The following is a 60948-nucleotide window of genomic DNA, read 5'->3' on the forward strand; positions in this document are numbered from 1 at the left end:
CAGATAGTAGATAACATGTTCTTTCTTTCCAGTCTCGTCTTGTTGACCGAGGACACAACCCACAGAATCATCTAACACTGACAGATACATAATCAAAGGCCTTCCATCCACTGGTGGGACAAGGATAGGTGGTTCCAACAGGTATTCTTTAATGCTATCAAAAGCTTCCTGGCATTCATCATTCCATACAACAGGCTGATTCTTTCTGAGTAATTTGAAAATTGGTCCACAGGTAGTAGTCATGTGAGATATAAATCTTGAAATATAATTCAGACGTCCGAGGAAACCTCTGACTTGCTTTTCAGTTTGAGGGGTCGGCATCTCTCTAATGGCTCGGACTTTGTCATGATCAACTTCAATGCCTCTTTGACTGACAATGAAGCCTAGCAACTTTCCAGATCTTACACCAAATGTGCATTTGTTAGGATTCAACCGCAACTTGTACTTTCTTAATCTTTCAAACATCTTTTTCAAATACACAACATGCTGCTCTTCATCACTTGATTTCACAATCATATCGTCAACATATACTTCAATCTCTTTGTGAATCATATCATGAAACAGAGTTGTCATACCCCTTTGATAGGCAGCACCGGCATTTATTAAGCCAAACGACATCACTTTATAACAGAACGTTCCCCATGGAGTGATGAAGGATGTCTTTTCTCTATCTTCAGGAGACATTCGTATCTGGTTATAGCCAGAGAAACCATCCATAAAAGAGAACACTTTAGACTGAGCAGTACTGTCAACAAGCACATCAATATGAGGCAATGGGAAATTATCTTTTGGACCTGGCTTTGTTCAGATCTCTGTAATCAACACACATTCGAACTTTCCCATCTTTCTTCGGTACTGGTACAATGTTGGCAATCCATTCAGGATATTCAGCTGTCATGAGGAAACCCGCATCGATTTGCTTTTGCACTTCAGCCTTGATCTTAAGAGCCATGTCTGGACGAGACCTTCTCAATTTCTGTTTGACAGGAGGACATTCAGGTCTTGTCGGTATCCGATGTTCCACAATCTTGGGATTTAGACCCGGCATATCTTCATAGGACCATGCAAAGACGTCTGGATAGTCACGGAGAAGCTGAGTAATCTTCTTTTTCACTTCTGGCTCAAGTGCAGCACCAATCTTGATCTCTCGCTTGTTCTCTTCAGTGCCCAGGTTGATAAGCTCAATCTCTTCCTGGTGAGGCTGAATGGCTCTTCTTTCTTGCTCAAGCAGTCGAGTAATCTCATATGGTATCTCTTCATCATCCTCCTCATCTTCAGCTTCATATACAGGGAATTCAAAATTTGGAGGAACCATAGGGTCACTGTGTTCAACGGGTTTATTGTGGTTCAATCGGCATAATATGATTGGGATGATTTTTAGAAAAAATGTTTTTCATGCAGATTTTTAAAATTAATAAGAAAATACAGATGTTTTGGTTTTTTCTGGCATTACTATTATTTCCAAGAAAAGGCACTAAAAAGTAAAAAAAACAAAGAGTCGCGGAAAAGACGACAACTTTTATTAATAACGGCAATGCCGAAACAAACATGCCCTTACAAGGATATCACTTTCGCCTTGGGCAGAGCGAAAGGATTGCTATTTTGAAAACAAAGAAAAACATGAGCAACAAGACACATTACATGGAAGCATGCATGACTAAAGGAACATCAATGGCCTCCCAATTTCTCACAGTGCCTCCTGGTACAACAAATGTAGGCACATAACTACTTTCAGTAGCATCTTCAGCAATAGCATTGATAAACCCAGCACTGTAGAAAGTTCCTGTTGAAACGCCTGAGGTCGGGGAGAATCCAAGGCCCTCTTTACGCTTGTTTTCCAAGATTTGTATCACTTTGCCCCAGCCGGCAGCTTGCCCTTCTTGAACAGCTTTCTGGGCGTCTTTCAACGAAGCCATACTAGCACTAGCTCTCCGGGGTTCTGCACCTTCAACAGTCAAGCCTTGAAATGACGTCCCTTCAGCGGACCCATTCCTCACAAACTTGAGTTTCTGATGTAGAGTAGAAGTTACTGCCCCAGCATCGTGAATCCACGGTCTTCCAAGGAGACTACTGTAAGAGGCATTGATGTCCATGACCTGGAAAGTGATCTGGAATGTCTCAGGACCAATGGTAATTGGTAGATCTACCTCCCCAAGAACATCCTTGCGAGATCCGTCGAAAGCCTTAACCAAATAGCTACTTCCCCTTAGAGAGAGTCCATGGTGACTCAACTGTCTCAGTGTAGATTCAGGCATTACGTTTAAGGATGATCCAGTGTCTACCAACACATTGGATATCATGTCAGACTTACAGTGTACTGAGATATGCAAAGCTAGGTTGTGGTGTTTCCCTGCTTCGGGGAGCTCATCGTCACCAAACCCCAAGTTATTGCAAGCAGTAATGTTACCCACTATTCCATCAAACTGATCCACGAAGACTTCATGATCAACATAAGCATGTTCCAGTACTTTCATCAACACTTTCCTGTGAGCTTCTGAGCTCAAGAGCAGAGACAAGATGGATATTTTTGACGAAGTTTGCAGTAGCTGGTCTACAATCTTATAATCGCTCTTTTTGATAAGCCTCAGAATTTCGTCCGGATTAGACTCTTCAATAGATTGGCCTGATGGGCCGGTGTTCTTGTCAACAGGAGAAGCAACTGGTGGAGTTATTGTAGCGACAGGTGTAACCACCTTCTTTTGAAACAAGGGTGGACGGACTTTTCCGCTTCTCAGAGCTGTAATTTCTCTCGCAACATTATCAACCGTAGCTGGGGATACCAGAGGCACTTCCACTCCATTCTCAATCATAATTGCATCATACTTGTAAGGGATTGCCTTAGTAGAGGCATAAGGTACCGGGCCAGGTAGCCTGATCACCAAGGGCTCGATTTTCTTTGTCTGGGAAACACTTTCAGCGGGAGAATCATGAAATACTGGCACAATCACACAAACATCATTAGCAATCAAGTGTTTATCATCCATTAGGCTCTGTATATCATCTTGCACCACACAACAGCCCATAGGATTCTGAAGACATTCTGAACAGGAAGCATGATCGTGACTAAACAAAGAAGCTTGGCAGAGTTTGACATGTAGCGGCACCAAAGGAGTAACAACATTGCGGACATCTAAAGTGGGAGCCTCTCGCGGAACACGAACTCCTTCGAAAGCCTCAATCATATTAACAGCAGCATGATTTGGAAGTGGATTGTCAAGAACATGAGGAACACTATTTTCAAAAGTCAATCGTCCTCTGTCCATCAGGTCCTTTACAATATACTTCAGAGCATAGCGACCCTCAACATCGTGGCCCTGAGCACCTTGGTGGAATTCACATGTAAGATCCTGTCGGAACCTGGGAGGCAACGGTGTAGGCGGAGGCTTGCCTGGTCTAGTGACGCAGTGGCCCTTAGCAAGTAGAGTTGGGAGTAGATCAGCATACCACATTGGTATTGGTGGAAAATAAGTCTTGGGTCGAGGACCCTGTTGTTGCTGCTGCTGTTGAGTGGGAGGCTGCTGTTGTACTTGTTGTGCAATGGCATTAACGGGCACTGGTGGTTGACCCGGTGGCAGAGGATATTGCTGGTGGAATGGCGGGAAGAAAGGATGTTGAGAGTATTGCATGTATTGGTAGGGTAGAGGTAAGTGAGTAGCAGTTGTAGACGGGTTACCGGATACCATCCCTACTTCGGAATCTTTCTTCTTATGGTGGCCATTACCATACTTCTTAGGTGCGCTAGCTGAAGACTCACCCTTTTCAAGAACAATGATACCCTCTCTGACAGCCTCCTCTAGACGAGTTCCCATAGTAACCATGTCGGAGAAATTGTTTGGAGCAGAGACTATCATTCTTTCCCTATATTCCTTCTTCAGAGTTTTCAAGAATGTCTGTGTTAATTCTTCCTCGTCAAGCCGAGGAGAAACACGGGCAGCTGCCCCTCTCCACCTCTGAGCATATTCACGGAAGGTTTCATCTGACTTCTGAGACAAGGACTTAAGAGAGTCCCTATTTGGCTTCAAGCGGGTATTGAACTCATAATGACTTTCAAAAGCAGCAGCGAGTTTCTTCAAAAGTATGGATATTATCCTTGCTTAAACCAGTGTACCAGTCTGCCGTATCTTCCATCAAGTTATCCTGGAAGCAGTGGATCATCAGCGCATCATTATCTGCGTAGTTGGCCATCTTTCGGACGTACCGAATGACATGGCTATGTGGACAAGAAGTTCCATTGTATTTGTCAAAATCTGGCACTTTGAACTTCTTAGGAACCTCAAATCGGGACACCAGGCATAGATCACGAGCCTTAGCAGAAACACCGTTCCCACGGCTAGCTTTGACCTCACGGAGTTCTCCAGCTAACTCTCTTAACTGTTGTCTCATAGCCTCCATTACAGGGTCTTGTCCACGCGGAATGTCGACATCAATCACCTGTTGCACAGTGTGGACAATAGGATCGGTGACAACAATAGTCACTTGAGGCATAGAGGTGGATACGGGAATCTGTCCTTGATTGCCAATACCAGAAATACCAGCCGCAGTATTAGGAGCATAGAAAGCTGAGAGTCCATAACGGCGTCCATTGGGCATAACAAACCGAGCATCAGACATCACTGTAGACAATGGGATAGATGGAATCACTTCAGTAGAAACCAGAACAGATGTGGCTGGTTGTTCTTGTGCAGCCATCATAGTGGACATAGCGTCATGAGCCTTAGCCAAGTCTTCTTTCATAGCAGCCAATTCGGCACGGAGCTGAGCATTTTCTTCTTCAAAGTTAGCCATGATTCTTCTCTTGTAAAATCTTGTTTGATGAACTCTATCTGGTTGGTAAACCTTACGAGCATGAGCCACTTTTCAAACTAGGGCAGAAGAACCAGGAGGCAATGAGCACGGGAGAAGTCTTTTGTGACCAATAAATGCATATGATGCATGACATGTGTTAATGCATATGCAAAAGGACTCTTTTTATGTCATCGAAGGGTTTTAGACAAATTAGAAATTTGTAAACATTACTAAACAGTTGAAACATTAAAACCAGACAAAACAATTAGGCATCACAGAGTCTCACAAGATGATTCCCTTTGAAATACTAAGCCAAGGGATAGACTTTGAAATGTAAAACAACATAAACAACTGGAAATAGGAAACAGAAATCCTCAAGCATAGGAAGTGGAAGCATCATCCTCAGACTCAGACTCATAGCTGCAGTATCGGGCATAGAAGTTACGGGCCCCCTAGCCCTCTTGGAGTCTCTTATAAGCAACCTATCCTTTTCTTCAATTTCCTTCCTAGCTTTAGCCAACTCTTTCTTCAGCGTCATCACCTCATGAGTCTTCTGTTCATCTTTTCCATCCAAAGTTATGATCAAGTTCTCAGCCTCATAGTATCTAGTCCTCCACTGACGCTTCTCCCGACTCTCCATAGCTAAATGCTCCTGATACATCTCCTGAGTAGGTGGGAGTAGAGGCAAAGGCATGGTTGGAATAGACGCAGACACATATCTCATGGAGGGGGTAAGGCATGCCAATCTCCTCAGCTCGGTTTATCACCCACTGTGTATAGGCCTCATGAGCAACACCGGACCTTACACCCATATGCTTCACCTCTTTCTTCCGAAGTTTGGACCAAGATTTCATGAAATCTTCTCTTATTCCTGTGGGTGCATTGGATTAGTGGAAGAAGTAAGGAGATGTAGCAAGATTGATGGGCTTCTTTTTCATCGGGAAACCAAATTGTCGCAAGGCGAGCTCCGGGTTATAGTTGATTCCACCCCGGGTACCAAGAAGAGGTACATTAAGAAACTTCCCACCACCGAAGATGATTTCCTTGACTCTAGAAGCTGGAGTGAGCCAAACCACTTCATTAGGAGTGAGAGCCATGATCCTCTGTGAAATAGACCAATTCTCTGGATTATCATGGAAGGACTTCGGAAGGTGCGAAATAAACCACCTATAGAGGAGAGGCACACAACAAAGAATGTACCCACGACCCTTGCCGGATCGATCGTGAATAGCATGGTATGTGTCCGCTAGCAAAGTAGGAACCGGATTCTTGGAGTGAAAGACCATAATAGCATTCACGTCCACGAAGTCATCAAGATTTGGAAAGAGAATAAGCCCATAGATGAGGAGTGCGAGAATAGCTTCAAGAGTGTCTTGACAAGTGGTTTTGAGGTTAGCTTTCTCAAGTAGATACTTCGAAGTGACCCCTCGGATGTGAGCCTTAGTGACAAGATTCTTGGAGACATCGGTGGTCTTGAGATGGAGGTCCTTAGCAATAGTCAATGGGGTAGGAGCATTCTCAAGTCCCGCAAAAGGTGTATCTTTGACTATGGGTAAGCCGGTCAAGGAAGAATAAGCCTCTAGGGTAGGTATCAACTGAAAGTCAGGAAAGGTGAAACACCGATACTCCCGATCATAGAATTGCACTAGAGTGTGCACAAGCTTCTCATCCACATTAGTCCGGAGAATGGTAAGTAAGTTCCCATAACGGTGTTGGAAACCAATCGGATCCTTGATCTTGAGTGCCAAATCTCTCAAACTAGCCAAATCCACTTCCTTGAACTTGTAGGACTTAGTCTTCCCCATTCCTACAATGTTTACAAATTCAATTTGTCTAAGCCCTTCGATAACAATGCATGGGAAAAAAGTTTATGCATGTATGCATGTATGCATGATTAGGTTCAAGTACGGAGAAAACATGGTGGGTTGAAATTCAAAGTCAAGGAGTCATGGGTGGACACGGTGTCCGGTGAAACTAAGGCTTTAGGAGATAGTAACCGGGTTCTAAAAAGGTTCCCAAGTTGCAACCTCTCCGACGTATATCATGGTGTCACGAGACGAACACTCGCTCCATGATTATCCGTAAGAAGGTCTAACTTGAGTGTAGTATCGCGTGACGACTAAAACTCGAGATAACACTCGGTTTAGCCTCCGCACTACATCCTAGAAAATGGCCATGGATGGGTTCGGTTATCTACGGTTCATAGCCTCATAGAACAATTAGAAGTAAAGTGCCTAAACGCGACAACACGCGCCGACAACATCACCCCCAAAATGCCTCAGCTATGTGGGATTGATCGCATAATCCAAAACACGAGGCAACCCCCGGAATGAATTGTCGATTATATCCCTCCTAAATCCTAAGTTCACTCAGCCCGGGTGTAGGACTTTTGATATTCTCACCCCACACGTTTGCAAGAATTTAAACATTTATTCACATAAGAAAACAAGTAAAAGAAGCAGGTAAAAACGAAAGCGCAAGTGTGGAAATAAAGACTAGGCGTAACTCTTGAATCTCCCCAGTGAAGTCGCCAGCTGTTTTATCTTGGTTTTCGGGTGTCAAACATTGATTACGTTTGAACCTTTTAACCGATGATATCTTATTTTTTCTTGGGAAGGGAAAAAGTAAGCAAAACCCTTGAGAATCGAGGTCCGGGAGTTGTTTTCGCTACGGGAAGGGGTTAGGCACCCATAACGACTATAGTATCCTATAGGAATCGTCTTTACTTTCTACGCGCGCGATTTATTTTTAAATGCTATTTGGAAAATGATATTTACACCTAAGAGTTTACTAAGTGAAGAATTGGAGGGAGAAGAATGTGTTTGAATTTTTATTTTATTTGAACTGAAGGAATTTTGATTCCTTGCCTACGTACCCGTTTAAGGGATCAAATCCACCGTAGTTCTCTTCTAAAAATGTTTTTGTTTTTGTTGGTTGATTTTAAGTTTGAAAATTGGAATTTGAAGAATGAGAGAGAGAGGCCTCAAGGGCATAAGATTGTGAAATTGTGAGGTTGAATTAGTTATTTTGCAAAAAAGTCTAAGTATGATTAAGAATTTGTTAAGATTTTTGTTTAAGAAAATAAAAGGAAAATCAATGGGATTTTGATCCCAAAGTTTATTTAGAAAATGGTTTGAGTGATATTATTCATGTTTGTTTGAAAAATGATTTTTTCTAAGTGTAAAGCCTAAGCATTCATCTAACATTCAATCCTAAACATACATCTAAACATGCATATCCTAGCCATACATCTAAAAATATCTACGTGATGTGTGTGCATGTGTCGGTGCTTGTGTCGGTGTACATCATTAGAGTCCATTGTCCTTATTACATCCTTCACTTACATACACACTACTTCCTTGTGGGGACTTAATTCCACATGAATGAATTAAAAGCAAAATAAGTGCAAGAGAAATGAGATGGGAAAGAGAGATGAAGATGATGGAGTATGCTCATGAAACAAGAAACAAAAATGATTAGTAGCATATGATAATATCAAGAAAAAGCAAGTAAAATGCTATAACGAAATGGTAAACTAACAACAAAAAGAAACAAAAATACACCTAACAGAATACCATAAGTCCAAGGCAAATAAAAGGCTTATAATCCTCACATCATGACAATTTTCAAAGAGTTTTAGGTTCAGCCCTAACATGAGAATCACAAGACAATCACAAACCAAAGATTTATGGTGTATTTATAGGCCTATTTAGCACTAATTCACATATTAAAATTCAAGTAAATTGCCATATAAGAAACCAATCATCATATATCACGCAACAGCACCAAATATTCTAAATTGAACAACAAACAAAACCTTAAAGTTATTCAACAAACAACAATTATTATGAGCGAAAGAATTGGAATCAAAACATGCAAGAAGCTCCACAAAATTTGACAAAAAAAAAAACACAAGACTCAAGTAATTCTCCATGCATTTTTACCAATTTTCAACATGCAAATAGTCACAAGAAACAAGTCTTGATCATCCAAAATATGCAAGAGAATTCACAACTTTTTTTTTACAAGTTTTTAACAAATTTTTCAACAAAGTTGAAAGAAATGTATTAACAAAAGACAAATATTCCCACATATTTTCCAGTACTTATCATGCAAGAAATATCAAGAAACAATTAAAAATCATCAAGGAAAGCAATAAAAATTTGTTTGGGAATTTTCTCAAGAAAATTTAACACAACAGTGGTGTATCTAGCAAAAACAGTATAGAAAATAGCAAAAGAAGCAGTAAAAACGAAATCAGCATCAAAGATAGGCCCAGGCCCAAGGTTACTGATGGATTTGGATCATCCAAATGCCTCAGAGGCGTTGGATTGATCCAATTCCCTCAAAACCCTAGATCCAAAGGCTAGGATCACGCAGCGCACCACTAGGCAGATCAATCACACCATAACAAGCAATCCATGCCATACACGTCACAAAGAGATAGATCAGACGTTCAGGAATGATGGAAGATCGGTTTAGAGGTGAACCAGACTGGTTCGTGTGAACCGGTCCGGTTCACACTCTTATATAACCAAATCTTCCGGTTTTTTTTCTCCATTCCTTCCTTTCGTTTCTCTCTCTTATGTTGTTTTAGTGAGAGAAGCTCTCACTTCTCTCTTCCTTTCCGTCGTCTTCTCCGATCATCTTCCTCATGAGTTCCGGCGAGTTCAACGGTGCCGGTACGGTGGTTAGCCGGTGGCGCCACCGTACCTTCGTGGTTTTTCAAGATTCTTACATCTTTGAACTCGCCTTCCTCTCCTCTTTACACTTTTGAAACTGTTTTTTGGAGGAAAGGCTTGGATCGGAGTAGATCTACGATTTTTGTTTCGGATGCAAACTTTAAATTTAAAACGAGGAAAAGGAAGAGAGAAAAAGAGCTCACCTCGGTTTTAATCGGAGGAAAACGAACAAGAACGCTCGCTGGAGGTCTTAGAACCTTCTTCAAACCGGTGAGTTGCTTCGAATCTCTTTTTCACCGAAAATAAATTGGTGAAACTTCTCTTTTGATGCTGATTTTGCTTCCTCTTTCTCACTGTGATCGAAAACTCTTCTTCTCTGATTCGAAACCGCTTCGATCCTTCTTCTTCTCTTTCTCACTGTGATCGTACGATCTGAGCTTGAATTGCAGTGGTTGGTATTCGATGATGATGATTCAGTTGAATCTCTGAGAATCCACACTCAAACTTGTCGCAATTGATTGCTGCTTCTTGATTCTGGAAATTAGGGTTTTGGTTTATGGATTTTGACGGAAAATTGAATGGATTAGGGTTTCTTACAATTCGTAACTAACTCAGATTGTGTTTGTTTCTCTGGAATTTTGGATTATGGCTTGGTGATGACGAATGTTGATAAGGAATATTGGTGAATTCTGGAAATTTGTGTTGTTTTTGGGACGAATTTGAGTTTGTTAGGGTTTGAGATTCATGTGTTCTTGATGAAATTCATCAAGTTCATATGAATCTTGATGGTTTGATCTTTTTGATTCTGGAGAGAGAATGGAATTGGTGTTTGTTTAGTTGGCGCTGAATGAATGGTGATCTTTCTGTTCTGGGCTTAGGTGGCCTTTTATAGGCTGCCAAGTGGCCTCTGGACCAATAGATTGCTGACATGTGGCGCAGACTGCTGATTTGGACAAAAGGGACCTTCCTGCAATTCTTTGAATTTAAAGGACCAATCTGCAATTGAGACGAATGGACTAAAAAAGGACTTGACACTAATAGGGACCATTCTGCAAATAAAAAAAAGACCAAAAAAAACAAATTTAAGACCAAAAGGACTTAAATGCAATTTCTGAAAATAAAAGGACCAAAAATGAAAAAATAATAATAAAATTGGAATAAAATTGGTAAAATGAACGAAACGTAAAGTGAAACGATTAAAAATAACAAAACGGACTAAAACGAACCAACTACTTAAATGAGGTACTTCAAAGTAACCTCTCTCTGCCAAAATTTCGTGTGAAATGACCAAAATGCCCCCTGGGGACTAAAACGACTCAAAACGACTCAAATGCAATTTTAAAATGGTTTTTGACATGGAATTAAAGCAAGAGCTTTGTACAAGCAAATTAAAAGACTCAGAGACAAATTTTAGAAATTAAACAGGGTTTTAACACATGAAAAGACTAAAATGCCCATAGGGGCTAAACTGACTCGAAATGACTTCAAATGCAATTTTTGAAATGAATTTTGACAGGGAATTGAAATAAAGACTTATTCAACCCATTTGAAAAGACTCAAACAATTTTTAAGGACTAAAATGAATTTGAATGCAGGAAATGACTAAAATACCCTTTTTCATGAGTTTTGCAAATAACATTGAAATAAGATGCAGAGGAATATGTAATTGACTAGAGACCAGTTCAAATGACTTGTAATACAAGAAAAAAAATGTTTTTGGATGACTTGAGGTGCAAGAAAACATGGACAAATACACAGTTGAAAAGATTTGTAAAACTAAGTTGAGAGATAAAGCAGAGTGAAATGTCAGTGTAAACAATAACAAATTGGGAAATGTTCAAGAATAATAGACATATATCAAAGATGAAAGAAAATTTTGAACAAGTATTTTTAGGTCCAAAATTAGGGTATAACAATAAGCTAATTGGATTCTGTGATGCTGACTATGCTGGTGATAGGATTGAAAGAAAGTCAACCAGTGGCAATTGTCAATTTCTAGGTGATAATCTTATATCCTGGGCTAGCAAAAGACAAACAACTATTGTTATGTCTACAACAGAAGCAGAATACATTTCAGCTGCAAGTTGTTGTACACAACTATTTTGGATGAAACATCAGTTGGAAGACTATTAGATTATTGCTAACAGTATTCCCATTTTTTTGTGATAATACTGCTGCTATTTGTTTGTCTAAAAATCCAATGTTGCATTCAAGAGCTAAACATATTGAAATCAAACACCATTTCATCAGAGACTATGTTCAAAAAGGAATTTTAGATATACAATTCATTGATACTGAGAATCAATGGGCTGATATATTTACTAAGCCTTTAACTGTTGAAAGATTTGATTTTATAAAGAAAAATTTGAACATGCACTTTGTGTCTAATTAAAAGCTTGCTTGCTCCTGAATAGGATTTTAGGTTCTGAAGTCAGTTCAGAAGCCATGGTCCATCAAAAGCTCTTTATTGAGGTTCTGACGAAAATGTGCTTCTGACGATGACGTCAGCATCTGAAGTCCAGAAGCTGGATTTTGTGCTTCTGAATAGTAGAGTTAGTGGAAACGCTGGAAGTTACTTTTTGTAGTAACACTGGCCCACTAACTTGGCAGTTACTCTGAGAACTTCTGACGTGGCTTATCTCTATTGGTGTGTAACTTAAAAGGGCAATGATGATTTATAGCTTTGAAAGAACTTTCAAGCGCCCCCAATGTCATTAATGTTATGTTTGTTTGTCTCTTTTGAATTGCAAACGTTTTACTCTTAACACTTTGTCAATTCACACACTACTCACTTCACAACAAACACTCTTCTTTCAAACCTATTCTTGCGAAGTAAGCGCAATCTCAACCCTAGAACCCAAAATCATCATCATCAATGGCATCTTCAAGCTCGAACCAACAAGATATTCCAGAATCTACTTCACGAGAGGCCCCTGCCTATGAAATTAGAGGAAGAACCATGGAACTAGAAGAATGGGATTTAAAGGTTCAAATAGAAAATCCTGTGGAATTTGAATCTCTAGCTTTCCATGAATGCTGGATAAGAAGTTTCTATGAAGAACAAAATCTCATGCCATACTTCTAAATGTTGAATGGACCAACATACGAAGCTTTGGTTAGGCACTTCTGGGTAAGAGCGTCGGTGTATGATAAAGTTGCTTCAGAAGCTGAAGAGGAGGAGAAGGTTCTACTTAATCCTAGTCTGAAAGGGAAGACTAGAGAAGAAATGGGACTTGAACCATTTACTGGCACTGAAATCAGGTCAAGCATCTGTGGAATCCCTGTAATCATTGCAGAATGGCAGATAGCATTTGTACTCCAATTAGAAGCTTCTGGCAAATATTCAGGGATATACATTTCAAGTGCTAGAGAAGGCTTCTGGAAAGAGAAAGTAAACATGGCCTTGTACAATTCCAAGAAGGCAGGAAAGTATGCTGACTTAAGCATAGAAAAGAAACTGCTTCTGAAGATTCAGAATGAGAATCTGCTTCCAAAAGGTGCAGGTGATCAACCTTCATTGGGGCAGAAAGTCTTTCTTCAGCACTTCATCAAGAAGGAAAAGGTGAATGTGCCCAAGTACATTTTCAAGTATTTGATTGATAATCTGATAAAGAGTCAGTTGGAGAAGAGATGCTGGGTACCTTATGGAAGGCTCTTATCAGAAATTTTTTATCAAGGAGGGATTTTGGACAGACTCAGTAGTGTAGAAGCCTTCTCAGACCAGCAGCTTGACACTAAGACTAGGAAGTTCATTAATGCTCATACCCTCAAGCACATGAAGCTGATAAGCAAAGTCACCAAGCTCATTACTAACTTAAGTGAATCCAGTGCTAAGTCTGATCTCATGAAGGATTTTCCACCCATTTGCAAGAAGGATCCTCTTGATGTGCAGATGTATATCATCAAGGATCACTATGAAACTACTAATAAGGTCATCAGGTTGGAGGATGTACCTGAAGAAATGTATGGTGGTGTTCTGCCAATTGCTAAAGGCTGGAAATCAAAGAGGAAGCTGACAGAAGAAGAATATCTGGAAGCTGAAAAATCTGCAAAGAAGGCAAAGAAAGAAAAAGGTGCTTCTGATAAGCTTAAAATTGGTGGTTCTTCAATGCCATCAATTATAGAAGAATTTGAGGACCTAGATACAGATGTGGTCCTGGACAGAAAGACCAGAAGTGGAAAAGTTGCTGCTTCTTTGATTGCTCCTGATCAACCTACAATTCCAAAGAAGAAGAGGAAGCCAGCAGTAAGGAAGATCAAGGAATCTCCTTATGTCATTAAGGAAGTAGAAGATGTTGATGCTACTACTAACTTGGTGTCAAAGGAATTAGAGAGGAAGAAAGCAGAAGCTGAAAAAGGTTTGAAAATCACTGCTGAGTTACAATAGATGGTGACCTCAGAAGCAGAGAACTTATTACTGACTGCAAGCAAATCTGTTCAAAACAATTCTGATGCTAAGTCAGAAGAAGTAGTCAATGTATCGTCAGATTCCTCATCCTCATCCTCATCATCTTCTGATTCTGATGATAATATACCTTTAGGACAACGTTTCCCAAACCTTACCAAAAAACCCTCTCAGACAACTTCTTATGAACTTGTTGGTCATTTGATTTATCAAAAGATAGGTGAAATGTCTGAGAGAAGAAACCAAATTTGTGAAAGATTACCACTATCTCACCCTCTTCAACCACATGTCATCTAACCTCTTCACATGATTGTCCCTGATGAAGTTAACCTAAACTCAGAGAAAGCCTCTGAAACAGCTTCTGAAGCAGTTGCTTCTGAGAAAGTTGTTTCAGAAAGCCCCCAACAACATACACCTGAACCACAAAAGACTTCATCACCCCAACAACAATCACCCAACACTCATATTGACCCACAACCAGAGCAAACATTACCCCCAACCTACAGATGTCATCAAACCAACATCCCCAAACAACCCCCCTACAGTCACTTCAATGGATGTTGACACTAATCATCTAGTCAATCCCCAAGCTTCAACTTCAACCGTCCAAATTAACTCGAACCAACCATCCTCATCTACCCAACCTGATCAACATATCACCATTCTAGAGTCTGACCCTGCTTCTGACCAACCCTCAGACCTAAAAATTCTTGAACAACCACCCCAAGACATCCTGGAATCTGACTACATTGAATCTGAGCTATTCAAGATCAACTCAGAGATGCAAGATCTGCTTCATCTCAGAGCAATGATTGATTTGCCAATTGCTTATGAGGAAAAATGGTCGTATTTGAAGAAGAAAGCTTCTGATCTGATAGAAGCTGTGAGCAGAAAGTGCATCAAGATTAAAGCTGCTACTGTTAGAAGATTTTGTGAGAATCTGACATCAGCTGAGCAAGCTAAAACTCCAATGCTGCTTCTGGCAAATGTGCCCTTCTACTCAGAATCTGAATACATTTCAAGGGAAGAAAAGATCTTCAAGAAGCTGAAACAGAAGCTGGCAAGGCAACAGGAGGAATCCAAGGCAAGAGAAAATGCTCTTCTTCAGAGGCAACTGGCTCTTGAAGAATTGGCGAAGAAGCAAGCTGAACAAATGGAGAAAATGATGGCTATGATTCAACAACAACAACAACCCAAACCTTAGTTGCACAACCTAGTGTTTATCTTTGTTGATTGTTTTTAGTTGTTTTAGTTTTTGCTTTTGAACATCTTATGCCTTGAATTTCTTACTGTTTCTGCAAGGAAGAGGTAAAAGATGCTATTTTCTCAATGCACTCTTACAAAGCCCCGGGTCCAGATGGTTTTCAACCTATATTTTTCAAAACTTATTGGCATATTGTTGGGGATGATGTGTGGAAAATGGTGTATGATGCTTTTGCCTATGGTATCATTGATGCTACTATTGCAGAGACCTTGATTGTTCCTATTCAAAAAATTGATATCCCCCAAAGTTTCATAGATTTTCGTCCTAACAGCTTATGCAATGTGCTTTTGAAGACTATTTCCAAAGTACTAGTTAGGCATATTAGACCTTTCATGGATGATGTTATTGGCCCTCTTCAAAGCTCTTTTATTCCGAATAGAGGTACTTCTGATAACGCCATTATTGCTCAAGAAATTGTTCATCGCATGCACAAGAAAAAAGGTAAGAAAGGTCTTCTACTATTTAAGGTGGACTTTGAGAAGGCGTATGATAGGGTAGATTGGGATTTTCTTAGGTTAAATCTTTCTGAATTTGGGTTTTCTTCTCTCATTATTAATTTGATCATGAGTTGTGTTACATCTTCTTCCCTTTCTCTTAAGTGGAATGGTGAAAAACTTGATAGTTTCAAACCAAAGAGGGGTTTACGACAAGGAGATCCACTATCACCTTATTTATTTGTTCTTTGCATGGAGAAATTATCTCTGATAATACAAAACCAGGTTACTGACAACACTTGGAGGCCGATAAAGATTTCTCATCACGGACCAAGCTTTTCTCACCTTTTATTTGCTGACGATTGTCTTCTTTTCACTGAAGCCAAGAGCTCACAAGTTAAACTGGTTAGAGATGTATTGCAAAAATTTTGTTTTGCTTCTGGTTTGAAGATTAATATTCAAAATTCAAAGTTTATGTCATCCTCAAATGTTTCTCGACCTAAGCAACACAAATTTGAATCTCTTCTTCAGTTCAACCATACCTCTCATTTGGGTAAGTACCTTGGATTTCCGATGCTGTCAGGTAGAATTAAGAATTCTGATTTCAATTTTATCCTAAACAAGATCAATGGCAGGTTGGCGGGTTGGAAAATGAATTTACTAAGTAGATTAGGACGGATTACCTTGGCCAAAAGTGGTGTGACTGCTATGCCTATTTATACTATGCAAAATCTTTAGCTTCCTTCTGGTATTTGTGAAAATATTGATGCTACTGTTCGTTCATTTATATGGGGGAGGAATTATTGTCATTGGGTGAATTAGAAGAACCTAACTATGCAAAAATCTCATGGGGGTTTAGGCATTCGTATAGCCAGGAACGGAAACATTTCTCTTCTCGGCAAACATATATGGGATATTTTACACCAACCTCAAAAGCTTTGGGTTCAGATGTTAAGGCACAAATACTTGTCTAACACTCATATTATGCATACTCCTTTTAAGCCTAGTGATTCTTGCATTTGGCGTGCTTGATAGACGTTTGGCAAGTGTACCAATAGCTATCGAAGTAGTAAAAATATCGATCCCACAAGGAATGTTTTAATCTCAATAATTCAATTGCGTTATAGAAATAGGATGTATAAAAGTTATTTTTGGATTGCCACTAGGCAGTAGATTTGGTTTGATTTTATGAAATCAAATAACAGAAAATAAAGATTGGTTAAGAAAATATGGAGAGAGATGAGATCAGGTCTGTCGAATCCTCTATGGTTCCCTTAATTGGTATACTGCACCTATTATTACGAATGATTCTCTAGTTTCACGATAGTTAACAAATTAGCCCTAATCAATCCCTTGAGTTAGGGCCTCTTCTCAAACTACAGCCCCTAATTCCTTAGGTGGTCTAATAATCATCAAAGGTTTAAGCACGTTAACCTAATATCACTAACAAATGATTATCCATTCCTAGACTAACCATGTTTATTAGAAAAATTCAATTAGGTCTAAGTCGAAAGCTATGGTCAGTAGTCATTCGTTCTCACAAAGTCATATTTATATTTGATCAGGATATAAAAAGCATTAAGAACAATTGAATTGAATAAAAACTAGAATATCATTAATAAGTAATAGAGTTTCACAGCAACATGGAACAATTAGGGTTACATAGATTCATCTCTGACCTAATCTCTGAGAGATTTAGCTACTCGTAATTGAGTTTACAAATAGCATAATCAATGAAATAATTAAAACATACATGAACTGAGTAAAGGATGATGAAATCGCCCTTCCAGCAGTCTTCAAGTCTCAAAATCGCACTTTTGTTCTCCAAAATTGTAACCCTTGTTCCTTAGACTGACTTCTGTTTAAATAGGAAATATTTTCCTGAGTGTCCAATCGCGCCATGCTGCTTACAATCGAGTCACGATGGCTTTAAAAACATCGAGTCATTCTGGATCCTTCTTCTTAATCGCGTCACGCTGCTTACACATCGTGCCACGTTGTGGATAGCTCAAAAACATGGCTCTCTGTTTGTCAAAATCGCGTCACGCTGCCTGTAAACGCGCCGCGATTTGGCCAATTCAGCTTTTGATGTTTTCTTGCTCTTTAACACTCCTGGATCCTTATATTTGCTTGAGAACTCTATCAAATTGTCAAAATAAGTCCTAAAAATTACGTAATGACAGCATGTCATCACAACCCCAAACTTAAACCATTCCTTGTCCTCAAGGAATTCATTTGCACATTGACAGTCGATAGTAAAATGACAATAACTTGATCAAATAATACTTCCAAAAGTTCAACACCTTACTAGCTAAAGATGAGCTAGTTTGACTTGTTTGCATCCACCAATTCACAACTCCACGCAACGAATTGAATAGGGTTCACAGTTGACATGCAATATACATATTACCATACGCTTGAAAAGTTTCTAAACGTCAATCAAAATCAATATCATTACACACTTTGAGGTCTTTCAGGGTTATAACGGGGCTTAGGTAAAAGTGGGATAATATTTGGATAAGTAGGCTACACAAAATTTGAGTTAGGCACTCCTACGGAAATTTAAGCATGGATTCAATCCCTCATTCACCCTTTGAAACAACAATGTGTAAAGGTACTAGGGAACATTTGTAACTTGTTGGGACAATCGAGTTTAAAGTTACTTAGATTTTTAATGTTTTGTCCCTTTTTTCATCATTCATTTTCATTTTTCTCTTTTTTTTTGATACACCATTTTTGTGTATATTTTTCATGATACAGTTCATTCTTTGTTCTCTTATTCTCTAGTACCCCTACCCCAAACTTAATTGGTTGCAAATTCCAATAGCAACCCCAAACTTAATCTTTAGCAACATTCTACAATGCCTAACTCATAAAAACATTATGGGACAAGTCCTAAAAGTCTCTAAGCTTGTAATGTAGTTTGTCACCGAACAAAAAGTTCTAATCCTACCGGCACAAAGTGGCTAAGAAAAGGATAAAATATAACAATTAAAATCAGGGTAGGCTTCAAAAGGCTCACAGGACCAAGCACATTTGCCTCAGTGTGCTAATGACAAAAACCAATCAACAGTAGAGAAAAATCGCAAGTTCTAGAAATGTAGTTGCATGGAATAATCTAATATAAGTAAATTGAAAAATAAAATTTGGCAATGAACCTTATGGCTGAGATTTCTTGGAGTTGTGACTACCTATCTTGAACTGCCGTACACTTCGCCTTTGAAATACCAAGTCACTCCTCCTTATGAACTTTTGGAATATCACTTGATCAAACAATTGTTACTAAACTGTAAAGAGTCAACTAGCAAACAAATTCGTTAATAATAAACAAGTTCAGATTCATCACAAAACGGGGAATATTAAGTTCAAGGACATTTGACAATACAAGAAAAATAAAAACAAAACGAAACGGAAACAAAGTGCTCAAAAGAAAATCTGGTGGGTTGCCTCCCACCTAGCGCTTCTTTACCGTCACTAGCTTGACTGCCAAGGATCCTTAATGGTCCTTTAGAATGAGTCCCACCCTTCCTTTTGGTAGGTCGCCACCCAGATATGGCTTAACTCTTTGTCCATTCACTTTGAAACTTTGATCTCCTTCAGGTGTCACTAGTTCAACAGCTCCATAAGGTGACACACTTTTGACCAAGAACGGTCCAGACCATTTTGACTTGAGCTTTCCAGGAAACAGCTTCAACCTGGAATTATACAACAAAACTAGCTGTCCACAGTTAATATCCCTAGACACTAAGTTTTTGTCATGATACCTTTTAGTCCTGGCTTTATAGATGAGCGCATTTTCATACGCTCTAAGCCTCATATCTTCGAGTTCATTAAGTTTCAAGAGTCTTTTCTTACCAGCGGCTACTTGATCAAAATTTAGGGCCTTAATGGCCCAATAAGCTTTATGTTCTAGCTCGACTGGAAGATGGCATGCCTTCCCATAGACTAACTGATAGGGTGAAAACCCAAGATGAGTCTTAAAGGCTGTCCTATATGCCCACAGTGCGTCATCTAATTTAATAGACCAATCTTTCCTATTTGACGCAACTGTTTTCTCTAATATCTGTTTCAACTGTCGGTTTGAAACCTCTACTTGACCACTAGTTTGTGGGTGATAGGGAGTTGCAACTTTGTGCTTAATGTTATACTTTTTGAGCACATTTTCAAGAAAATTATTGCAAAAATGCTTCCCCCCATCGCTGATCAATACTCTAGGGGTTCCAAACCTAGTGAAAATATTCTTCTGAAGGAAGTTGACAACAGTTTTTGCATCATTAGCAACACAAGGTATCGCTTCAACCCACTTTGTGACATAATCAACACACACAAGTATATGAAGATAAGAGTAAGAGGAAGGAAATGGACCCATAAAATTGATACCCCAACAGTCAAATGGTTCAACTTCAATGATTCCTTTTAGGGGCATTTCATTCCTCTTTGATATGTTACCTGTCCTTTGGCATCTGTCACATCTTGCAACAAATTCGTGGCAATCCTTGAAAAGGGTGGGCCACCAAACTCCACTTCGCAAAATTTTTACAGCTGTTCTTTCTCCACTATGGTGGCCCCCATAAGCTGAGCTATGGCAATGCCACATGATATTATGTGCTTCCTTACCTGCAACACAACTTCTAATCAGACCGTCAGTACCTACCTTAAACAGATAAGGGTCATCCCACAAGTAGTGGTTCGCATCTTTGAAGAACTTTTTCCTCTAAGGATAGGTCATATCATCAGGAACTATGTTACCGGCCTTAAAGTTCGACATGTCAGCAAACCAAGGCCTTTCTCCAATAGCAAACAACTGTTCATCTGGGAACTCGGCCTTGATGGCCTTCTCCTTCTTTGTCACCTCATCATTCTCCAGCCTTGAGAGGTGATCAGCTACCACGTTCTTGACTCCTTTTTTATCACGGATCTCAAGATCAAATTCTTACAACAATAGGATCCACCTCAACAGTCGAGGTTTTGAATCCCCTTTAGTCAAGAGATATTTAAGAGCTGCATGATCTGTAAAAACAATGACTTTGGAGCCTATTAGATGAGAACGAAATTTTTCCAATGCAAAGATTACCGCAAGCAACTCCTTTTCCGTCGTTGAGTAATTAATTTGATTTTCATTTAAAACCTTGCTTGCATAGTAAATTGCATGGAAAAATTTGTTCTTTCGTTGGCCAAGGACTGCACCAACAGCATAATCACTTGCATCACACATAAGTTCAAAAGGTAAATCCCAATTGGGTGCAATGATTATTGGTGCAGCCACCAACTTGTTTTTAATCAAAGAAAAAGCATTTAAACATTCAGAATCAAAATTAAACCCAGTTTCTTTGACCAAGAGGTTACAGAGGGGCTTGGAAATTTTTGAAAAATATTTTATGAAACGTCGATAAAAACTGGCATGCCCCAAGAAACTTCTTACCCCTTTAACATTAACAGGTGGGGGAAGTTTTTCTATAACCTCTATCTTGGCTTGGTCCACTTCAATGCCTTTAGCACTTATTTTATGCCCCAAAACTATACCTTCGGTTACCATAAAAAATGACATTTTTCCCAACTCAAAACAAGGTTAGTTTCGGTGCATCTTTTAAGTACAGCATTTAGATGGAACAAGCATTGATCAAAAGACTTACCAAAAACAGAAAAGTCATCCATGAATACCTCAATGTTCTTCTCTATCATGTCAGAGAAGATGGAGAGCATACACCTTTGAAAGGTCGCTGGCGCATTACACAGCCCAAAGGGCATCCTCCTATAAGCAAATATACCAAATGGACAAGTGAAGGCAGTCTTCTCTTGATCTTCCGGAGCCACCGCAATCTGATTATACCCCGAATACCCATTCAGGAAGCAATAAAAGGCCTGTCCAGCAAATCTTTCAATCATTTGATCCATGAATGGTAAAGGAAAATGGTTTTTCCTTGTTGCGGTATTCAGCCTCCGGTAATCGATACACATCCTCCAACCAGTGACGGTGCGGGTAGGTATTAATTCATTTTTCTCATTAGCTACCACCGTCATTCCTCCTTTCTTAGGCACCACGTAAACTGGACTTACCCATGAGCTATCTGAGATAGGGTAAATCATACCTGCATTTAGTAACTTCAGCACCTCTTTCTTCACCACTTCCTTCATTGTTGGGTTAAGTCTCCTTTGAGGTTGAACCACAGGCTTGTATTCAGCCTCCATGTGTATCTTGTGCATGCAATAAGCTGGACTAATACCCTTTAAATCAGAAATGTTCCACCCCAAAGCTCCTTGATTGTCCCTTAACACCCTCATTAATTTTTCTTCTTCTAAAGGTGTCAAGGTGTTGCTGATGATTGCTGGCTTAGAGGCATCTTTGGTAAGAAAAACATACTTTAAGTGAGAAGGAATTTCTTTTAATTCTGGATTTTTCTCTCCTTCTTCACTCAAGGTAGGTGCATCTGTATAGTCTTTACCTACTAGATCTTCAATTTTTACCGGTCCCAAATCTTGCTTGCTTGCCTCAAGTTGCTTGACACAATCACTCACTTTAAGATCTTCATCGAACTCACAACTCTCTATAGAATTCACAATTGCTCTTTCAAGAGGGTGTGGTGGTTGATGTTCACGAGAGTCGTCTTCAACTATTTCTTCAACCACATCAATACGATAACACTTGAGGTTCTCATCTTGGTGCTGCATTGCCTCAAAGATATTAAACACTACCTTCTCCTTATGGAATCTCAACATCAGCTCTCCCATCTCAATATCAATCAAAGCACGACCGGTTGCAAGGAAGGGTCTTCCTAGAATGAGTGTCATTTCTGCATCTTTAGCCATATCTAAGATCACAAAATCTGCTGGAAACATTAAGTCATTAACCTTGACCAACACATCTTCAAGTACACCGAAAGGATAAGAGATTGACCGATCAGCTAGAGTAATGTTCATTCTTGTTGGTTTTGGTTCACCACATTCAATCTTCTTCATCATTGAAAGAGGCATCAAGTTGATGCTTGCCCCCAAATCACATAAAGCTCTTCCAACATTTACCGGTCCAATGGAGCAAGGGAGAGTAAAAGCACCAGGATCTTTTAGCTTTGGTGGTAGCTTCTTTTGGAGAATGGCACTACAATTTTTGGAAAGTGCTATATTCTCATCATCTTTAGGCTTCCTTCTTCTAGTCAACAAGTCTTTCATGAACTTGGCGTACAAAGGCATTTGATCAAGAGCTTCACTAAAAGGAATATTCACCTAGAGTTGTGAGATAAGTTGCATGAACTTCTTGAATTGACCTTCATCCTTTTCTTTCTTCTTGGATAATTGAGGGTAGGGAAGCTTCACATAAGATGGAATAACTTGTGGTTTATCTCCATCCTTCAATATTTGACTCTTCGAATTCCTCAAGATTGAATCTTCATCTATCAATTTCTCACTTTTTTCTCCCTCTATTTTTTTCTTCTTTTCATTTTCAACTACTCCTTGATCATTCTCCTTTTCAACTACACCATTTTCAATTTCTTTTTCAACTTCGCCATCTTTTTCCACCTCCACCACTACTTCATCAACTTTCTTTGGAACTTTTTGAACTAAAGGTGTCAAAACCTTTTTGCTCCATAATTCAATAGCATTACAAGACTCATTCTTAGGGTTGTCTTTAGTGTTACCTGAGAATCCGCCTTTATTTTGTTCAGCCAATTGCTTAGCTAATTGCCCCAATTGAGTTTCAAGCATTTTCCTTGAAGCTTCATTGTTCTTTCTCTCAGCCTCTTGACTCTTCTTCATCTCTTCAAAGTTTCCTTGAGTCATCTTCATAAAGTTCATCATAGTTTCCTCAATAGCTAAAGGCTTTCTTTGTTGTTGTTGTGGAGGAGCAAGCATTTGAGAGTTCAAAGCGTTATTATTTGAGTAGCTTAGATTGGGATGCTTGTTGATGCCTGGAGTGTAGTATTGATTTTGCCTCTGATAGCCTCCCATGTAATTCGCTTCCTCACTAGATCCTTCGGGTACACATTCACCATTGGAATGTTCTTCACCACATAAGTCACACTTGATTGAAGCTACTTGTTGTTGCTTGTGAGCCAAAGTGAAGCCTTGAAACTCCTTAGTTAGAGCCTCTATTTGTTTGTTCATGGCTGCTTGGTTGGCTAGGATAGCAGTTTGCTCACTCACCCCAAACACTCCTTTTTCTTTCTTCTTAGCTTCAGCACGATATTCATTACCCGCCATGTTTTCGATTAGGGCTTGAACTTCATGATCAGTTTTGCTTTCAGACTACCTCCCGCGGAAGCATCTAAGAACATCCTAGTGTTTGGTGTCACCCCCTCAGTGAAGATTTGGAGGTATTGTTTCTCAGTAAACTCATGATTAGGGCATCTCTTAAGGAGCAAATTGAATCGCTCTCAAGCATCATACAATGACTCACTCTCCCCTTGCTTGAAGTTAGAAATCTCCATCTTCTTTTCCCAATATTTAGACATAGGGAAATATTTCTCAAGGAACTTCAGCTCTAACTCTTCCCATGTTTGGACAGGTGGGTCAAGTGTTCATGTGGACTCATAGCTTCAGTCCCATCAAATTGTTTGTCCCTCAAACCGTTGAGAACGGTGGTCTTGATGTCGAAAGCAACGGGGTTAGCTGGTTGAAAAGTGTGGGTTAGTTGACCACGATGAGTTGCTAACCCATAGTCTCCTAACTTTGGTCTCGGTGGTACAGCTTCTTCCATAGTTTCAGATTCAGTTATAATTGGCTCCGGTATTGGTTCCCGTACTCCCGGTGGAACGGACTGAGATAACCTTTGCAACCGTACAGCTTTCCGAAGTGCTCTAGCAGTCCTTTCTATCTCAGGATCGTACTCTAAGTCGTCGGAGCTCTGTTTACCTCGCATAAACAGCAAAATACCTTAGTAGCACTACACAATACAAAGTAATCAAATGAATACCGAAACAGAAAAATTTTAAAAATAGAAAATTAAATTGCAGAAATCCTAAATTATAACGTAATTGCCTTGTTGAAATAAATCAACAGTCCCCGGCAACGGCGCCAAAAACTTGTTAGACGTTTGGCAAGTGTACCAATAGCTATCGAAGTAGTAAAAATATCGATCCCACAAGGAATGTTTTAATCTCAATAATTCAATTGCGTTATAGAAATAGGATGTATAAAAGTTATTTTTGGATTGCCACTAGGCAGTAGATTTGGTTTGATTTTATGAAATCAAATAACAGAAAATAAAGATTGGTTAAGAAAATATGGAGAGAGATGAGATCAGGTCTGTCGAATCCTCTATGGTTCCCCTAATTGTTATACTGCACCTATTACTACGAATGATTCTCTAGTTTCACGATAGTTAACAAATTAGCCCTAATCAATCCCTTGAGTTAGGACCCTCTTCTCAAACTACAACCCCTAATTCCTTAGGTGGTCTAATAATCATCAAAGGTTTAAGCACGTTAACCTAATATCACTAACAAACGATTATCCATTCCTAGACTAACCATGTTTATTAGAACAATTCAATTAGGTCTAAGTCGAAAGCTATGGTCAATAGTCATTCGTTCTCACAAAGTCATATTTATATTTGATCAGGATATAAAAAGCATTAAGAACAATTGAATTGAATAAAAACTAGAATATCATTAATAAGTAATAAAGTTTCACAGCAACATGGAACAATTAGGGTTACATAGATTCATCTCTGACCTAATCTCTGAGAGATTTAGCTACTCATAATTGAGTTTACAAATAGCATAAATAATGAAATAATTAAAACATACATGAACTGAGTAAAGGATGATGAAATCGCCCTTCCAGCAGTCTTCAAGTCTCAAAATCGCACTTTTGTTCTCCAAAATCGTAACCCTTGTTCCTTAGACTCACTTCTGTTTAAATAGGAAATATTTTCCTGAGTGTCCAATCATGCCACGCTGCTTACAATCGCGTCACGATGGCATTAAAAACTTCGAGTCATTCTGGATCCTTCTTCTTAATCGTGTCACGCTGCTTACACATCGCGCCATGTTGTGGATAGCTCAAAAACATGGCTCTCTGTTTGCCAAAATTGCGTCACGCTGCCTGTAAACGCGCCGCGAATTGGCCAATTCAGCTTTTGATGTTTTCTTGCTCTTTAACACTCTTGGATCCTTATATTTGCTTGAGAACTCTATCAAATTGTCAAAATAAGTCCTAAAAATTACGTAATGACAGCATGTCATCAGTGCTATTGTGAAAGCGGTGGAAATCTTGGGGCCAGGTTTTATTTGCAGAGTTGGAAGAGGTCAGGTATCCATATGGTATGATAAATGGTTAGATAATGAATATCTTTGCAATGTTGTGCCTTATGTTCATATTAGTGACACAAACCTTCGTCTTTGTGATTTGTTTGAAAATGGGGATTGGAACTTCAACAAACTTTACACTCAACTTCCATCTTTTTACCAAAATTGCATCCGTAGCATTTCCCTTGATCATGACACCGAGGATAAACTCATTGGGAGTGCTTCTCCAAATGGTCAATACTCAGCTAGTTATGGATATAGGTGGTTAGATCATAATCTAACTCAACAAGTAGAGCCAGTTAATTGTTGGAGTTGGATTTGGAGGCTTCCGGTTTCTGAAAATCTAAGACACTTTTGCTGGCTAGTGATGCAAGTAACGCCCTACTTCTATTAAAGCGATAAAACACGCGAATATAACAAATATTCAAGAAATAGACGCTACGTCTCAACAAAATCCAAAACAACATCAATCATATATATAAAGTATCTCAACAGTCACAGCGGATACAAATCATACATCTCTAACATATACATGTCATGGTCAAAATACACCGACAAATAAAGTTCTCCACAACTGACACTCTAAAACGACAAAAGAAAAGACGCCTAATCAGAGTCTGTCCTACTCTAAGACACGACAATGGAGAAAGCTCCCACTATCCAAACATCCAACAAGCAACTCACGGAGCGACTAATCCTGCACAACGTCTACCCATCCATACAGACAGGTAGGCGGTCGAAACCACTGGGGGTAAGCATTACATTAATCATAATCAACATATGAAAACATAAGCATTCAAGCATTCATACATATCACATATACATAACCATCCCTCCTAGAATACTAGCATCACATGATTATTATCCCCCATTACTTGCATTTCAAGCTATCACATTATTATCATAGCATAACAGACATACTTGATCTCTAATCAAGTCATCGACAAGAGTTCATCATTATCAACATTAACCAATTAAAATATTACTCACCTCATTACTCATCTAGCATGCTTAACTCAACAAGTACAATTCATCATTTCAAAATTACAAGCAAGTAATCATCATTATCAAATAAATCACCACAACATATGTATATACATATACAATTCTCATCTCATCATTATTATCAAAGTATCTATCATCAAATAGGTTCACCAAGTGTATAAGTACAAGAAAGTGAGACATGCAATTAGAACATAGTTCAATTATTCACAACCATTAACAAAATCCACCAATGTACATATACACCAATCCACACAATCACAACATTCACCAAATTTCACCAATACACAAATTCTTCAAGTCACATATTCAATTATGTCACAACTCATCAACCATTAAATTCCAAATGTCACAAGTATGTATTCATCAAACACACTTATCATCAACAATCATCATTCACATACAACAACAAGATAACATTTCAATATGCAATGCACCTACACTCGACACATATATGCATGTGGTACCATAACAACATTCATTAGATACCAACCACACATCTATGTAGGAGTACACCTCCTCTTACATGTAAAAGTACACCTCCTCTTACAACAACTATGTAAAAGTACACCTCCTTTTACATTTCAACATATAACTCAATATGATATGATGCATGGACATACAACAACGACCCGATAATGCACAACTTCACCACAACAACGACAATGTAAAAGTACACCTCCAATTACATTGACTATCTCAACAACATTGCATTATCAAGTATACATGTCCACACATTCAACAATCATAATTCACATAAGAGTCATCATCACATAAATCATCATCAACTACACAATATCCCACAACAATCCCACATACTTCTCATAAACCAAGCAAAGTAGAATAATACAACATTTATGATAAACATCATATTCAACCTTCAAAAACCATTCATATATCCTCAATTAATCATATAAAGTCATTCACAAAAGATTTACAAGGTAGTTGGTTCAAAGGAACCGTTTTCAACAAAGTTCGTCTATCGTTATCTCATTTTCAAAATAATTGAAGTATTGAACCAAAACCAAGTAAACAAGATCCAATGCCTCAACTAAGTATACCTCTAGGCTACCTTTAAGTGCAGTAGAGTATATCTTGGCGTTTCACCGACTAAACACGACGAAATCATAAAAATCACAAGGTTCGCTCACTTTATCACTTTTCGAGAAAATTTCCATTTTCAAATCAAAGCAAGTTAGATCCATCACATCATAGTTTAAATACCATTAAACATCTCAATTGGACTCATAAAACTCAAGTTTCAAAGATTGGAAGCAATCCATAAGGTTTGGGTCGACTTAGAAATAGTTATGCGGATTTTTCGTAAAATTTCATCAAGACCACCTTGGAGTATTTTCATCATAACTCAAAAAACAAAAATCATTTTCAAGTCAAACCCAAGCCTCTGGAAAGCTAACAAAATTATCTACAACTTTCATGTTTACACCGAAGGCCAATTCAAAACAGAAACGTGCGAAAAAGACACAGGAACGCGAAACAGTGGATGATGTCACTGTGAAGCTCGCCGTTGCGAGTAACTTTACTCGCGAGGCGAGTAAGCAACAGTGAGCACCTCCTGGATCGCCTCCAACTCGCCCCCAGCTCGCTGTGGCAAGTTGGGACAGTCCTGTTACGGGAAAAACTCACTTTTTCACCCCAAAACCCCAATTTTGACTTCCCAAAGCTCAAATTTGATCCCAAAGTTTGTTTAAATATTTCCAAACATGAAAAGACACTCAAATTGATATAAAATTTGACCCAAAACATTCTCCTAACAAATTCACCATTTGACCCATTTTCATAAAACTTCAAAAATATCAACACAAGTCATCACAAGCTCAAAGATAATAATAACCCAAGGTTCCATTCATCAACAACAACACCTCACAACATCAACAACAACAACCAATCATAAATTCATCACAATTCATCAACAACATCTCATATCAACAATTTTTGGGTAAAACACAAAGCATACATATGTACATGATTTAAGCTTGCAATTTCATCATCAACAACTCAATTAGCATTCAATTTACATACCCAAACATTGCATCACAACATAAGCACGAATTTCACAATTAATTTCACAAATAATCAATTATTCAAATAAGCACTTATGTAAAGAATTAGGGTAGAAGCTACAACTAAGTAATTATGATCAAAGACTAACCCCTTTACCTTAATTCTTCACAAATTCAAACTATGGCTTTAATTTAGCTCCCACAACTTGAATCCCTAGCTCTCTCTAGCTCTCCTTCTTCAAACCCTTTCTCTTCTCTTGCTCTTTCTCTTTCTTCCTCTTCTCCCAAATGCAAATGTTGGTAAAACCCTATTTCACTATTAACACTAGTGTTTAAATAGGCTTTACTTAATTGGGCTCAACTAATAGTGCCTTAATGGGCCTAACCCATTTCTATTCCAACCCAAAATGTTGCTACTCACTTAACAGTAAAATGTAATAACAACGGTCAACTACCGGTAACAAAATAAATTACTACAACTCCCTAGCACTTAGTAAAATAACTACGCTCACTAAGCACTAAAAATAATCCTCATCAAATTACAAAATTACCCCTACTCGTAAAATGACCAAAATACCCCTGAGTCCAAAATGACTAAAATACCCTTCTAACACTGAATTTTACAATTCCCGACCACAATACACACAGAGGCAAATAATCACATACGAGCACATATTAACACACATAGATAAATAATAAAATAAATCTATCGAAAAATCGGGTTGTTACAATGCATGCTAGCCTCCCTACAATGCCTTTCGTGGTTCAAGACATCTTACCTCTGATACTTCTTGTCATAGATGTGGTGCATTTGCTGAAAGTGATATGCATACTCTTCGTGATTGTCCTATGGCAAAGAATATTTGGAGGCAACTTAGTCCTACTTATTCTAACGACTTCTACATACAAGATTGTCAGCTTTGGTTCAAACGTCATGCTGTTAGAGAGACGGATTATAGGTTTATTGTAGCCTGCTATGAAATTTGGAGGAATAGAAATGAAGAGATTTTTCAAAATGTTAGGAAAGCTACTTGGGAATCAGTTAATAACATAATATCATATCATTCTTCCATGGTTCATGCTCTTGGCCCAACAAATAAACGCCATGTGACCCGTCAAGTGCGTTGGAATCCTCTACCGGAAGACTTTATTAAAATCAATGTGGACGGATCATCTTTTGGTAATCCTGGTAATGCAAGTTTTGGAGGACTTTTGAGAAACAATAGGGGGAATTGGATTCATGGTTTTTCCGGATCTTGTGGAAGAGCTACTAATTTGTTGGCTGAACTTTCAGCTATTTGGAAGGGTCTTCAGTTGGCGTGGGATCTTGGTTACAGGTCTATCATCATGGAATCTGACTCTCATGCAGCTTTGGATGTTATTGTTGATACTAAACAAAAGGATTTTCATCCTCATGCAACTTTGCTTTCTCGCATTAGGAAGCTTTCTTCTCTTCCATGGATGGTCTCATTTAGTCATACTTTGAGAGAAGGGAACGAATGTGCTGACTGGTTGGCTAAATTTGGTGCAACTAATACCGACTCCTTGAAGATGTGGACTTCTCCTCCTCCTCAATTGGACATCATCATGCTTGCGGATACCTCTGGGGTATTTAGGCAGCGTATTGGCTAGTTTGTTTTTCTTGTCTTTTAATTTCCTCTTCATAAAAAAAAAATATTGTTTTTATTAAAAATAGGTTAAAATGTTTTTTAAATAAGTGTCTTGCCACGTGGATGCCAGCATGACAAGTTGGCACAGTCATCATGTGCCACCTATGTACAAAGGTGACAAATCATCACAAAATTGAGACCAGTAAGTATTTAAAAAAACAAAATATTTCGCATGGACCAAAAACTACAAAAAAATTATAGGGACTAAAACAAAACGAGACATATTTGCAGGGACCAATACCATATTTTAACCTTAATTTTATAAGAATCATTGATATGATTATGCGTCACAAAACAACAAATAAAAAAGGGTTAATTATGTTTCTAGTCCCTATAAAATAGCGACCTTGTAAGTTTAGTCCTTACTTAATTTTAATAGCATTTTTAGTCCCTATAAAAAAAAATTTACTTATAATTTTAGTCCCTGCTAAAACAAAGTTTGATTAATTATCCTTAAACTCTTAAATTTTTGAACGATTTTTTTGAGACAAGATTAGAACACTATGAAAGGTTCGTTTACTAAAATTTAGAATTTTCAGACATGAAATGAATTAAATATGAATTTTTTAAAACGACAAAAGTTAAAGATAAAAAGTAATAAAATCTGGATGTAGAAATCAAACTTTGCGATAATTTTTTGCGGAGGAACTTTTAGTAATGTTCTAAACATGTCTGCAAAAAATTGTTCAAAAATTTAAGAGTTTAAGCATAAATTAAACAAATTTGAATTGAGTAGGGACTAATACTCAGGGCAAAAAAACAAAATTAGGGACTAAAATTGCTATTAAAATTAAGTAAGGACTAAACTTACAAGGTCGCTATTTTATAGAGACTAGAAACATAATTAACCCAATAAAAAATGCATGTGAAAGTTATAATTACACAATTTTATATGTTAAAAATATAACTTTCAAAACAATTTTTTTATCCCTAAAAAAACAATTTTTTTATATAAAATTTAAACAATGTTTTTACGACAATCTAGCTTAAACCTTAAAAATAAAAATAAAAATAAAAAATAAAATGCGACACTAGCTGTTTTCTCAAAATTGGGGTTTTAGTTATAATCACACGTGTTTTTAGGTAGATATTGTTTTACGATCAAATTACCTACATTTATTAGGGTTAGAGTTAGTCATTGTGTGTGTGGCACTGATTCAACATCAAACAATAATTAATTAAGAGATATTTATTAGTATAAATAGAAAATTGAATGAATAAAAGGTTGTACGCTGTTGTGGTTGTTGAGATTGCGTAGCATTGCAGGGCAGACAGATTGACAGGCAGGCAGGAAACTAGAGGCTGCAAATACAACAGTTCTCTTTCTTTCATTCCATCATCAAGTCTCTCCTCTTTTCTCTTTTACTATTTTTTCTGTAAGTTCTTTCATTTTTTATGGATTTGTTTCAATAAAACATCATGTTTATTATGTTGTTTGATTCAATTATGCAATTTTGTTTCACTTCGTTTGTTGTTTTTTCTGTTGAAACTAATTTATCTGATTAAAATTCAGGTCTGATTCAATTCTCAATTATTTTTGTTGAATTTTGAGAATATTGAAGTTGGAGAAATCATAGAAATTTAAGCTAATTTTAATTTATGGAAGATATTGTTTAGAGAAATTATAGAAATTTAAATTTTGTGAAATTGATTTGTTAGATACGATTATGAGAATATCAAATTTATAGAAATCTTAGATATTTAAGTTAGTTAAATTTTGAGATTGATTTGTGTTTTTGTGGGGGTTAATTTTGCTTAAATTCTGTGGTTGTATGTGTTATTGTGTAGATACATTGTATATGTTAATCTCACAATTTGATTTTTGAGGATATCAAAGTTAAAGAAATCTTAGAAATTTAAGCTAGTTTTAATTGTGAGATTGATTTTTTATTTATGTCGGGGGGGGGGGGGGGGGGGGGGTTAATTTTCCTTAAATTATGTGGTTGTATATGTTAATCGAAACCGCAATTTATCCGTGTGTTTGTGTATGTATGCTTGGTTGTTTTGTACATGCCTCCTGAGTTGTGGTTGATCCTGTTTTTTGTCTTTTAACTATACTCTGGATGTTATATATCTGACCAACTCTGATACTTGATTTTGTTTTATTCAATAGGTTGGCGTCTTTTTATGCGGATTTTTCTCGGTATTCTCCTAGTTGAGAAAGAATTTATTTCACTCTGGCCGCTATAACAAATTCAAACTATTCTCGCACCTCTAAAAAGGTGTGGGGTGATGAAGGAGGAGTGATTTCGCAACTCTTTGTTTTACGTAGAACAAAGGCATCAGACATATGGAGATTGTGCCGTGTTTCAGTTGGATTGTCCGTTGATTATGGCTAAGAGTGGCTTTTGATTTGTCCCCAGAAGCATTCTCGCAACAATAGTAGCAAATTCACGGTCTTTGGTTAGGCTTCTGGAAAATTGATGAACAGCATAGATTATTGTTGGTAGTGGAAGTTTTCTGTTTAGATGTAGCTCTCAACATCGTTGCAGCGATGTTTAAATTTTCTTGTTTTCATATTAACGCCCAAGGCAACAAGACAAAGGTAAGAAGAAATGAAATACATTGCAGTATAGACTTTGTATAACTTGGTTGGTATTACCTGGATTATTTTGACTTTAAGCTTCTTCTTTTAATCAGAAAATAGCTAAATCTTCAACTGAAGCAATGGCAAAAGCTTTGAGAGATAGTTCCAAAAATCCAGTCGGTAAAGATTCGCCTATCCCTACAGGCTTAAATTCACCACTTTCAAAACAGCAACCACGTAAACTAATGAATGTCTCTGAGAATGATGTTCTCGACCAGGTTTCAGTTGAGCACATTGGTAGATTAGAGGATTTCAATAGTAAGTTTTGCATTGAATTCGACAAAAAAGTTCGCCAAACTGGGCGTATGAGGAAAAGTCAGTCGGAAAGTGTGCTTTTTCAAGGCATAACCGAGGGTGATCAAGATCTGGGGTTTTCCAAAAGCCGCTATGACTCACCAAATTCAATTGGCAGCTCTAATGATCAATCCAAAACGATTTCCAGCTTTGGGTTTCAAGTCATTCCTAGCTGTGACAATGAAGGCTCACTTTTTTCAATAGGAGATCGGACACCTTCCGATAAAGATGCTCGTGAAAATTCTGATACTCCACTATCAGGCGATCATGCCGGTGGCTCTGCTGGCTCTGCTTACCAGACTTCTGGTCCCAGTACGCCAACTTTAAGAAAGTCACGTTCGTTGCCAAATATCAAAGCTTCTACGCTTTCTTCCACAAATAACCATGCTTTTAAACGTGCATCTTCAATTTCAAGATCTTCTGATGATCTCTGTGCTTTAGGCTTAAGGAAGAAAGAGGTGTTCATCAATGTGTCTTATGATCAAAGAGGGGAAACTCAAGAAAGAGAAAGTGGCATGGAAAAAACTGAAGATAATCATATGGACAGATACTTTGATGATGGTTTTGATTCTCATCTACTTTCCGGCTTACAAAAGGACTGGACAATGCCAATTACAGATGATATAAGTGATGCCGAACCCGTTCAAGGAGATTCCTCGAGTGAATTTCCTAACAAGGATTTTAAGGTTAAGCGGATTGAGGATTGGGTGATCGGCCTTCAGCATTGTGGACCTCCTCTCGAGGATATAACTGAATTGCCCGAATCTGTTGATCCTAAAGTTGATATTAACACCGCAAATGCCGCCGTGGCTGCCTCAGTTGTGGATCATAAGACCACTCCAGGAATGGAAACAGCTAAAAGATATATATCTTCTTTAACTGCGAATGCCACTGCAGCTCAGCTGGCGAATCATGGGTTGGCTGTGATCCCCTTTTTAAGTGCATTTGTGAGTTTGAAGGTGCTCAATTTGTCCGGAAACGCAATCGGTTAGTTGCATACTTTAATACTTTATCTATTCATTACTTTTGAGTTGTGACAATCTTTAACTTTGGCATGAAATATAGTTCATTTATCTTTTTCCTTTTGAATTCTCTTTTTCAGTAAGGATAACTGCTGGTACACTTCCTCGAGGACTTCACACATTAAATTTGTCAAAAAACAATATCTCCACTATAGAGGGATTACGTGAACTTACTCGGCTTCGTGTCCTAGACCTCAGCTACAACCGTATACTAAGAATTGGACATGGTAAAAGAATTTCTTGATTACATCTCAAGTTCTGTACTTTAAATAATGTGTTTTTATGAAAGTTTTATTGTCAATATGCCATTAATTGTTGACATTGTATTGTTGATTTGTGATATTCCCTCAACGTGTCTTCTTTCTTTCCTTTTGCTAATATTTTCCTCCTTTGCAAGGTCTGGCGTCCTGTTCTTCTCTAAAGGAGCTGTACCTGGCTGGAAATAAGATTGGTGAAGTCGAGGGTCTGCACCGCCTGTTGAAACTAAGCATCCTGGATATCCGTTTTAACAAGATTTCAACTGCCAAATGTCTTGGACAACTTGCAGCCAACTATAATTCTTTGCTAGCCATCAACTTGGAAGGGAACCCTTGCCAGAAAAATGTTGGAGATGAACAGATTAAGAAATATCTGCAAAGCCTTCTTCCCCATCTTGTCTACTACAATCGGCAGCCATTCAAAGCAAATGGTTTGAAGGACGGTGGGGATCGTGCAGTTCGATTAGGAATGAATTCACAACAGTTTGATCGGAGTCTTAGAGTCGATCGCAAGTCTACAAGGAAGGGGCCATCATCTACTCGGAGGTCATCTGCTGTGTCCTCACCAAAACTGTCCAAAGGAAAGCAAGCCCAGCTCCCACCAATCAGAACCAAAACATCAACCCAAAGTCGCCATCATTTTGATTCTCCGAGCAAACCGTTGAACTTGAATTCAGGGAACTTCATGCGCAAGAGTCGCAGCGAGAGTACTCTTCTTGGAGCTTTGTAATAGGTTATTGCATTGCAAATTGATTCGTTCGGTGGCCATGTTTTAGTATGCTTCTATTTACATTGGCTATTTGTATTCATCTCATGTTTTATTCTTGATTTTGTTGTTTCATTAATTTTGCTGCACTAGATTGTTAAAACATTTGATTCTTGGTTGTACTTTGTTGCCGAACAAGTGGCCTTATGCATCTTTTCTGTTTCATTATTGTTTGTGTTAATTAAGTTGTTCAAAACATTATTGTCAATTTATTTAGAAAGAAGTTTTGGCAATGCAATAGTTTCAATGATGGTTTTTCACGTTCATATTTTTATATATGAGGTTGGCTACATGGATGGAATTACACCATAATGTTCTATATATAGTGGTATTGTGGTAATTCCTTTTCGTTGCTAAAATACATTGGTCAAAACCTATTTGAGAAGGTGAACCTTTAGCCAAATGCAACAGCTTGATTAATCTACTCAAGCTAAAATCTTATGCAGCTGTTTACCCAATTTTCCATAGATTGATTGACTAATTTGCATTTTGTGGTCTAAGTTAAAATGAAAATGGTAACAAGTATCCAGGGTACTTCCTCTCAAAAAAGGAATCCAGGCTACTTGATAAAATGAAAAAAAAAAAGTTTGATCTTATAAAATTTGATTTTTTTTTTCTCTATAAGATTTATCATAATTTATATTTATTTTCATTTTTAATTTAAGGCTTAATTGTAATTTTCGTCCCCTATTTTATCAAATAAAGGATTTTGCTCCCCTACTTCTAATTTCACAATTTTGGTCCCTCTAATTTCAAAATTTCTGAAATTAAACCCACCCCTAAAAATTTTGATTATGTGGCAAGATTGTTGCTGACATGACAGTATGTACTATTATTTTTTTTCAACTTCAAACTTTCAATTCAAAATGTTTATTTTTTTTGTCAAGTAGCCTGCTCCGTATAATATGCAATATCCTACCAATTGAGTTAAAGTCACGGATCTTTCAATTTAAAATGTTAATAATTAAGACTAAACACATTTTATTAATTCGTTTGATCTTTTCATGTTATTCATTTTGTTTGACCTTTTCCAGATTGAAAATACTCATAATCAAACTTAACTTTCGCCACGTCGATATCAGATCCAAATGTACAAACAAGAGTTCTATAATCAATTGTGCAGAACCGAAAGAAGAAAAAAATAGCCTTGCTTCACACTTCCTCGGCAAGATGGATAGAAGAACGATAACCGAATTAAGTCCAACTTGTGGGAGTAATTTTTTTTTTTTAAACAACTTGTGGGGGTAATATTATTTGGAATTAAAAAGCACAATAGAAAAAATATAATAAAATTATGGCGAAAGATGGAAGGTGGCAGCAACAACAACACGAAATCCAGGAAAAAGAAAATCAAAATCAATGAATTAACAAAATATTTTTAATTTAACATATAAAATAAGTGTTATAATTAAAAATAAATAAAAAACAGTGACATGTACATACTCTTATGTCGGCAAAATATTTGCCATATGCATCAAATTTCTGATATTTTTAATTTAACATATAAAATAAGTTTTTTTTTTCAATATAATTAAAAATAAATAAAAAACAGTGACATGTACATACTCTTATGTCGGCAAAATATTTGCCATATGCATCAAATTTCCGAGATGTGGGCATAATTTCAGAAATTTTGGAATCATGGGGACCAAAATAGCTAAATTAAAAATAAGAGGACCGTCCCTGTGAGCATAACTTAGTTGGCACAGACATGCATTATTATATGCAGGGGTCGGGGTTCGAAACCCGGACACCCCACTTATTCACCTTAAAAAATGTGAATTCTAACCATTAGACTAATTGACCAAAATAAAAATTAAAAATAAAAAAAATAAGAGGATCAAAATCCTTTATTTGACAAAACACGAACCAAAATTACAATTAAGCCTTAATTTAACAACAAAGAAAATGCTAACAACTACCTTAAGTCATTTTAAAAAAATAAAAATAAATACGTTTTGTATAGAAAATTGTGAATTTTTTATTTGCGAAGTATTTGATTTATATTTTTAAGATTGTTTTTTGTTAGTTTTTTTAACAATGTTCTTAAAAACTTGACCAAAAAACAATGTTCTTGTTATGAAACTAAGGAAATAAAAACTAGAATAGAGAGAAGGAGAGGAAGAAAGAGAAGAGAGAGGGGATTCTACTATTCTCTTGTTGTGTACAATTAGGTTATATGTAAGCTCTATTTATAGCGAAGAATTTTGCTCTTTACCCAACATATTTTGCTCATTCCCAACTGAAATGACTATAATGCCCCTGCGTGAGTTAACTCACGCTAGTGTAAATCTCTGTGTAAATCTCTGTGTCAATCTTTACGTGAGTTAAGTCACACAGATTTAACACTAGCGTGAGTTAACTCACGCATGGGTATTTTTGGAATTTCAGTTGGGAATGAGCAAAATGTGTTGAGTAAAGTGCAGAATTCTATAGAGAAATACAATGACTTGGTGGGCATACACAATACGGCCCAATAAGCAAATAATATGACTCAATAACCCAATTGTTATATGGACATCCACTTATAATATTCATAACACCCCCCCTTGAATGTCCATTGAGATTAAAATCTTACTAAAGAAAAACTCAGTGGAAAAAAAAATTGTGAAGGAAAAAAAGTACAATATCCTTTTGAGTGTAAATTGTCTCGTTAAAAACCTTACCTGAAAAACTCAATGGGATAAAATCATGGTGAAGAGAAAAAGAGTGCAGAACACATTTATTTCTCTCCCTCATGAAGACAAATATCTCTCAGATGTAACGCCCTATTTCTATTAAAACGATAAAACACGCGAATATAACAAATATTCAAGAAATAGACGTTACGTCTCAACAAAATCCAAACATACATGTGTGTGTGTGTCTATATATATATATATATATATATATATATATATATATATATATATATATATATATATATATAATATCTCAACAGAAGTAGCGGATACAAATCAAATAACTCCAACATATACATGTCATGGTCAAATACAACCTCAACTAAAAATCTTCCAAGTCCGACAAGTGGACAACAACAGCAAGATAAAACAGAAACCAACAAGACATAAAATGACTCTATGACCTAATTAGAGCCTAAAACTACGACTCCAGATGATAACGGAGAATGCTCTCGCTATCCAAGCACTCACCTCAAAGCAACTACTCCTGCACAGCGTCTACCCATCCATACAGACATGTAGGCGGCAAAAACCACTGGGGGTAAGCATTACATTAATCATAATCAACAAATAATAATTGAAATGAATAAAACAATTCAATCTTCAAATAGTTTGCATAAACAATTAACCTCCAGGTATACATTCATACAACCAATCCAAGTATCACAATAAGCACCCATCAAGTGCACATATCACCAACAAACATTATTCACATTCACAACATGACTTCATATCATTATGTAATGCGCCTAAACTCGACACATATATGCATGCGGTACCGTAACAACAGTCATTAGATGCCACAACCCCACATCTATGTAAGAGTACACCTCCTCTTACAACAACTATGTAAAAGTACACCTCCTTTTACATTACAACATATGACTCAATATGATATGATGCATGGATATACAACAACGACCCGATAATGCACAACTTCAACATAACAACGACAATGTAAAAGTACACCTCCAATTACATTGACTATCTCAACAACGATTGCATTACCAAGTATACATGTCCACACATTCAACAATCACAATTCACATAAGAGTCATCAAACACACATCATCATAACCTACCAAATATCATAACAATTCCATATACTCTCATAAACCAAGTAAAATGGAACAACACATCATTTCATGATGAACATCATATTCCATCATCAGCAATCATCCACACATCATCACTTAATCATATAAAACCATTCATGAAAGATTTATAATGTAATTGGTTTAAAAGAATCATTTTCAACAAGTTCGTTTATCGGCATCCCATTTTTAAAATAATTGAAGTATTGAACCAAAACCAAACAAACAAGATCCAATGCCTCAACTAAGTATTCCCCTAGGCTACATATAAGTACAATAGGGTATACCTTGGCGTTTCACCGGCTAAACACGACGAAATCATGAAAATGGCAAAGTTCGCCTCACTTTATCATTTTTACAAAAGAATGCAATTTTCAAAGCAAAACATGTTAAAACTTGATGAAACCAATCACAACCATTTTTAGAAATCATATAAACCTTATACAACCTTAATCCTACTTCATTTTCCGGATAAAAACGAGTTTTCGGAAAATCGACGTTCTTTGACCATTTTTCAAAAGTTTAAGTTCAATTCACAAACCAAGTCCAATTAAATTCAAATGAAGTTCCAGTAGAATTAAATGTATAAACAGAGGTTAAACAAGTCAAAAGAAACATTTTAGAAAGCCCGGATTGGTCCCCAAGTGCACGAAACGAAAATCAAAGGTTGCTGAACAGGGCACAGTTCGCTTAAGCGACCACCTGGTTCACTTAAGCGAACAAGTTCCAGAAACTTACTGGCTTGTTCGCTTACAGCTCGCTTAGAGCTCGCTTAAGCGAACAAGTTCCAGTAACCTTCTGTTGCCGTTCGCTTACTGTTCGCTTAGCCTTCGCTTAAGCGAACAGTCATAATTCTGCACAAAAATTGTTACGGGTTCCAACCCTTTTTCACCTAAAATCCCAATTTTGATCATTCCAAACCCCAAAACTTAATCCCAAAGATGTTTACAGGTCATATACACTTCAAAACACTTAAACATGCATAAGTTTTGAGATTGTAACATCAACACATCAAAATTCACCAATTCACCAAACTTTTACAACTTTCAACAACTACAACAAATCTCATCTCCAATTCATCAATTCATGATACCCAATGCATCAATTCATCAACAACACATGTTAAAACAACAACAACAACAACATTTGAACATGAATTCATCATCAATCTAACAACCACAACATTATTCATCATCAATTTCATACAAAAACTCATCATGTTCATATATACCCATTTTGACATACAAATTCAACAACAACAACACAATTATCATTCAATTCATGCATATAATCATATCATCAAAATTAAGCACGAATTTCTACATCTAAAATCAAATTAACCACTTAACCACATTTATGCAAAGAATTAGGGTAGAAATTAAACTACTAGATTATGATTAAAGACTAACCCCCTTACCTTAATTCTTCACAATCAACACTAAGGCTTCACTTTAGCTCCCAAAGCTTGAATCTCAAGCTTCTTCTAGCCATCTCTAGATCTTCCTCTTCAAACCTTTATCTTCTCTCTATCTCTATCTCTTCTCAATTGTGAAAATGTTGGTAAAACCCTATTTTCTCTACAAACTAGAGTTTATATAGGTTCCACCTATTTGGGCTCAACTCATAATGCCTTAATGGGCCTAACCCATTTCTATTCTAACTCAAAATGTTACTACTCACTTAACGGTAAAATGTAATATTAACGGTCACCTATCGGTAATAAAATAAATTACTACAACTCCCTAGCACTTAGTAAAATAACAACTCTCACTAAGCACTAAAAATACTCCTCAACGAAATTACTAAATTACCCCTACTCTCAAAATGACCAAAATACCCTTAAGTCAAAAATGACTAAAATACCCTTCTAACACCGAATTCTACAATTCCCGACCAAAAATACACACAGAGGCAAATAATCACATAAGAGCACATACAACACACAAATAAATAATAAAATAAATCTAACGAAAAATCGGTCTGTTACATCAGACGCCGAAGACCAATATCTCTCAAAAACACATTGTCTTAGTACAAGTTTCTTAAAAACTTTACATGGGAGTGACTTTGTGAAAATTTATGCAAGATTATCACATGAACGAATTTGATGAATGCTTATATCACCATTCTTCTGAAGATCATGAGTGAAAATGAATTTTGGGAAAATATGTTTTGTTCGGTCTCCTTTAATGTACCCCTCTTTTAACTGAACAACACTTGCAATATTATCTTCATATATGATTGTTGCATCCATTCTTCCGCAAGAAAAATCACAATTCTTTTGTATATGTTGAATCAAGGACCTTAACCAAACACATTCTCTACTTGTCTCGTATAGTGCTAAAAGTATGCATGATTTGATGATGTTGTTGTCATGGTCTGCTTCACGGATCTCCATGAAATGGTTGTATCTCTTCTTGTAAACAAGTAACCTGTTTGCGATCTACCATGATAAGGATCTGACAAATAACCTACATCTTCATACCCAATTAATCCTACTTTGGCTACTTTGGGATACAACAATCTCATATTCATCGTACCTCGAAGGTAACGAAATAAATGTTTGACCCCATTCCAATGTCTTCGTGTAGGTGAAGAACTATATCTTGATAATAGATTGACATAAAATGATATGTCAGGACGTGTATAATTAGCAAGGTACATCAATGCTCCTATTGCACTAAGATATGGTACTTCAGGACCAAGTAATTCTTCACCTTCTTCTTAAGGTCTGAAAGGATCTTTCTTTATATCGAGTGATCTAACAATCATTGGAGTAGACAACAGATGAGATTTGTCCATGTAGAAACGCTTTAACAACCTTTGTTATGTAAGCTTCTTGATGCCCAAAAATCCCATTATTCAAGTGTTCAATTTGTAATCCAAGACAAAACTTTGTCTTTCCAAGTCTTTCATCTCGAACTCTTGAAGCAATTTATGGCTTGGAAGCTCTTCAAGAGTTCCAATAATGTTTATGTCATCAACATAAACAACAATTATAGCAAATTCATTTCTCGTTCTTTTTATAAAATTACATGGACAAATGGAGTCATTTTTATATCCTTCTCTCATCAAATATTCACTGAGGCAATTATACCATATGCGTCCTGATTGTTTTAGCCCATAGAGAGACGTATTCAATTTGATGGAATAGTATTCCCTAGATTGTGAACTGTTTGCATCAGGCAAATTAAATCCTTCAGGGAGCTTCATGTAAATTTTACTATTCAGCATTGCTCCTCATTTGGGCCATCTTCCCTTTTAGCTCATTTTCTTGCTTGAAGATTTTTATCTTTAGAACTGATTGGTCTACCATGCTTTATGCGTGGTTGAGACTTATGGGCAATATCAGATTGTCCAACAAGGACATCCATTTTTATTTGAGTATTAACAATTGGTATATATGATTTAGTTACACTTTTTGGATCAGTGAATGCATTTGGTAATTGGTTTGCTAAACTTTGTAAATGAATTATCTTTTGAACTTCTAGTTCACATTGTTTTGTTCAAGGATCACGATGAGACAAAGATAATTCATTCCAACTTATCTCTTTTTCCAGCTGTGTTTTCTCTCCCCTTAATGTTTGAAAATTTGATTCATCAAAATGACAATCAGCAAATCGAGTTATGAATAAATCTCCCGTTGTTGGTTCGAGATACTAATAGATGGAGATTCATATCCAACATATATTCTCAACCTTCTTTGAGGACCCATCTTAGTGCGTTGTGGTGGAGAAATTAGAATATACACCACACTTCCAAAAATTCTTAGATGAGAAATATTAGGAACTCAAAATACATATACCTTATTTTCTTGTATAAAAAAACATATACCAAAAAATTCCAAGAAAAGTACGTTATGAACTCAAAATACATATACCTTATTTTCTTGTATAAAAAAACATATACCCATCAAACTAAACACCCACATGTCCCTATCATTTGAAAAACGAAAGGTCCCCATCAAGTTATAACAATTTTGAATGCTTATATGTTGACAGAGATGACGAACAATCTTATTGTAGCAAGCAAAGGTCCCTACATGAATTTTAATTATCAAAAAAATTATAAAAGAGATGATGGAACACTAACCTGGGATTGGTCCCATGAACTGTTGAAATGAGTAATGAACAAGTTCAACGAGAAACCTTAAGCAATCTGATTGTAGAAAAGGCATAACATATGACCGAGCTGGTGGAAGAAGATGGTAGCAAGAGAGAGAAAAGGGTTGCTCTGTGGTGATAGATGAATAGTTGGCGTCAAAGCAGCGGGAAAGAAAAAGGAAAATTAGAATTTTATTTTCATAATTAAATTTCAATTACAATAATGCCCTTTTGTTTTGACTTTTGTCACAAAATAAAATTGGGTTTTTTGTCCAACTAAAAAGGTGTATGTCGCTAATACACACCTTTAAATTTTTGTGCGCGTATATTAGCAAGACCCATATATATATATATATAACCTTGCAGCTAAAATACCTTTTTGTTCCCTTAGTCCTTTACATCCAATTTGTTAGTCAAAGTTAACGAAAAAACAGTTGACACCACGTGGCACTGTTGTGTCTATTGAGATAGAAAAAGGAGAAATTGACAAACACAAGGACAGAAACACAATCGTAACTCTGAAAAAAGCAAGGTTGAGGAAGATGGTGGGTGAAAATATTTGTTGGGTTCTTGAAGTTGATATCGTTTTTCTTTGTTTCTCTCTATGGTGTGCTTCTTTTCAGGGTATTCTTCTTCTCCATTTCTAGGGTTTCGAAAATGGGGTATGGGTTTTGTTTTTTAAACGAGTGTTGATGGAAAAAAATAGTATATTTCGTTTCTTGTTTCCTATTATTTGATTACAACGTGTGATTTAATTAGTTTTTCGTTTTTGGTGGTTTAGGGTTTACAATAGTTGTTTCATCATGTTTGAATCTGTGTATGTTAAAGTTGCTCTTGAAGTTCATGGTTAATGGTTGATTTTACTCTTGAAGTCAAAAGATGTAATAATGTTCCAAAACATGAATGAATCGATTCAATTTAGGCTTGATACGATTCATGCAAAGACAGAGAGAAAGACAAAAGGATTTGGACACAAGAGCAAGAGACACTTTGATCTAGAGCTTGTAGACTTGCTAGGGTGCATTGTACAAACTAAAAACTAGATAATAAGTAAACTAATCATCACTTAAAGACAATCAAAACATCAAAAACCAATAATAAGGAACATCATCAAAAACCTAGAGGCTTCAGAGATGAAGGTGAAGGAGGACATTGTGGAGGAGGCGCGACTGGCCAAGGAATAGGCTGAGAGGAAGCTCGATGAAGCCATAAAAAAACTTGAAGAAGCCAATACCAGGGTTGAAGAGGCTGATAAGAGGGCTAAGGAGACCTTGGTTGGTCGGAAAAAACTTGAAGAGTCTCTCTCTTTTGCTAAAAGGAAAGTGAAAGATCTGGACGCTGACCGCATTCGCCTAAACAAGGACCTTCAGGACGGTGCGTTGAAAATATTTGAGTTGGAAAGGATTGTGTTGGCTTGGAAGGTCCAGCTTAAGGAAGTCAATAAACTCTTTTCAACTGATAAGGCCAAGGTTTAGCCCCCCTCCTGAGGGAGTTTAGGGGGAGAGACACTCTACCTGAAGGGTGGCTAGCCCTTAGGCCCTTAGGTGGCTACCTGAAGCGCTTAAGAGAAAAAGCCATGCCAACAATTTAGTCTTGGAGATCGTTTAAACTGTTGTTTCACTAAGTGAAAGTCGTGCCGATCTTTCACCTTCGACGATTGTTTAGGCGTCATTCCGCTTAAGAGCAGAAGTCGTGACAGCCGTTTAGTCGTTGATGATGCTTCTTCTGCGGGTTTAGGACTTTTGACCCTGCCAACCAAATAATCCAACAAATGTATTTCTTTTTGAGAGAAAAACAATCATTTTATTAATATCATCAAAATGGATTTACAATGGTTTTTATTCATAGATTTTGGATTTGAAAATACAAGAAGTGAATCTTGGAAACTTATTGGTACTTAGCTATTATAGCGCATTGGTCTTTATTGCATTCCACGCCTTCTTCCAGGGCACTCGTTCTAGTGTTGGCAGTAACTCTTGGTTGTACTTCGAGAGCTCATTATTTTGGGGTGATTTCCTGTCCCACAGTCCCCTTTAAGATAAAGGCGGACTCAAGTTTCTGAAAGAATTTGTAGCATATATTGGCGCTGTCTAAGTCTGCGTGGATGGTAACCACGTCGCCGCTCTCATTGTGATATTGTACTCCAGAGAAAGTGATGAAAGAGAGGGTGCTTCCATAGCCACCGATCTCCATAAGCACCCAAATATTATACTCCACAATGGAGGTGCCTATTTAATATGGTGCTAAATTGGTGAAGCACCCACAATTATGGATGACCAAAAAAATATGCACATGATACATATTTATTATTTATACATTTATATAATATATACAAATGTATAATCTATCATTTTGTACTATTAATAACAACAATTCCAATGTTTTTATCATTAATGTCACATTTATCATTAAATTTTTCTTGTTTTTCAATACAACTAACATTGCAAATACACTTCGACACACAACTTGCGATTCAACGCTCAACCCGTGCGAAACACAATCCCCTTACTCTATATTAAATATATAGCAAGGTTTTCCTATATGTATGTCATAACAGATTGGTTATTTATTTGCAAAATGATCATTAAGCCAATAAAATTAAGTAGATTATGAGTTTAACCGAGGTCATTTATGATATTTTGATGGAGATTAATTTTCTTATAGTAGTGTTATGGATGTTAGCGGTGTAGTTGGGTTCGATTTTGAGCATAAAGGTCGTCCGATCCGCAAGATAAAAAACATGTGATTTGGTTTGGTTCGGTTCACTTTTAAAATAAAATCCGAATCAAACTAAACAAAACCAATGTTATTTGAATTAGTTCGATTGTTGCAGTTTTTTTTTTGTGAGACAACACAATTTTTTGTTTCCAATATTAAAATAAAAGTTAAAAACAACTTATTTCCAATAATGTTTCAAATTTGATCCAACATTAAAAATTCTTTTTCATCCAACAATGTTTCAATCAACATATACCAAATTATAAATATGAATAAAAAAGCAATCCTCTTTGATAAGAAATGCAAAAGATTAAGATTTTATCATTTTCTGAAAATTCTTATTGAGTTTCTATGATTTAAAATAACATAAACATATACGAGAAAATGCAAGTAGAATTAAATTAAAACAGGAGGGACAAAGAGTTAGAGAGAGAAATTGAGACTATGCGAATAGTTAATTCATTTAAAAAAACGACATACATTAAATTAAAACAACTAACCAAGGGAGGGATTAAATTAAAATAGTGAACCAAAGGTCGTTGTTTTTATTAATCTACCATGCTTGTTTATGCATGATGAAAGGTCGTGTGAGAGACACAGAGAGTTAGAGGGAGAAACAAAGAGTGGTATAATTAAATTAAAACAACGACATAAAGTAAATTATAACAACGAACCAAGAGTGGTATTAAATTAAAACAACAAACCAACCAATAGCGGAATTAAATTAAAACAACAAACCAAAAGAGTAACCCAAAGGTCATTGTTTTAATTAACTCTACGATGCTAGTTCACGTCACGTATCATGAAAGGTTGTGTGAGAGACAAAGAGTTGAAGAGAGAAACCGAAACTCTACATATAATTAAAACAACGACATAAATTAAATTAAAACAGCGAACCAAATGATGAATTAAATTAAAACCGTGAACCAAAGATTATTGTTTTAAATTTTAATTAATTTCAGCATGCACGCATGATGAAAAGTCGTGTAGGAGACGCAGAGAGTTAGAGAGAGAAACTAAAACTTTGCATACAGTTAAACTAAGAGAAATGTTAATTGGTGCCTCTAGAATACTCTTTAAGAATAATAAGAGCTACCTATTTATAAAAATGTTCGTATTCAATGCATTAGACATCAAAATATTTAACTTTTTTAAAAATAATTGTTTAATGGAGAATTCTAACTAGTGCCCCAAGAGCAATGATTAAACATCTAAAATAAGTAATTTTTATGAAAAAGTTGTATAATCATTACCTTATCAAAAGTAACATGTTATATCTTCATGACAAAATTCCTATTTATAAATTTCTTAACCATTGCCACCGGGTAGCAAAACCTTGATTAATTTGAAATGCTTAAAATTGTTCACGGATAAAAACACCAAAACCCAAACAATATAAAGCAAAAGTGGTCACCCAATTTCTCAATTTTCCCGGCCAGAACAAAAAAAGGTAGAAAACAAAAATCCAAATTCCCGCCTAAGCATTCCCCAAATACTGTACAAATATAAAATAAAATTTCTCATTCTCATCATCACTTACGCTTCAAAGAAAGAGGTTCACACTTTTTTAACGTCAGTGTTTCTTTCTCCATCACCAAAAATGGAAGACGGTTTAATATCAGTAGATCGTTGGGCAAGGGGAAGTGAAGCATACTTCTTAACACATCTTCACTCCGATCACACTAAAGGTCTCTCTTCTAAATGGTCCCATGGCCCACTCTTCTGTTCTCCAATCACCGCCAGACTACTTCCCATCAAATTCCCCAATTTCAATCTCTCTCTTCTCCGCATTCTTCATACTGGCACTTCTCAAACTCTCTCCCTCCGTTCACCTTCTTCTTCCGATCCTACCACCGTCATTGTCACCGCCATCGACGCCTGTCACTGTCCCGGTACATATCCTTAACACATTTAATTTATTCATATTTTACACGAGTTTGTATCAGTGTCTGTGTTAGTGAGTGCTTCATAGTAGAAATTATTATTAAGTAAAGTAGTACTACTGACGACTATTTTACTACTTTGATTTCAGTTCTGTCGTTTGATTTGTTATTTGGTGTGAGTTTTTGGAATAGGTTCGATTATGTTACTTTTTCGCGGAGATTTTGGTTGTGTGCTTCATACTGGTGATTTTCGTTGGGAAGTTGGTTGTGAGAAGGCGATGATTGCCAAAGAAATGCTTGGTGTTGCTCTCAAGGAACAGGATGGTGATGTTGATGTTGTTTACCTTGATAATACTTATGCTAATCCTACTAATGATTTTCCCACTCGTAGCGTTGCGGCTCAGCAGGTACATTGCAATTCTATCATTCTTGGCCCCAATTTGAGAAATTCGCGAGTTATGGTTTTATGATATAAATGTTGTGAGAATTGTGTAAGGGTTCAGAAATTGGGATTATTGAATATCGAATAAGGATTGTGCATTTTCGATTCATCATGAAATTTATGCATGGAAAAAAAAAGGGCAGTCTGGTGCAACAAAGCTCCCGCAACGTACGGTCTCGGAAGGGGTCCCACCATTTGGTGTATTGTATGCAACCTTACACTGTTTTTACATAAGAGGCCCATGACCTTTTAATCACATGACAACAACTTTACCGCGGCGTCAAGGCTCCCCCTTCTCTAAGTAAATGTATTTGCAAGTTTCATCAGTGGTGTTCATATCTTTGTTTAATAAACCAAATGTTTAACATATTCACGAAAGAATTTAATAGAGCTGCACTGTGCAGTGTCGGTGTACAACTCTTTTACACCAACATTCAATGGCATTTCATCGCATTGCTGCATAAGTCCATTTTAAAACTGCATTTTAAAGGGAACTGTCAATTACTTGATTCTCATTGGTTGTCGGTGTAAAACTAGTTTACACTGACAATGCATATCCCCTTTTCTCTTCACGAATGTTTTCTTTTGACTTGGTTCATGTTGGATTTCAGGTAATTGATATAATTTCGTCGCATCCTGACCATGATGTTATTATCGGAATCAATAATTATGGGAAAGAAGATCTCTTGCTTCAGATTTCAAGGGCCCTTGATATAGAGGTATTCAATTTCTCTTCAGAACAAAAGTATATCCATCATGCTAGTATGTTGTATTTAAGGAGAATGGTAAACAGATACTTATGCCATTAACTCCAGTTATCCCACAGTACAAAACATTGCATCTTGTCATTTTGTTGATATAGTTAATTTGGATTTTGCATTCTATTTTACTTGATTCTTCCTCCTTTACCTATTGATTTTTCACTGATTTGCTTATTTTTCAATTGAAGATTTGGGTGTGGCCACAGCGGTTGCAGACTATGCATCTTCTTGGTCTCCCTGATGTATTTACAACAGCTACAACTGCTACTAGAGTCAGAGCTGTTCCAAGGTATAGCTTTAGCAGGAATACATTGGAGGGATTAAATTTAATACGCCCAACTATAGGAATTTTGCCATCAGGTCTTCCATGGGTAAAGAAATCCCTTAAAAAGAACGAGTGTCTCATTGGTTCTTTTTTGACATCGCGTTATAAGATAAGCAGAGGGAACACAAATAGTACTCAGGTCCAGATGGATAAGAAAATTGAAAAAACAGGATCCCCCAAAATGTTTGACAAGTATATATTTTCAGTTCCTTACTCTGATCATTCAAACTATGCAGAGCTAGAGGATTTTATTAAGCTTGTCAAGCCAAGTAGTCTGAAGGGTATCGTTTCTTCCACTACATGCTATATTGAACCCATGTACTACTTTGGCCGACTTTGTACCGGTAACCAACAAGCACCAATGCTACATAACAGGTCTAAACTGAAAGAAAGTGGTAACGTTGAAGATGTTAATGTTGAGTTAGATAGAAACATAAGCAAGGAAAGTTATATACTGAAAGGAAGTGGTAAAAGGGTGGTAACAATCAGCCCTGAAACATCATTTGAAGATGATAATGTTGAGTTAGATAGAAATAGAAGCAAGAACATGTTTGAAATGAAAGAAAGTGGTAAAAAAGTAGAAGCTGTCATCTCTGAAACCTCAGTTAGAGAGGAGAATGTTAAGCTAGATAGATACAGAAGGAAGACTTTGAAGGTTAAGTTATTAGGTTTTCGTATGAGAAGGTTTAGAAAACGGCGTGGAGTTAAAATTTTAGACTATGTTGAAGAAGAATTTCGCATGAGGCATAGCTGATCAAGTATGACGTGTACGAATGAAGTTGGGCACTGCTTTGGAAGTCCATGTTGCAAGGTATGATCTACTATCCACCTAACTCAATGTACTTTATAACACTTTGTTAGTAGAAAGTTAGATGATTATCAAGAATAATTGGATGATCTTTTGTACCCCTAATCCCCTATTGGAAAGCAATGTACATTTTGAACACTAAAATCTGCTTGTAACAAAAGAATTGTAACTTCAATTGACCATACATATTTTGTTGATAACTCAGTATGATCTGATTCACTTGTACTTTATAGGCTTGTGGTTTGTGTAAGAAAAAGGATAGTCTTTTTCCTTTTTAAATGTTGCTTGCAAGTTGACAGCTCGGAAGTTGAAAACACGTATCATGACACTCCAAAATTTAATATTTTCAACACATTCTTACTCATTTTTCAAATTCATATAAAACCTATTAAATTCTTCAGAGTATCTTATGTATTTTCAATATATTTTCGGCCATTGATGTCGTTGTTTGAGGAGCATACATTGGCTTGAACATTAGGTAGCATACTGTTATGTCACAATTATCATAATTGACCAAAGAAAAACATGACTAACTTCTAACTGTTTTATTAATATGGCAGCACATTAGGTAAGTGATCTTAGTTTTTTCTATCAAAATACATTCCTTAACAAGAAAGGTATTCATTTCAGACAATGTTATTCTCATGCTTGTGACATTAGGAATAGAGTTGTGCTAAAAAAATTACATGACTTTTAACTGTTGGTATAATCTAAAAGTAAAAACAATAAAACGAACTATTGATTTGCTTGAACCAATTTCTGAGTCTGGAGTGTTCAATTGGAGCCATGTTTTATCTCGTATCTGCATTCTTCAGTGCTACTTTCAATCTGCAGACTTGAAGAAGCTGTACTAGATAGGTCGTTACGTGAAAAAAAGGTTGGTTGTTTAGGGGTTAAGAGGGTTGTAGTTTCATTGTCTAGCATGGTCACCACATTTGACATGTGTGGACGATCATCTGGTTCATCCTGTACACATAAGAGTCCAATTTGGGAACACCTAATAAATTGGTTAGCATTGTAAGTATCACATAGAGACGGGTCCATTAAATCTAGCAGTTTATCCTCTCTCCATAGTCTCCAAGCCTGGATAAGATGTAAATCTCTGAATAAAAAAACATTAATTGTAGAAAATAAAAATTGAATGCAAAGGGTGGAACATACATAACCCAAAAGACTTGAAATCTCTTTAGACCGATAGAACCCCGTGTTCCTTTTTCCACTGATGATCTCAAGCAAGACAACTCCAAAACTGAAAACATCCGACTTTGTTGAAATATATCCATCCAAAGCATACTCAGGAGACATGTACCCGCTGTAAACATACAGAAAATCACTCACGTGCAAGTAGAAACGACTAGATATCTCAACAAAGAATGTTGAGAGATTCATAATAATAATAGTGTTATAACATCCCTTTATGGTCATACAAAAGAAGTATATTTAGCAAAAAGTATAAGGAGAATTCCAATGAGAAAGAAAAATAGAAGTAAAAGGACTAGAAATTGAACTTACTATGTACCAACAACCCTCTCTGTGCTTGCCTCTGTTTCTTTGCCTGCAATTATTCTTGCTATTCCAAAATCTGAGATTTTTGGTTGCATCTCCTCATCTAGAAGAATGTTGCTAGTTTTCAAATCTCGGTGAATAACTCTAAGTCTTGAGTCTTGATGAAGATAGAGAAGTCCACGAGCAATTCCGAGAATTATGTCAAACCGCATTTGCCAATCCAAAATTACGCTTTTTGTCGGATCTTTGAATATTTTGATTTCCCAATTAAAAGAGAAAAGTAATTAACCAAATGTATGCCAAACATAATTGATAGATAAAATTAGAGACTAACCGAATATCAATAAGTCCAAACTCTTGTTAGGCAAAAATTCATAAACTAGAATTTTTTCCTCTCCTTTTATGCAGTAGCCCTGTAATATAACAAGGTTTCGATGTTGAAGTTTAGCTATCAAACCAACCTCATTCTTGAATTCCTGTAAACCTTGTGATGAAACACTTGAAAGTCTCTTTATCGCAACTTCTTGACCACCAAGTTTACCCTAAAAAAAATCCCCACGAATCCATTATTTAATTTGAAATCTAGACTGACAGGAAAGATAAATAGAAGGAAAATCAACCACCTTGTAAACTGGTCCAAAACCACCTTTGCCAAGTTTATTTGCATCTGAAAAGCCATCTGTGGCCACTAATATACTCTCAAAATCAAAATAGGGAACCTCTATTCCTTCATTGTCATTCTCTTCCAAATCCTCTATTTCCATCATGTCCTTCACAAGTCTTTTACTGTTGTAAAATTTCCCTCTAATATTTCTTTGTATGCTTTCCTTATCTATACTTATTAAATAATTGTATAAGCTTAATCAAAGATTAAACCCACAGATTTAAAATTTTCAAAACAATATCTAATAGAGGAAAAATAGAATCCTACCTTGCTTAACCATATGAGCTATTCTTCTTCTGCATGCATAAGCAAAAATAATGATGCATGCTATAGTAAACAAACCGGTAAGAGTTAAGCCAAGAATCAAATGGAACGAGCTTTTAGAGTTCCCTTCTGAAAAAACAAATTAACACTTGGTTAACTTTTAACTGAAGTTATAATCAAAATTTTATCAAATTCAAGTTACAAGATTGTTGCTTACTTTCGGTACAACGTAAAAGCTCACCACTCCATTTAAAGTTTGCATTGCAAAGGCACCTGTTTCCTTTACTACAGGTAGAATGTTCCCAACCATGGCAATCAACAAGGTTATCACAAACGGGTTCGGAAGGTGGATCCCAACTAACTTCCACTTGTTCAGAGCACGGATTGTCATTGGCAAAGTAAAACGGTGAGAAAACCTTTAAATTTCCTTTGTATTTAGATCCTTCAGCACAATATTGTTTGAAAGAGTTATGCTCATTATAAATTGTAAATGTTCTTGAACTTGGGTCTACACTAATAACTTTGTAACTAACGCTGTTGTTGGCGGTGAAGCTAAGTTTACCCGTTGAGGTGTTGCATCTAAAGTTGAAGTATGCGAGTTCTCCACAGTTGGGTCCGGTACTGAGAGGATAAGGGACTGTGTTTGTACCACAAGGCTCACAAGTTCTTGGAGTTGGTGCTGCAAAAATGAATAAAAGGAATCTTAATAGTTTTGAATCTAAATTAGATGACATAAATATATAAGAAGGAAAAAAAAAAGTAAAATTTGTCTGTCAAGTACAAATCAGATAGTATGATGCAGAGACATTTGCTATATATGAGGCGGATGATGGAATCTGCAATTTCCCACATGTCTACACTGAATGAAAAATATATGAAATATGTGTAATATAATCATCAGATGCATACCTAAGTCTGATTTATCAACTAGGACAACGAGTCTACGATCATAATCCCAATTAGTATACTCTTCTTTAAGAGTAGTTAAACTTTGTGTCCAAATCCAACAATTTGAAGGATTGAGATCACGCTGTTGTTGATCAGTATGAAGTGGAGCATACGAGTAAGCCTGACATCGTGGACACATCCCAAGGCACAAAGATGTGCAATTTTCTTCATATGCTGCAGTTACCTTTATACCCGGCCTTCCTGTTTTAATCTTGGTCAAGTTCAAGAACGCCGTGCCATTTCCAGTACAAGATGCTAATTGTCTCCTCTTACAACCTGCCAAGTCTTGTAGGGAAGAATTTCCCTCTCCCGAGTAATCATTGTAGAATCCGGGTAAACATTTGCACACCTCGTCATTATCATTACCATTACAGCTAGCAAAGTATCCACATTCATTATATCTTAAACATTTGGCATTTGGCTGCTTCCATCTAACCAATAACTCACCTCCGAACAAATTTTCCACCAACTGAATCACACCTTTAGAATCGAGAAACAACCTTGTATTGTCATAACGCTTCGTGGAATTTAGTAAACTGAAGTTGGTCAACAAATTATAAACCTCAAAGCTGATATCTTCCAATTCATCAAACTTTGCTTTGAGCGTTCCACACTCTTCGCTCTCCCAATAAATGTGGTCTCGTTTTATGATGATAAAACGGTTGTCTCCTGTTTGTTCCATCATAAAACTGAAATCCCCGCTTCCTGGGTCATCAGCCTTTCTCCAACTAGTCAGACTCAAATTCCTATCCATCTTCATTCCTGGTAAGAATGTGTCAGTTGGATTTTCAAAGCTCTCCCACAGTTTCACTAACATGAGTTCATCATCATATAACACGAGGTTACCAGAATCCATGAGTTTCACTGTCCTGTTTTTAGGCGAAAAACTAGAAGAGTCTTTGATTTTGGAATTGGAATTAGATGACCAGTACCTTTTTGCATTACCGGACGTGTCTACAACTACAAGATTCCCATTCTCTGCTATTTGGAAAACTCCAGTTGAATCAACAGCTACAGGATTGTCTCTGTTGGCAACCCACACAACTGTTTGTTTTTGAGGTTGTTGTGACCCCTCTTCTTGCATGTGATACCATATACCTAAGTATCTTTGCGAGCCACCATTGTTGCTTGGAGTAAAAAAGCCAAGTTCAAATATTTTTCCAGCTGAAACAAGGTTGGTTAAGGTTTCATTGCCTAATATGTTCTGGCCAGTGTTCAAAGTATCTCCTGCTAAACACAGCTGAGAAGAGCATATTAGCAACCAAGAAGTATAAAGATTGAAAAAGAGAAAAACAGTTCTCATGTTACTGGACATGAAACTCTATCAGATTAGATCACATTGGTTTTAGGCCTTGCATTCATATTTACGGCCTGTTTGGTTGGAGAGAGAGAGAGAGAGAGAAAGAAGGACGAAAGAAAGAGCCAAGAAATTGTCCACTTCTTTCGTTTGGAACACAAGAGAAACAGGTGAGTGAGACTAAACCAGCGTGGGTGCCACACCTTTTTTCTTCTTCTCTAACATGCAAAGAAAACAGAGAGAAAGTTTCATCAATTCATTTTTCCATTAATACCCCTGTTTGTTCGTAAATAATGGGGAGAAGCTTCTGCTCTATTTTTTGGGATTTTCCTTTTTAGTGGCAAAAAAAAATTACAGAATAAACCTTGCCTTGTATCTGTGAGGTTAAAAAAAAAATTACGGAGGAGAAGGCAGAGGTTAAAAACATGGAGTTTAATAATAACAATCTTTGATGGACTTACAAAAAAACTATATTAATTTAAAACTGAAAATTTGTGTTTAGAGAAGGATAAGTTTAATTTAAAACAAAAAAAAAATTATGTTTAGAGAAGAAGTTAATACTAACAAAAAAGAAAAAAGTGATTATGTCTGAGACGAAAGGAAAAACATGTCTGTATAAGTTGATTTAGTCAATTAAATTTAAAACTAAAAGTTATAATAAAAATATTCTGTTTTAAAAAAAAAGCAATATTTATCAATTCAAATTTATAATTTCTAAAATTACAAAAGTAATCTAATATGTATGTTACTTTCAATTGAAAAAAAATCTAACAGGTAAAATAATTTTTATTAAGTTATTTACTAGAAAATTAAATTACTAGAAAATTGATTTAAGTTATTTAAAACATTAAACTAATTTTTATATAAGTTTTTCAATTAGGGGTATTTTGGTACATTTCAAAATAATCAACACTTCTTTCTTCTCTATCTCTTCTATCTTGTACCAAACAACCTATCAAATCAACTTTATTTCTCATTTATTTCTCTCTTTTCACACTCTTTCTCACCTTTTTCTCTCTTCTTACTTTCTTCTCACAACCAAACATACCCTTAATGCCATTTCTGGCCATGACCCCACCTCTTCTTCCATGGCAGAATTAATTGGTTTTCATGAAAATTGCTTTTCTGACCTAGAATACTTCATATTGACACAAGTAAATGACCATTTTACCCCCAGCGGCTGTTAACAACCGCTGAAGTATGCGGCAACTGTTAACAACCGCTGGCTTCCAGCGGCTGTTAACTGCCGCTCACACCAGTTACAGAATCAGTGCAGTCTGCACTTGTATTTTCCCAGGAAATGTGTCCTGTTTTAACTGTAATTTCAAACGGCAATTCCGGAGGAAATAAAACCGAAACAACAACATCCAGCAATCATAAACATCAACATTTAATAGTTTATCAATTATTCGGTTACATTACACCAAACTGATAATGCGTTAACGTTTAACAATTGTTTGAAATTCATCAAATTTTCCACATTATGCAAAACATTACATGTAATGTACATTAATTACTAATAAATGTGAAACTCAAATATATTGATATACATATAAATAGTTAAAGGTTAGTTACATATCACCCAAAAAATTGGTCATTACATTATATATCCAAAAAAAATACGTCGGTGTGTATCAACCAAAAAACGGATTAACACCGACCAAAAAGTGTCACATTTCATCTAATAAAAGCAAATCATCTAAATGTTCCAGAACATCTTCAAATTCGGTGTTTTCTTTAACCGGAGTGTCATCAAACATAATTGGATTGTCTTCATTTTTTTGGCTTTTTTGGTGGAACCAGTCTCTCTTTGAGCTCAATGTCCATGAGTGTTCGAAAACGATCGTGTTGATCCAAGAATTCATCCTCCCATGTTGCCGCCTCTTCGCTCCTGTGATTTCTCCACTCCGTGCATGTTGGAGGTAGTGAACAGCCATCTTTTAATGAAAGAAGGACAAAATGATTTGGGATTAGACTAAGGCAAATCATGTTGCTTTTCGGGTTAACCGGAGGTTGTCCTCTAAGTGGGAAAACAATCTCGGAGATGTAGTCTTTCCATGTAGTCATCTCTAACACCGGCCTATTGTAACATGATGTAACGATGTGTCCCATATCCGGTAATGTCAACCATTTTTTGGGAGGTGCAAAGCTACTAGGATTTTTGGGAGGATACAATCCATCCAAGATGAAGTTGTAACGGTCCTCGCTCGCATATATCTCGATGTATTTGCTCCTATGCTCTTTCAACTCTTGAATAAGTGCTCTCGGCACCATAACATGACTTTCTTGCGTCAAACCCAAGGCTTCTGCTATAGCCCTAAACCCACAATGCCCGTCACCAATAACATCCACAACTCTCTCAATGTATGGTCTCATGAATTTTGGCATGTAATACATAGGATTGGATGGATCATAACTTGTTGAAACCAAGCTAGGCTTAGGATCCGGAACCGGAGAAATGCCAATGCGAGCACCTTTTCTTTTAGTTTGTGAAGATTTTTTCCATGGTGAAGATTGACTTTCCGGATGTTGAGAATCAATAGTCTCCCACGAAGATGGGATCCTACCACGTGTGGTTTTGATTTTTTTGGGAGCTCCTTTGGTTGCCACCTTTCTTGGAGGTGGTGACAACAATGTGGTCTCCGAAAACGCTAACAACCACAAAGCCTCTTTGATTTCTAGTTTCATATGGAACGGAACTCTTTGGAGACGTTCTTGGATACCATGCCACTCCTCCGCGACCGAAAACAAATCTTCATTACTTTGTTCTTCACCCATGTACAACTTATGCCAATGCGGGTGTATCTCATCCAATCGAATGGGCATGTTGTGACGTATTTTCATAGCAATGAAGCATGCACAAGGTAGGCCATACGACGTCTTTTGAACACAACCACAAGTTTTCTTCTCAATGCACAAGGTTTTCCTAGCACGCTCTTCTTCCACAAAAATAAAGTTCATGGCTTGTCTAGACACGTGACCCCCCAACCTGGAGTACAAAGTGACATCTTTGTACCTATGTTCCAAGACCGTAACACTCCTACCAAACCATGATTGTATCTCCCCAAATTGGTTTGCCAACATCTCATCTATTTTTTGCCAACAAGTACCCAAGTCACCCTTGGAGGTGGACAAATATTCCTTCACCACACCATGAGCTCCTTCAACTCTATTCGTGGTCCTACACCCAAGATGTAACACAAGGTCCGTCCATGCCCTCACTAGTTTGTCCTTAAAAGGATTCAATATGGTTTCTTGAACATAGTGAAGAAACTTTGGATGATCCTTACAAGCATCTTGGAATTCCACTAGATTACCCGCATATAACTCTTGAGTAGGAGATTCAACCAATTTTTCCCATGCATCAAATATGGTATCAACCAACTTACTATGCTTCTCCTCGTCGACAATCTTCTTTTGCCCATCCACCACAACAACATTTTGTTTAACTTTCCAATCGGTGATGATTCTTGATCTAACATTTTTGCCAACATGGAAATAACAAAGAATTGCACTACTACCGTGGAGAACATTTTTTACGGCATTCATCATACTAGTGTCCCTGTCGGTCACTACCACCTTAGGCATATCACTATTTGGTCCAAGAAGTTTAAGCAACATTTGCAAAGCCCAAGTAAAGTTATGCTCCTTCTCTGACGTCATAAATGCAAAGCCAACCGCATATGTCAAATAGGTTGAGGTAACTCCAACTATTTCAAACAATGGCATCATATACAAGTTGGTTTTGTACGTGGAATCCATTATCAAAACAGTAGGAAAATTGTTAAACAACTTTACCGATGTTGGATGAGTCCAAAATATGGCTTGAACGGTTTGACTTTCCTTTTTTTTCTCTTACATAATAAACATATCCATTCTCTTCCAACTTTGTGGTTAGATATTGCATCTCCGTCAAGTCACCCCTTTTTGCCTTTTTGAATTTATGACGTTCATTGTAGACTTGCTTGATATTTGTCATGGACTCTTTCCTTTTATTCCTCAAATTTGTCAAAATATTTTTTGGTTTCACCGAAGAATCGGTCAAGTCATGTACAATCTTCTTGTCGTCCTCCGTTAATCTTCCGGCAAGAAGGTGCCCTGCTACATACGGCATCATCTCATGGTTGTGAATGCCATTAAGAATAGCCAATTTCCAAACATTGTCTTCCCTAACGACATATCCACGCACCTTGAACAAACACCCACATTTTCTTGATCTCATTCCTTCATGCTTCACTTTTGTCTTCGGTACTTTGTGCTCGCCGCTCCGTTCACAAACCAACTCCAACATAGCATTTCTTCATTCACAAGATCTTCTAATGATAACCGCAAATCCAGCCCTATTTGCTTGTCGACGGACCCAACCGAACAATTCGTTTTTATCTTTTCATGTGTCTTGGGTTGAAAAGAAATGAGCCTTGTCCACTTCGTTGTCACGAAGTTTCCACACATCGGAATTGACGCTTGAAGCCTCAATTTAACGGAGACTTCGACCTTAGCGGGAGCTTCAACCTTAATGGAATCGACAACTCTAGGTTTTCGATCACCCGGATCATCACCCGCATTCTCAACATTATCTATAAATAAACAACATACAATTACTAAACTAATTACTAAGCATGTATCTATTATCATATAATAACATAAACAAACCAAAAAAACAAAAGAAAAAAAAATTATGGGAAAAAAAATGGCAGTAGCACTACCATTTGAAAATTTTAAAAAAATTTCTAAGTTACCAGCGGCAGTTAACAGCCGCTCACTCCCAGCGGCAGTTAACAGCCGCTCACTCCCAGCGGTAGTTAACTGCCGCTACAATCCGTATCAGAGAAAAAAAAACCAGAAAATCAATCAAATGTAATGGATTTTAACGTTGTAATACTTGTTCTTTGATTCATTTTGTATGTAGAAACGTCTTAGCAATCGATCAACAATGATTTGGAAGCATGATTTTGACACAAAAAATTTGAAATGAGGATTTTTTTTTAGGTATGGTTTTGGAATGAGAAAGGTGATGAATGAATAGGTGAGGTAGGGGTTTGCTGGTTTTGGGGGGACAGAAACCAGCGGTAGTTAACAACCGCTGGATCCCAGCGGCAGTTAACTGCCGGCGGATCTTCCAGCGGTAGTTAACTACCGCCAGGGGCATTTAGGTCATTTACTTGTGTCAATTGAAAGTATTCTTTGTCAAAAAAGCAATTTTCCGTTTTCATTTCAAATCAAAGTGGTCCTCAGTTTTCCAGTTTTATTAATACATACATTTTTAAAAAAGAAAAAAAATTGGGGGTGGGTTTTATTAATTAAATTGATATTAATGTTCTCAAGGGAACTCTTATCGTTAAGCTAACATTGGAAGTGTCATTGATATATTTACATTAGACAAAATATTTACACACAAACGCTCGCGCACACATACAATGGAGATATTTTTTTATTTTTTATTACAGCTCTAAAAAAAAATTGAATTTTCGCTTAAAATATGATGTCTACTCTCTTATGACTGAGCCGACAAGTTATCTACTAACTATTTATTAAAATTGATGCCATATGAATTTTCAATTTTGCCCCTATGAGGGGCAATTTGGTAATTCCATATTTCCTTAACCTTGGAGAGTGCCACCTCATCCAAATTATTTTCTTTTTTATTATTTTATAATTATATTCTTTTTTATTTTATTTTTTTATTTAATATTTTTTTATAAGAATAAAAATAATTCTAAATTCAGTTGCTTCTACATTGCCGTTGTGGGAGATTAAGGTATCGTTTGACCCGGCTTTTTTTCAACTTCTCTACATTTTTAAGGAGAAGTTAGGCCAAACACAATATCAATTAAGTACTTACTAAAAAAAATGCTTTTTTTAATGCCTAAAATTGAATGGAATAAATTGAATGGAATGAGCTTTAGCCAAAAGTTGTTGAATGTTACTTTAAAAAACTACTTCTCGATAATTTATTTCACAAACACCGCTTTTCAACTCACACTGGGAATCTTTTCTTTTATTTTTTAATATTATATT

General features: G+C 36.8%; 4 protein-coding genes and 1 pseudogene across 5 annotated transcripts; 3 read left to right on the forward strand and 2 right to left on the reverse strand.

Moving 5' to 3' along the window:
• Window positions 1-12342: 12342 nt before the first annotated feature.
• LOC146929614 (uncharacterized) lies at window positions 12343-13854 on the forward strand. Its single transcript, XM_085707369.1, has 2 exons — window positions 12343-12514; window positions 12623-13854. Exons 1-2 carry the CDS (start codon window positions 12343-12345, stop codon window positions 13852-13854), a joined length of 1404 nt encoding a protein of 467 aa, XP_085563495.1.
• Window positions 13855-31737: 17883 nt separating this feature from the next.
• On the forward strand, window positions 31738-35702 carry LOC146929615 (Outer arm dynein light chain 1 protein). The gene is made up of 5 exons (XM_085701438.1): window positions 31738-31886; window positions 32624-33055; window positions 33151-34378; window positions 34494-34640; window positions 34811-35702. Exons 2-5 carry the CDS (start codon window positions 33005-33007, stop codon window positions 35398-35400), a joined length of 2016 nt encoding a protein of 671 aa, XP_085557564.1. The 5' UTR covers window positions 31738-31886; window positions 32624-33004; the 3' UTR covers window positions 35401-35702.
• Window positions 35703-47342: 11640 nt separating this feature from the next.
• LOC146929616 (uncharacterized) lies at window positions 47343-50476 on the forward strand. Its single transcript, XM_085701441.1, has 4 exons — window positions 47343-47924; window positions 48108-48322; window positions 48969-49076; window positions 49307-50476. Exons 1-4 carry the CDS (start codon window positions 47633-47635, stop codon window positions 50195-50197), a joined length of 1506 nt encoding a protein of 501 aa, XP_085557567.1. The 5' UTR covers window positions 47343-47632; the 3' UTR covers window positions 50198-50476.
• Window positions 50477-50779: 303 nt separating this feature from the next.
• Window positions 50780-54968, reverse strand: LOC146929617 (G-type lectin S-receptor-like serine/threonine-protein kinase At4g03230). 2 transcript variants are annotated; one of them, XM_085701440.1, is made up of 9 exons: window positions 53595-54968; window positions 53248-53364; window positions 52903-53127; window positions 52689-52814; window positions 52381-52589; window positions 52092-52299; window positions 51764-52001; window positions 51413-51563; window positions 50780-51334 (listed from the first exon to the last, which is right to left on the reverse strand). In XM_085701440.1, the coding sequence occupies exons 1-9, from the start codon at window positions 54946-54948 to the stop codon at window positions 51026-51028; spliced, it is 2937 nt and encodes a 978-aa protein (XP_085557566.1). In that variant the 5' UTR covers window positions 54949-54968; the 3' UTR covers window positions 50780-51025. The 2 variants fall into 2 exon arrangements, with proteins under 2 accessions (XP_085557566.1, XP_085557565.1); XM_085701439.1 differs by having other exon boundaries at window positions 52903-53364.
• A 1735-nt stretch (window positions 54969-56703) lies between these two features.
• Window positions 56704-59828, reverse strand: LOC146929618 (uncharacterized; annotated as a pseudogene).
• Between the last annotated feature and the right edge of the window lie 1120 nt (window positions 59829-60948).

This window comes from Medicago sativa, chromosome 4 (assembly GCF_051527215.1).
Source record: "Medicago sativa cultivar Bolivia chromosome 4, Bolivia_mono, whole genome shotgun sequence".
NCBI classification, from domain to species: Eukaryota; Viridiplantae; Streptophyta; class Magnoliopsida; order Fabales; family Fabaceae; genus Medicago; species Medicago sativa.

What these genes read in the sequence shown, in the direction of transcription:
- LOC146929616 (XM_085701441.1), top strand. Translation starts at nt 47,633, where the DNA reads ATGGAAGACGGTTTAATATCAGTAGATCGTTGGGCAAGGGGAAGTGAA. An exon ending in CGACGCCTGTCACTGTCCCG is followed by an intron (nt 47,925 to 48,107) that starts GTACATATCCTT and finishes TTTTTGGAATAG; the next exon opens with GTTCGATTATGTTACTTTTT. An exon ending in CAAGGGCCCTTGATATAGAG is followed by an intron (nt 49,077 to 49,306) that starts GTATTCAATTTC and finishes TTTCAATTGAAG; the next exon opens with ATTTGGGTGTGGCCACAGCG.
- LOC146929615 (XM_085701438.1), top strand. Translation starts at nt 33,005, where the DNA reads ATGTTTAAATTTTCTTGTTTTCATATTAACGCCCAAGGCAACAAGACA. An exon ending in TTTGTCCGGAAACGCAATCG is followed by an intron (nt 34,379 to 34,493) that starts GTTAGTTGCATA and finishes TCTCTTTTTCAG; the next exon opens with TAAGGATAACTGCTGGTACA. An exon ending in TATACTAAGAATTGGACATG is followed by an intron (nt 34,641 to 34,810) that starts GTAAAAGAATTT and finishes CTCCTTTGCAAG; the next exon opens with GTCTGGCGTCCTGTTCTTCT.
- LOC146929617 (XM_085701439.1), bottom strand. Translation starts at nt 54,948, where the DNA reads ATGTCCAGTAACATGAGAACTGTTTTTCTCTTTTTCAATCTTTATACT. An exon ending in GCTTTTACGTTGTACCGAAA is followed by an intron (nt 52,815 to 52,902) that starts GTAAGCAACAAT and finishes TTGTTTTTTCAG; the next exon opens with AAGGGAACTCTAAAAGCTCG. An exon ending in AGCTCATATGGTTAAGCAAG is followed by an intron (nt 52,590 to 52,688) that starts GTAGGATTCTAT and finishes TAATAAGTATAG; the next exon opens with ATAAGGAAAGCATACAAAGA.
- LOC146929614 (XM_085707369.1), top strand. Translation starts at nt 12,343, where the DNA reads ATGGCATCTTCAAGCTCGAACCAACAAGATATTCCAGAATCTACTTCA. An exon ending in CCATGAATGCTGGATAAGAA is followed by an intron (nt 12,515 to 12,622) that starts GTTTCTATGAAG and finishes TGTATGATAAAG; the next exon opens with TTGCTTCAGAAGCTGAAGAG.